Consider the following 69,102-nt stretch of genomic DNA (forward strand, 5'->3'; position numbering starts at 1 on the left):
ATGGAGTCAAATCTGGAAGGAGGTGGTGCTTCCTCCGAAGACCAGTAAGTAACCAAGTACTGATGAACTGAACAGGTGCTACTTCTTGATAAACATGGAAGGAAGATTTGCCAGAGATATCATTAATGTTTGCAGCAGTTTTTTTTTATTTATCAATTTTTAAAATTGAAGTATAGTTGATTTACAATGTTATATTAGTTTCAAGTGTACAAAATAGTAATTCAATATTTCATAGATTATACTCCATTTAAAGTTATTCTGAAATAATGGCTCTGATTCCCTGTGCCATACAATATATCCTTATAGCTTATTTATTTTATGCACTGTAGTTTGTACTTCTTAATCCCCTACCCTTATCTTGCCCCACCCTCCTTTCCTCTCCCCAATGTTATTTTGTTTTTTGAAATGAGGCATTGGGTGCTCATAGCTCCACTGGTGAGAAAATGTGTCTCTAACCCTTCTCTCTTGCGATACCCTCCCCGCTCCATTCCCTCTGACATCGTGGCACATGACCCCTTTGCTCGAGCAGCTCTGGGGTCCTGTATTTACACAGGACAGGTACAAAGGCTCTTGCTCAAAGGAGATATAATGAAAACAAGGAAAAGCAAACACAGATTTGGAGTGGATTCTGGTCTGACCGTGAGCCCACTGGAGTTAATGGTGCCAAGGTCATTATGGGAGGAATCTGACATTCAAACAGAAGGGGTCGCTCCTGGCTTCCCTAACCCCAGGGACGGGGTGTTCTGAAGACCACAAGGTCCCAAGTGCTGTGGCCCCAGACCATCACTATGGTCCTCCCCTTTCCTTCCCCACCCTCTTTGTTTTGGCCCAGTTGCCCTGGTCTCCGCTCTCCTCTTCATAAACCCCAACTATGTTCCCCGTCAGGGCCTCTGCATCCTCTGCTCTCTGGAACGCTCTTTGCCCAGCCACTGCATGGCTCACTCCACTGCACTGGGCTTCTGTTCACATGTCACCTCGTCAGGAGGAGGTGTCCTCTGATCCCCTTATCTAAGACAGACCCCTTCTCCCCAACACACCATTCTCTTGCCATTTACTCCGCCTTAGCTTTCTTAGTAGAACGTATCCACCTGTGACATGTGCTTACTTGCTTATTTATATTATCTAGAATATAAACTCCATGAAGGAAGGACATTGCTTTATTCACTACTGAGTCCCCAGTGCCCTGAAGTCTACCCAGTGCATGCTGCACACTCAATCAATATTTGTTCCTGTGTGACTTTTAAAGCATCAATCCCAATGGTTTTCAACACGAACGCTGTGGTGGGTTAATTAGTTCACTAGTGGACAAATGAGTCATTGGGGATGGGAACCTCAGTTGATTTGAGCAGCGTGAATATGTTCAAAAGGTCCTGGCGTACCACACAACAAAACCGCCATCTACATGAAGTCACCAAGGGTTACCGCGTGAAGGAGAACTGTGGGTCCCACCCCATCCAGAACTGCTCTGATCTGAGGCGGGGCCCTGGAGATGAAGGCAAGAGAGAAGGGGAGTGTGTGTGTGTGTGTGTGTGTGTGTGTGTGTGTGTGTGTGTGTTTCCCTCATTCAACCGCCATGGCTCATTGCTAGACCCTGGGCTTTCTCTTTCACATCAGTTTTAGAGACTAAGGCCAGTTTTGCCTGGTTCATTGACCAGGCCCGGGGAATGCCTCTGATGACAGGTGGTGGCAGCACTAGCTGCTGTGGCCATGTGCACTGTTCAGGTGGACTTGGAAGAAGGTGATGGGAGAGAAGTGGATGCAGGAGAGGCATAAGGACTAGGCGAAGTCAGGTGGCCAGCAGGGGACCTCTGAGCAGAGCCAGCAGGCAGGGAAATTCCAGGACTAGTCGTGTGGAGGAGTGGCCATATGAATCTGGAGGCCAGCTGAGCTGACCATTTGTCCAAGGTGAAGTGACTGCCCAGGAACTGGGGAGAAGAGGGAAGCCCCTTGCACAGGGCTGACATCCTGGGTGGAGGGATTGAAGCCGCCCTGGGAAAATACTTCAAAGCCTACCCCTGTTTCTTCAATGCCTCCTTCCTCTATCATCAAGACTTGAGTGAGGTCCTAGAAAAAAATCCAGTTACACTTGGGAGGGAGTAATGCTGGACCATATCATCTACTAATTCTTAAGTGTAAGTTTAGCTCATCAATTATTTTTTCCAGTGGCAATATTCCAGAGCTTTTTAAGACAGAATCGCTCAGTGGCAGATTGTGTTTTGCAGAGATGGCCACAATAATACCTTCCATCCCACATGCTCTCCTTTCAAAGTGACCTTGAACACCTTCCCATTGAGTGGTGGGTCCCTTGAACTTGGGTGGATCTTCTGCACTTGCATCTGAAAATGAGTGTGGCAGATATTAGGATGCCTCAGCTCCTTTCCCTCCATAATTTCCCTTCTGTTTAGCTTTTCCTGGCTCCTCCCTCTCTCAGTCTCAGGCAGAGACCCTCATCCTGAGCTGAGCTGATTTTCTTGAAGTTGTGCAAGAACTTCCTGTTGGCTGAGGAATTTAATCTCTCTTTTTCTGGTCACTGTGCTAGACAGTGAGGAGAGAATCTCAAACCCAACTCCAGCTCCTGTGGGAGGCATGATGGTCAGTGCTGAGGGTGAAGATATCAATTAAAAAGATGTTACCGGGGGCTCCCCTGGTGGCGCAGTGGTTGAGAGTCCGCCTGCCAATGCAGGGGACACGGGTTCGAGCCCTGGTCTGGGAGGATCCCACATGCCGCGGAGAGGCTGGGCCCGTGAGCCACAATTACTGAGCCTGCGCGTCTGGAGCCTGTGTTCCGCAACAAGAGAGACCGCGATGGTGAGAGGCCCGCGCACCGCGATGAAGAGTGGCCCCCACTTGCCGCGACTAGAGAAAGCCCTCGCACAGCAGCGGAGACCCAACACAGCTAAAAATAAATAAATAAAAAAAAAAAAAAAAAAAAAAAAAAAGATGTTACCGGCAAAATGGCACCCATCCCAACCATGAGATATCAACCATCCCTTGATTGTCTAGAACTGTAAATTACCTTTGAGGACCATGAACTTGCAAGTCCTTCAAGCCGGAAAGAGAAACCCTTGACCCCCACATCTCTTCTTCATCAGGTTCTAGACCTTTTCTTATAATTCCTTGGTTGTGGGAAACATCAGGGTCTCAAATGACAGGGGCTGGGTTGGGGCTGAAAGTGGGTGATTGTATAATGTCTTTTAGAGGCCAGGACCCAGGCTGGAAGTAATCCTTTGATGCTGGTTGGTTAATAGTTGTGTTAGTCTGCTAGGGCTGCCATAACAAGATATCACAGAACGGGTGGCTTAAATGACAGAAATTTATTTTCTCAGTCTTGGAGACTGGAAGTCCAAGACCAAGATGTTAGCAGGTTTGGTTTCTCCCAAGGCCTCTCTCCTTGGCTTGCAGAGGGCTTCCTTCTCTCTGTGTCCTTCCATGGCTTTTTCTCTCTGTGTGTGCATTCCTCTCCCTCTTCTTATAAGGACACCAGTCATATCGGATTAGGGCCATCTCAATGACCTCATTTAACCTCAATTATCTCTTTAAAGACCCTATCTCCAAACACAGTCATATCCTGAGATACTGGGGGTTAGGATTTCAACATGTGAATTTAAAGGGGACAAATTCAATCCATAACAATACTTCATGAACAGTGGTGGAGGAGTGAGTGCCCTGGACAATCAATCTATGGATCCTGGAGAACTTCCAGTGTCCTTGAGGGGATGTCCTGCTGGGCCCATTCTGCCCAGAGCAGAGCCAGGACATGCAACCAGGGGAGAGGGAAGGGAGAAGGTGTGGAAGGTTGTGTCAGTGCTTCCTGCCCTCCCAGTGTGACGGCTGCCCAGGCTGCTCCTGAGAGGTGGTACAGGAGTCTCACAGGAGGTACGAGGTCCATGGTGGTTTCCAGGTCCCAGCTACGTCCCAGAGCATCATGTGGCTAGGCGGTGGGTTTCCTCACGATCCAGGCATTGCTCATGGCAGACCCTACACAAGGGGGTTCTCTGTCTCTGGAGCCACTTCATCAGCACAGACATCCTTCTTCTTTTTCCCTGGCAAGGAGATCAGAATGAAGGTTACCCCTCCAATGTTTGTACCTAAGGCCTCTGAATCCTGACTGTCCTTGCCTATTCCTCAGGCAAGGAATAGCTCTCCTGGTTTTCTAAGACCCTGGAAAAGGAGATGCTTCAAGGACAGGAAGTTCTTCCTAATGTCTAGCCTTTCTCTGCAATTATGGCACGCATTTAGCTGTAGAAAGTATAGAAACTTAGAGCTGGGATGGACCCAGTTAAATGACTAGGCAGAAGCCATGTGGCAGAGGCAAGGGCCGGCCTCCAGTTGCCCTGGGTAGAGCCTTTCCACTGTCCCAGGTAGTTGGATTCTCTCTACCCTTCTCAGTGTCCAAAGCTGCTTTTTTCTGAGCCTTGAAAACATTAGGCAAAGTGAAAGAAGTCAGTCACAAAGGATCACACAGTGCATGACTCCATTTACAGGATAGACTGTCCAGAAGAGACAGTCTAGAGACAGAAAGGAGATTAGTGGCTGCCTGGGTCTGGAAGGGAAAGGGGGACTAGGGAGTGATGGCTAAGGGGCTTGGGAATTTCTTTTTGGGGTAATGAGAATGTTCTCAAATTGAGTGTGGTGATGGATGAACAACTCTGTGATTGTAATAAAAGCCATTGAGTTTTACACTTGAAATGCATGAATTACATGGTATGTGAATTATAGTCCAATAAAGCTGTTAAAACAAAAAACTGCTCGTTTCCTGGCTTCCACCTTCTTACCACAAATCCTGGGGGCTGTCTGAGGCAAAGGGCAGGGTCACACCCTCTCAGGAGCAGACAGGCCCCTAGGTGGAGTGTGACCTCGGCAGCTCCCTCCTCCCTCCCTTGCCTGTGGAAAGAATATACAGGAGCCAGCCAGCCAGCCAGCCCAGCTGCATGCTCAGTGGCTGCGCCAAGACTCTTGCCTTTTAGGACACATCCACTGAAGTCTTATGCCTCCTTCTCCTTGCTGACCCACTTTCTCCATCCTGGGACCAGCCAGACAGCCTAGGATGGACATGTCCACAAAGCCCAGGTCAGCTGGGGTAGCTCTTTCAGGAGCTGGATGGAGAGCTCAGAACCCAGCTTGACCTCTGAGTGTCCCCTTCCCTCTTCTCCTGGGGGAAGGAGGCCCTATCAGTCCCTGACCAGAGAGGTGCTTCTCTCAGGGAGCCTTTCCTAGGATGTTTGGCAAGAAGGAGTTGGGATTCATCTAGATTTTCACTCAACACACCTTTATTGATACCAGCTATGTTCCAGGAACCCTTGCTAGGTGTCAGGGGGTGGTGACTCAGCTTTTGTCTTTCAAGATCTGAGAACTCCGTGGGAGAGTGAGGGCAGTAAGTGCTGTGACTGAGATGAGCACTGGAGAGTCAAGGCAGGACACAAACCCAGCCTGGGTGTGGGAGAGAATGTCGGGAAGGCTTCCTGGAGGGGGCACACCTTGAAGATGGTGGAGGTGACAGCCAAATGAAGAAGGTGAGTTGGGTAGGAAGTTATGGAAAATGTGTTCCAGACAGAAAGAGTAGAATGTGCAAATGCCTGCAGAGGCACACAAGAGAGTAGCTCCTTTGAAAACTGCTGAAGGAACTTCAAGTAGTTCAGTCTGACTGGAGACCAGAATATTAGATGGAGAGGGCCAAGAGATGACATGGGAGAGGTAAGCCTAAATAGGAGGAGGTCCAGACTTGGCCCTCCTTCCCAGAAGACCTACCTCCTCCACCCACCCCCAGCCCCTGCAGGACTCCTACCTGAGCAGGGGCCCCAGTGCCAGGCAGAGAGACCAGCCAGGATCAGGAGCAGCAAGACAGGCACCACCACCAGTAGCACATCTTTGTAGGACGCCATCCCTGGAGCTGGACATGGAGGGGGCGGGGTCACAGGTGGACTGCATGCTTCACCATCCCTCAACCACTGGTCCCCAGCCCTTGGCATACCTGCCTGGCGATGGCAGCTCTCCCAGGGGGTGACTGTGGCCAAGTCCCAGCTGACAGGGTTTGAGATAATGCAGGAATAGGCCACACCTTTGTCACCTGGTCCCAGTGACACACTCAGCACCTGTCCGTCCATGAAGAGGCCACCTGGCTTGATATCAAGGTCAATGGTTCCCTCCCGTCGCCAGCTATAGGTTATGTCGCTGATGTTGGGAGCCCAACAGGACAGGAACACTTGGCAGGTCTTGGGGGGCTGAGCATCCCCTGATACAGCAATGAACACTTGTACCTCGGGCCTGGGCACTGCATCTGAGCAAGAACAGCAGAGCCAGTGTGGGTTATAGGGATGCTGAACGGGGCCCATAGCTCCAGCTCTGGGATCCATGCAGGGCTAGATGCCACCTCTGACTAGGCCACTCTGGCTCTAAAGCCTCATCAGGCTCCCATTGCCCACAGGACGGAAGCTGAATTTCTAAGTCTGGTATTCAAAATCCTTGATTAAATGGTTGATGTCAACCTCTCCAGCTGTACCTCCTGCTGATCTTCCCCACCCATCTTAATTAATTTCCTGTTCTCCCAAACGTGTCATGCTCTTCTTCATATCTTTCATATGGCTCAGCTGTACACATATGCTTTTCTCGTCTCACCCTCCTAGAAAACTCCTACTCATCCTCCAAGGCCCAGCTTGGACACACTGCTTACTGCTCTGATTATGAAGCCTTCTCTGGTATTCCAGGTATGGCTCTGAGCCCTCCGAGAACTCTGTGTATCCCTTGTCATCAAATTTCCCTGATACATGATACATCAGTCAGAGAGACAATAAACGTTTATTAAGGTAGGCACAAAAACAAACACATTCCTGGACTTTTGGAGCTTTTGGAGTTTGGTGAGGAAGACATACTAACAAGTGATTATGAATAACTGAGAAAATTATTACAAGGATGCAAAATTCTGTGAAGGAGCAGACCAGGAGGTAAGGGCTCTGCCTTGTTATCTCCATAACCCTTGCTCTCAAGGTGCTCAGCTACCTGGGCCATTGGACAAATTGGTGTCCTGGCATCCCAGACCATGGCTGCCCTTTCTTACATCGGTTGATGAGTAGATCATGAGTCTCGTGGCAAAGTGGGTCAGCGGGAGAGCATTCTGGCAACCACGGGAGGGCTCAGTCTCTGAGAGCATTCCAAAGTTAAGCTGAGTAAAACCTCATTAATGCCAGCTCAATCTGGTGGGATTTGTGATATGAAAAAAGAAAAGATTTGTTGGGTGCACTAATAGTATAAACAAAGATTACAGGGGAGGGAGATATTTACACTACTTAAGAGGACAAGCTGCTTCCAAACACGATCAGGCACAGTAGAAACACCCATTGACATTTCTAGTAACTGATCTGCTAATTCAAATCATTCTTATCTATTGTCAAAGCAGAGCTCCTAAGGACGGCTGCTTGGCAGCTTTGTGCAATTAGTTCTAATCACGCTACGTATTTGGAAGCAATAAAACAGCAATTTCCTTAAAATCTGTAATTCAGATGCTGAGAACAAGGCATTTTAGAGCTTAGTGGTGTGGGTGCTGCATGTATTATCACATTCAACGTCCTCATTTCACATATGTGGCAGCTGAGAGTCAGAACGGGGGAGAGCCTCCCTAGCTGCCTGTATGGTTGCGAAGGCTGTCCACTGTGCAAGGGCGCTGGGCTCAGGGGGTAACAGGTGAGAGGGGGGTGCTGAATTCCAGCCAGCACTCTGCTTGCCAAGCCGTGCAACATGGATCAGGGTCGTGTGCATCCAAAAGGACACACATTTAATTGTACACTGGCAGCCCGTGTGGCTCACCTAAGTGACGAGCCAGTTATCTCCCTCTAGGTGTGGGAGGGTCTCTCTCTTTCCAGTTTGCTACTGCCTTTCTCTCCCTCAGTGTTTTGCTCTGCCCAGCTATCACCCCTACTCTCCATTCTTAAATTTGCACCTTTTCCTCCCCCTTATTCTATCCCAATTTCTGAGGTTTTACTGAAATAGGGGTCACTGACATATCTTTTCCAAGCTACTAGATAGATGAATAGGAGCTCAAAGGCCATTTTATCTTTACCAGCAGAAATACGGTGGCAGTGGTAGAAGCATAGGTGGTGATGGTGGTGCAGGTGATGGAGGGGGTGCTGGAGGTGGTGGTGGTGATGGTGGTGCAGGTGATGGTGGGGGTGGTGGAGGTGGTGGTGGTGATGGTGGTGCAGGTGATGGGGGGGTGGCGGTGGTGGAGGTGGTGATGGTGGTGCAGGTGATGGTGGAAGTGGTGGAGGTGGTGGTGGTGATGGTGGTGCAGGTGATGGAGGGGGTGGTGGAGGTGGAGGTGGTGAAGGTGGTGCAGGTGATGGTGGGGGTGGTGGAGGTGGAGGTGGTGATGGTGGTGCAGGTGATGGTGGGGGTGGTGGAGGTGGAGGTGGTGATGGTGGTGCAGGTGATGGTGGGGGTGGTGGAGGTGGTGGTGGTGATGGTGGTGCAGGTGATGGTGGGGGTGGTGGAGGTGGAGGTGGTGATGGTGGTGCAGGTGATGGTGGGGGTGGTGGAGGTGGAGGTGGAGGTGCTGTTTGTGACAGAGGTGGAGGTGAAGTTGCTGGAAAGAAAGACCCATCCAACCTCCAGTGAATTCAGTCACCCCAGCTGAGGTGCTGAGAGCAGCTTTATGAATGACCCTAACAAACCTATGTAGAACAGAGGATCTGCTCAGCTGAGCCCTGCCAAGTCAGACTTGTGAGAAACAAAAATATTTGTTGTTTTTAACCAGTAAGTTTGGGGATGGTTTATTTTGCAATAACAAATAACAGAGAACACCCATGAATGATGTAAATTTAAAATCTCTCAATACATCTAAAAGATGTAATCTAAAAGATTTAATTTTTAAATTAAAATCATTGTGTCATAGTTTATTTGCAATATTTATTTTTCTTTTTGGTGGTGCATAAAATAATGGCACGTCTTATAACCTGTTATCTTAGAATTGATGATGTCTAGGCCAGCCTCTATCCCAGATGCTTTCTCAAATGCCACTGATTTTACCTTTATTGGCATTTTCATGGTAATATTACTATACAGGTTTTACAAGCAAGAAAGGTCAATGTCAGGGAGTAAGTATTGTGTCCAAGGCCACTGAGATAAGAAAAGACCAAGCTAGAGTTCAGACCAGGACTGTAGGGCAGAAAAGCCTGGCTGCCCCAGCCAGAAGCTCACCTGGGAGAACCCGAGGAGTTTTCTTACCTGTGGCTGTGGGGAAACAGCTGTTCCCTGAATCAGCCATGAGGTCAGAGGCCACAGGTTTCTAGAGCCCAGCTCTCCCCAGTTTCCAGGACGCAGGATGCCTTTCCGGAGCTTTGTGGGAGGAGGTGGGGCAGAGAGCCTGAGTCAGGCGCACTCACCATACACCTTGAACTGCAGGGTCTGGGTCCAGGCTCGACCTTCCTTGTCCACCAGCAGCACGGAGAAGTTGCCGCTGTCTCCAGACTCCAGCGGCCGCAGCTCCAAGCTGAGGTTGCCGTGCAGCTGGGCTCGGCCCAGGAAGCGGGAGTGGTACAGCGTCTCCAGAGACCCCCGGAAAAACGTGGCCAGGAGCTCTTCTGAAGGCCAGAGGGATCTCCAGATGGCATCTCGGATTTGGAAGCCGGGAGGGCGCTCTGCCACCAGCAGCGCCGAGCCCCCCACCTGGCCCTGAACTTGGGCACTGGTGACAACGAAGGGAAGTAGTGCTGAAAGGACAGAACCCCATCACTCTGCCTGCCCCAACCTCCTCATCTCTCTCCTGCATGCAGCTGAGCTGCTGCGGAGCAAGGGAGGGCCCTTCTCTCCACACTCCCTCCACCCAAGCTGAGAGTGCCCTGCGCCAGGGACTGGGAATAAAACAGTGAGGAAGGGAATCCAGTCCCTGCGCTCATGGAGCTCAGACTCTTAAGACAGCAATTTACCATGATGGCAACAAGGGGTGCCCTGGGAGAACACAGGTAGGCTGATAGGGTGACCTTGCCAGGCCTTGAGGGACTCAGAGAAGAGAAGGTTAAGCTGAGACCGGAAAGAGGAATGGAAATCAGCCAGACCAAGCAGAGGGCGGCCTGGAGTGGGGATGGGGAAGTGTTAGAGACTGAGTGGGCAGCACACACAAAGGCCCGGACGGTGAGAGAGCTCGGTGCACCGTGGGGAACTGAAAGTAGTTCTCTGCAGAGGAGGTAAGAAATAGCACTCCAGAGTCTGTGGGAGCCAGATCCTGCAGGGCCCTAAAAGCAACTTTGGAGTTTGGGCTTTATCCTTAGAGTGACGGGGGGCCTTGGATAGTCTTTAAGTAAGAGAGTGACGTGATTAGATCCGTGGTTAGAAAGACAACTCCACCAGAGGTGTGCAGGCTGCACGGGAGGTGGGGCAAGACTGAGGCTGCGTCTATTCATCCCAAGGAGAGTGAGATTGTACTTGTACTGGAAGCACAATGGAAACTTGTACTGAGGAAGGGAGCAGCGGAGACAGGCAGAAGTGGGAGGAATGGAGAGATTACTGTGTGTAGTCAGTGGGATCTGGTAACAGATTAGATCTGGGGAGTGAGGGAGCGTGGAGTCAAGGATGGCTCCCAGGTCCTTGGGACCCACTGGATGCCATTCTCTGTGATCCAGAACAGGAGGAGAAACAGAATGGGGGTGAGATGTCAAGAGGCTGTTTTGCTGGGAACATATTCAGTGTGACTTGTGTGGGTGACACTTCTGCTTGAAGTGCCCCTCTGACTCCTTTGCTGACTAATTTCTGCTCCTCCTTGAAGCATCACTGCCTCCCCTGGCCTCTGCCATCTGTCACTGCAGGTTACAAACTCTCTCTGTGTTCCCACAGCGGGCTGGGATCACCACTACAAATGCTCCTATCCCTCTATTGTGACCACTTGTTTATGAGTCCCATGAGACCATGAGCTCCTCTTTTCATGTTTGTACTCCCTGTGCCCAGCACAGTTTAGGAGCAGGATGTAGGAGAAGCTCGGCAGATACACTTAATGCGTGACGAAATTGGCTGAGGACTTCCCTTGTACCCAGCACAGTGGTGGGCACGGGGGTTCAGGGCAGAATAAAAGCAGATGGAGAACACACCCAAGTGCTGGGAGTTTGGTTAGGGAGCCGTGTTCTGGATGATCACTCAGCCAGCCGCTGGTAACTCCAGTCTCCTGACCGTCTCACTGCCCTGCCAGCCCCAGTCATCTCAGTCCTAACTGGGGATGGCTTCAGGGTTAAGGCACAGTGGAGATGTAAAGAGAGCATAGCACTGGATGTCAATCAAGACTCCTGTTCTATCCTGCCCTGGCTCTGCCACGACCAAGCTGTGCAATCTTCAGCATACCTCTTCCCTCTAAACGCTTCCATTGTCCCATTTGTAAAGCAAGGGGGTGCATTCAACCAGTGGTACTCATCCCTTTTACCATTCAGAAAAATTATTTTTGCCTCCCATGTCCACAGATTTGAAAGATTTGTGAACCAAACAGATTCCCTCTTTTTGGCAGGATTTCCTTCACATGTTTAGAAATGTTGAAATCTGCAGACTTTTGGAGCCAGGAACTCAGGTGGGGACACCGGACAAAATCATCTTGAAGTCCCTATGAGTTTCTGACACAAACAAAAGTGTCTGAGTATTTGCCACACCCCATGGCTCCCATCCCCTGGCCTAGCAGAGCTGGCCCTTGTCATACTGACCACTTGCTAACCAAGGGAGGGAACTCAGGCATCGGACAGGATGGGGGGGTGTCGCCCAGTGTTGAAGAGACCTGATTTGTCTCTTCTGACATCACACCGCTATCGACCACCCCAAGTCCACAGGGAGTATATTAACTTGCTTTTGTCTCTCATGCCTCCTCAATGTCCACTTCCACAGACCTGCAGGGAGGAGTCTCAGCTCTCCCACAGGCTGTTGGAAAGACATCCTCAGATTGTAAGAGCCCTGCCCGCCCCTGCTCTCCCTAGACCACATTTAGAATTTGCATGTGTTAACACTGCCAGACCCTCACATTCTCACGACCATCTCTTTCAAAACCAATGGTACCACCAGCCTCAGTTTTAACCTCCCTGGGCCACAAAACAGCTTGTGTCTCAGGGACATGGAGGCTCCTTGTGCTGCCATCCTTCTATCCAGGATCCTGCATCTCTTTGCCTCTGCCTAGCTTTTAAGGTTGCCCAAGAACTTGCTTCAGTCTTCCCTACCCCTCCACAGCTCCTGGGTCCTCACTTGGGTTGGGGAGAGGATCCTGCCCAGATGCCTGGGGAAGGGACTTCAGCTCTCTGAGGCCAGGCCACCCGCCTGCCCCACTTACCTTCCCAGAGAAGGAGACTCCACAGGGACCACACGGCCATACTTCGGAAAGGCAGGCAAAGTCGCTCGACAGCCAAATCCAGAACATCCCAGGTCAAGCGGATGCATGGAAGGAGCTGTGGTCCTTCTGGAAAGTCCCATGTTTAGAAGGAGGAATGTTGACTCAGAACAGGACGCCCTGAAAGTGAAAATATCCAGAGGAAAGTGGAAGTTGGCCTCGGGTCTAGCTGGGCTCTTTCAGGAGCTGATTCTTGTAAGTCAGCCTCTTTCAAATGCCTGTGGTTGGCCAATGCAGATGGCAAGCACCCCCCGCACAAGCCCACATCCTCCTCGCTGACTCCCGCCGGGCATCCCCACATCCCACTCTGCCCGGCTGCCCCCTGCCTTTCCTGTTGTCAACACAGAGAGCCCTCTAAACTGCGATTCCCATCATCACTTCTCCGCTTAAAATTCTTCTGCAGCCTCCCACTGCCCTCAGGATAAAGACTAAACTCTTGGCTTAGCATACAAGGTTCTCCTAAGTCCAACTCCAGCCTGCTTCTCCAGCCCGCCGTCCTACGTCCATTCCGCTCTCCAGCCACGCCAAGCCAGGACTGTCTCTTCTCAGAACTGCCAATTCCACACTTCCGTTCATTGTACTTGTTCCATTCATCCTTCTGGATGTGGCATGGCTATGCAGCTGGCCGGACTCCCGTTCCAGGCTTCCTGACCACAGGCAGCATGAGGAACCTTCCTTTCTGCGTGCCCAGGGCATGCCCGTTCCTCTGTCATAACTCTTAGCACACTGTTTTGCAACAGTTTTCTCAACTCCACAGACTGTTTGCCGCCAAGGTCTCATATCCATTTCTGTGTACTCCTCGGCGCTGGGCATGTCATGGATGCTTAATGAACATTTGTTAAACCAGGGTGTGAATTCTAGAGATTGCTGCATATTTTGCTTCCTGGGAGCCCTACAACTCTCCTCTGAGAGGATCTGATTATCACCCTGTTAGAGCTGGGGGAGTTTGAAAACCAGAGTGAGGTTAGCACCTTTCGGAGGTCACAGAAAAGCAGAGCTATGAGCTGAGCTTCAGCCTTCCGAGTGTGGTCCATTATGCCAGTCGCTCCATCCTAACTCCGTTTCTCTTCTCACTTGCGGTAACTTGGTTTCTTTAGTCAGGGAAGGCTTTGCGAGAAGATAAGGAACATCTCCGAGCTTCCTGAGTGCGGCTTGTGGTGTCTAGTCCTGCAGAGCTTCTGACCTGTCAGTCAGACTGAACGCTCTGCCCTGGACCCAGCTGGGAACGAGGCAGATGTGGTGGCAGGTGAGCAGGAGGATTCCGGAACAGGCTTCCTGCCCTCCAGTTACTCACCACCAAATTGTAGGAACAAGATATGCCTGGGAAGGGAAGGCCCACAACAGATAGACACGGCTCTGTGCAAAAGAGCAGCACAGACAGTCCACGCTGCAGGAGGGCATGGGACGAGGTCTCTGTGGATGTGGGCAGGGGACACTTCCTTAAAAGGTGGAATTTGAGCTGCATCTTGAAGATGGACATGATTTGGATAGGCTGAGAAAACAGGGAGGGCCAGAGGTTGGGGGTGGGCTCTGAGCATGAGGGGAAAGCAGTGTAAAGCTTGGTAGTGGGGAGGTCCCGTGTGGGCTCCAGAGACAATGAAGGAGCAATCCTTTAGGGCTGCCTTGGGTAAAATGGAAAGGGAGGCTGGGGGTCAGATTATGGGGTCCTTGAGTACTGGGTTAAGTTTAGGCTTTTACTCTGGAGGCCAGCAACTCTCACCCGTGCTGAAAACTTGGATTCTCAGGGATTCTGGTTCAGTGGGGCTGGGCTGGGGCTCAGGAGCCTGTAGTTTTAACAAGCACTGCACTCTAGGTGATTCTGAGCTAGTGAATGGAGGGAGGGCTCTGAGAATCACTGGTTGGAGGGAGGGGGCTGCTGTCCATTTTGGGCTAACTTGCTAGTGGGGGGACAGCGTGCAGGGCTGATTGGGAGAGAAAAAAGAGGCAGGGAGGTCTGGGTAGCAGCTATTGGGATTGTCCTGACTGGAGTAGAAAGGAACTCTCTAGAGAGAAAGGGGCAGAGCTGGAGTTGTGACAGAACTTGGACACCACCCGCCTATGGGACACAGAGGCCAAGGGAGAGGACTGATCTATGACTCCACTGTCAATTCCATCATCCATGTGTCAGATATTTATTGAGCATCTACTTACATGTCAGGTGCTGGGGACACAAAGATGAAAGGCACAGCCTCTGCCCTCAAAGAGTCTGCAGTTTAGATGAGAAGACAAACATGTAACCCAGTAATTACTATCAGTGTAGTCAGAGCAATGCCAGCTGCGTGTATGGGATGCTATGGGAGCCTGAGGGTGGATGGGTGGGAGCCAGCTGCAGGGCTAGGAGGCCAGGTGGGCCTCATGGAGGGGGTAGTGTTTGAGGTGAGCCTTAGGATATAAACAGATGAGGGTGAGGGTAGGACTTAAGAACTCAAGCTCTGGGGTCAAGCTTCTTGGGTTCAGGTCTTGGCTGTGAAACCTTGAGCAAAGTGGCTGCACTGTGTTCGGCATCTTCATTCACGAAACGGAGATTAATAACAGTATCTACCTCTCCGTGGTGCCGTAAGGGTGAAACCACTTAAAATAGGGTCTGGTGCATAGTCAGGTAAAATAAAGAATGTGGCCCACTATCCAGTTCTACAAGTTATTGGCTACTGCAGTTGCTGACCTACAGTACACCCTGAAAGGAATTCAGGGTGACGATCAGGATGAGGCATCCTGTGCTCTGGGAAAACAGGCAGAACAGACCCTCAGATATTTTATGAACCCAATTTCTTGCATCTTCCCATACTTATAAAAGCACTAAAATCATTAACTAAGATAGCTGTGCCTCGTGACAAGCAGTAACCTTCTACCAAAATGTGTGCTTAATTGCATGGACTCTTTCTCCAAAATCGCTATATGCTGACCTCCCCCTAACCTCTTCAGAGCAGTTCCTCAGAGCTATCTGAGAGGCTGTCTCCCAGGCTCTAGTCCTCCGTAAGTCCCCAAACAAAAAGGAAACTCACATTGTGCATTTTAATTTCAGTTGACAATCAGCACTCAAAAAAATTAACCATTGTTACTGAGTGGCCAGAGAGAGGGAAGAAGGGAGAGCTGGGCAAATGCAGGTAAAGGAGTGTTGAGGTGCGAGCAGCCCTGCTTCAACTCTCTTCTCCCAGTTCCTGAGGGCGGGGATCAGACCCCCTTCATTTCTGCACCCTGTATATCACCAAGGACAGGATTTCCATGAGGTGGTACCCTTCAAGCATGTGTTGAAGTGGATTGAATGATTCTGAAATGTCAAGGCCAGGTCTGGGGTGGCCATGGAATGCAGGAGTCTGGCTGGTGTGTGAATGCTGGGAATACGGATGCTGAATCCCTTTGGAGGAGGCAATGGGCAGTCACACTGCCTCTCAGCAGAAAGGGTGGTCCATAGTGGTCCATCCAAGCAGGAAATGAGTTGCAATCTTCTATGCACCACCCCAGCCCTTTTCATTTAGGGGAATTTCAGGGAGGCTGAGAAAGTGGGGAGGGGGAGGTTGGGTGAAGACCTGAAAATATCCCACCCACCTCCCCCAAAAGAAAAACTTCCAGCAGCCCTGTGACAGCTGGAGAAGAATGGACTGATGAAGGCACAGGAAGGGTTAAGTCTGTGGTGGCAGGTTCCCCCACCCCTCCCAGGGCTAATTACTGGTTCAGACCACATTAATTACCCAGCCACAGGGGGAGTGCATGGAGTAAATTAGCTAGTAAGTTCAAAGGGGCCACTCTGCACATTCCTTAATTAAGAGAGAAGCTAGCAGCCGGGGGCTGCGCTCAGCCTCCCTGGGGCCTTTCTGGGAAGCCCGGAGCCATGGAGTCTGCCTCTGCGCAGCCCTGGCAGGTGCAGTAGTAGCCTCATCTGCCAGGCAGAGTGGCCTGCACCTGCCATTAGCCCACCTTCCCTGCCGGCTGGGGTGGGGGTAGTGGCGAGCAGGTGTAAAATGTGGCCAAACCAGCATCTGAGCTCAACCCTTAGCCCTGAGAGCAGCGTGGTGCAGAGATTCAGGGCTGGGTGGAATTTGATGGGGTGTGAAGAGTGGTCGAAGTGATGCCCTGCGTCTGTCCACTCACACTCGTCCTTGTTCCTTGGACTGGCCTGAGGGCAGAATGGGGCCTTGCTTCTCCTGGGGTGGGGGGAAGTGGAGAAGGGAAAAGAAAAGGTGAGATGTTTGGGGAGAGAAGGGAGCTGGCAGAGAAGGAGGCAGAGGAAGAGCAGCAGGCAGGAAGGAGGGGCCTTCAGTGGGCTTTTGGAAGGCAGGGGTGAGGGAAGAGGGTGGAGTGTTGCTGGAGGGTGGGTGGGCCTCTGGGCGCCACTTCCAGGGGGCTGTGCAGGATGGGGCTGAGGGAGAACCCCAGGTAGAACCCCACCTGAGCCCCGTCTTTGTGTCTACCTTCACCGGCACGGTTCCCATAGGGTGGACCAGCTGCCTGCACCATCTGCCAGCCGACACCATGCCAGCCCCAAAGGGTGCCCTGGGCGGGGGAGCCCATGTGCACCCCTCCCTTGGCAGCCAGCTTGGGCAGTGGTGCTGCCATGTGGATGAAGACTGGGTTTGAGGCAGTGCATGCATGTGTGAAATGGATGTACTATAACCTGCCCCAGAGGACACTCTCATGCATGCACAGCCCCGAAGATAACTCCCTCTTCAATATTTGTGTCCGGGGCACTTCTCTTGCCTCACCCTCATCTTGGCCCTGCTGGGAGTAGGTAGAGGGAATGGAACCTTCGATGGACCAGGGGCATGGTGCTCACAGCTGGAAGGGGGGAAACTGAGGAGAGGGGAAAAAGAGGGAGCCTATGAGATAGCTCATGGGAGACTGGGTGGGAGGCATCTGAGGCTTTGGTAGGGTCTGCTTTTGAGGCAAAGACATACCTTCCCAGAGAGCCAAAGGAAGGCTGCACAAAAAAGAAACAAAGCCACAACTGTGTTGTGCTGAGGTAGAGAGCTGGAAGCTGGAAACTCATTTCTTCATTCACTCACTCACCCACCCAGCATTTGTTGGATTCCCATCTTGAGCACGCTAATGTACTGAACAAACGTTTATTGAACATCTAGCATGTGTAAGCCCCATGAGACCAGGAACACATGCTGATGATACAGCGATCATGCTCCTGACCATGAAAGGAACAGCCACGATTCATCTGTACGTCACATGGGAGAGAATTCCGGAAACAAGCACAACATAGGCTCTTCACTCACAGAGAGTGGGGCGTGTTGAGTGAGCAGCCTTAGTGACGCTCCAGGTCTGCTGGGTGCAGCTTCTTCCGGCCGTGTAGACGGAGATATGACATGGGAAAGCCTAAGTCTTTCCCATGCTGTGCACCTTGTCTCTACTTACCGTCCGTCATCACAGTTGATACAAAGATGAAGGACACAGAGCTGTTTAGTGGATGCTTATTTAAATAAAAAGGTAGGAGATCTGTTTCCTAGCCAAATTTAAAATAACAAACCTGGAATTGAAAGAAATTCCAGTATGTGCAACCTGCCTGGTTCAGGAAAAGGCCATGCTCCATTTTTATTGTTCGTATCTAAATGGTGTAGCCACATACAAGACAAAGATGGGGTGTCTAATGATATCTTACAAAGAACCTGTCCAGTGAACGGATCAGACCACAGTGTAGGCTGGTGCTCAAGTCCCTGACTACCCAAGAGGGCCACCAGAGGGCAGCCTTGAGGCTGCTGGCTGATCTCTTACTCTCTACCTTAAGGGGGCAGCTCCAGGCTGCCTCTCCATCCTCATCCCAGCTAAGAAGCTCTTTCTTTTCTTCTTACTCTGTAAGTGATATGACCCCACAGAGCACAGGTCCCTAGATGAGGCACAGCCAACTCACCTCTGCTGGATATGTGTCTGCATTTAGCTCTGACTTGGAGAGAAAAATAAGGTTTCATAGCTCAGAGCCTTGATAAAGTGTGGAGGCAGCTTGTGTGCGTTCCTGTGGGGAGCAGCACAGTGGCAGGCTGGGCACTGTGGCATCCTTTTTCTGTGCCTGCAGGGTCTGGCCCTGGAGAACTGTGAGGGTCCCATCCTGCCTTGGCAGTGGCCCTTCCTCCCCTGCCCACCAGCATCCTCTAGGAACAAAAGCAGCTGCCTGCTCTGAGGACTGGAGATGGGATTTGGGGCTGGGTGTGCTGATATCAGGCAAACCAGAGAGAGTCTGGGCTGAAAAGTGTGGGTTTCCTCTGAAAACTCTGTTTTCTCTATGTTCTTCTGGGGATTCTCTTTTCCTTTAATTTTCTTAGTAATTGTTCATTTTGGAAAATTCCAGCTCATTCTTTTTATAAATTAAGGGTCTGAGGAGAGAGCAAAGTGTCTGAGAGACCAGGCCAGTGGTGTGTGAGTGAGAGTGTGTGTGTATGTGTGTGTGTGTGTGTAAGATAGGACTTCTCACCCATGTGTGTTGAAGGACCTGTTTTTCTTTTTTATTTCCAATCCATTGTGGAGCTATACTTTGTAAAATATAATAAAAACACACTACCAAAAAAAAAAAATTAAAAGAGAGGTACCAAATACGAGCCCTAATTTTTATGATTATATTAAACAAACAGAAAATTAACTCTGTCAGATTGCTATAAAGTTCCTAAATTTTTGCTTGCAATTGTTCTATTATCTTGCCTGGACTGGTAAATCCAATTCACAGACAGCCCCCAGTCCATGGACCAGGCGTTGAGTGTCTCGGGTGTAGGGCAGGGAGGAGGGAGGTATGAAAGCTCAGAAGCAGGTGGTCTGTGGGGACGACCGGAGGGTTGGCTCTTTCCCAGTCCCCATCATCAGTGTTCTCTTCATGACCTGTCTTGTCTATGTTTTTTTTTTAGGATTTTTTTTTTAATTAATTAATTAATTAATTTTTATTTATGGCTGTGTTGGGTCTTCGTTTCTGTGCGAGGGCTTTCTCCAGTTGTGGCAAGCGGGGGCCACTGTTCATCGCGGTGCGCGGGCCTCTCACTATCGCGGCCTCTCTTGTTGCGGAGCACAGGCTCCAGACGCGCAGGCTCAGTAGTTGTGGCTCACGGGCCCAGCTGCTCCGTGGCACGTGGGATCTTCCCAGACCAGGGCTCGAACCCGTGTCCCCTGCATTGGCAGGCAGATTCTCAACCACTGCGCCACCAGGGAAGCCCCCTTGTCTATGTTTTGACTTTTTAGAAGGAGGCGACTCATTTACAGAGGGCGTGGCGAGGGCTTAGGGTCGGGGTGCTTCCTGATTGACCAGTGAAGACCCTGTGCTTCTAGATGGTGTGTGCCTCTCAGTCATCCTGGCAGAACCAAGGAGGCAAAGGGGAGGGAACCCTGGTGTATTCTGACTGTGATGACAGAGACAGGAGGATGAGGAAGAGGAAGGGTTGGGATGGGAGGAGGGAAGGGAGAAAAGGGAGTAGAAGACAAATGAGAAAAAAGGCTAGCATGGGTTGCCTTATCCACTGCCTTTACCCAGAGCAGAACCACAGACAATTAAGCTCCCAAAGGCAAGTGGACTGATTTACTTCCATGACATACGCATTTTGGAGGTAGACCAGGCTTTTAAAACTTTCATGTACATGCACGTCACCTGGAGTTCTTATTGAAATGCAGATTCTGATTCAGCAGATCTGGGCGTCTGCATTTCTAATAAGCTCAAGGGGAAATGCTAGATGTTTGCAGCTCTGAGGGGCCAAGAGCGCTGTGAACGAGCAGACTTCTTGCTAGGGGAGGCGGGTACCAGAGTTGCTAACTCGGACCTCACTCTCCGTGATTCCAGTGCAGGGGCCTGCAAGCTGGGGCCAGGGCCTCACAGGAGCAAATATATAATCCTTCACTGAGCGCTCTGGCTGTGGACTGGACTGGGACTCCTTTCCCTTCCCACCCTCTGCCCCGGCAACCCTTCCTCTTCCTCACCCTCTCATCTCTCTCATCACCAGTCAAGTCCACAGGGAGTCCATTCTCCTTGAATAAACCAGACCAAATGATCAGGCAGCCCAAATGATTGCTACTGATGAACAATATGAAACAAATTGATATACCTTTATTAACAAATAGATTCTACAACCATGTATCTTTTTAAACATGTAAGGGGTAACAGAGTTTTCTGATGTGCTCCACAAACGGGGGGTTCTGGCTGCTGGGCTGGGGAACTGGAGGACCACAGAAGAGGCTGGGGTCCCCTGGTCTCCTGGGGAGCGCTGGGGGCTGCGGATGGGTGTGTGTGTTGGGGGGAGGAGATGCCATCACTAGCAGAGGACCTCCTCGCAGTCACCAATGGGATCTTGCTGGGTCCTGCTTCCTCTATTCAGCCCCTTGGCTGGAACCTCACTGAGCTGAGGGCGTCTCACCTCAGCGGAGATGACAGAAATGTCCTGTGGGAGTCAGGTCAGGGTGAGGAAGCAGACGTCACACAGAGAATGAGAAAAGAGCAGGGGTCCCATCTCACCTTTTCCCGCCGGGCTGACTGCGCAGGCCTGGCTGTGGGGAAGAGCAGCACTAAGGTTAGGGCACTGGGTTCACGGGGTGCCCCCTCCCCACCTCCTCGTGGCACCTTCCTCCAGAGAGCACGGGCCGGCCAGGGTGGGGGGCTGCTCCCCCTTTTACACCTCAGGGCTCCTCACCCTCCATCTGAAAGCAGGTGGGCCTGGGAATCAGGAGACCCCAGCTGTGTGACCGGAGGCCAGTCACTTGGCCTCTGAGTCTCAGCTGCTTCAACCAGGAAAGGGTGGTGGTGTTGACAGTGACTGCCTTGCAGGATTACAGTGTGAAGCAAGAGACAAGAAGGTGCCCAAGATACTTCTAGAATAACTCCTCCATTAGACACCCACTCTGCACCAGGCAACCATTTAGGTGTGAAAATTATATAGCTGATCTATCTAGTATACAGCTAACAGAAGTATAATTCTGTATATCTAATCTCAGATCAGTCTTGCCAAGTAGGGGGTATGGATTCCTTCTCACAGTGGGATGAGAAAACTGAGGCTCAGCGAGGTGAATAACTCTCCACAGTCACTTCCATAAGGAGCGGAACCGTAGGCAAATATTGAATCTTTGAGAATGTGAAGCATTCTCCCACTGATAAAAGATCCTATATCCCCTCTTCTATGCATCTTGGAACATAACGGCTCTCCTTACTTTGGGTTTCAGATCCCTGCACCCACCCCACAGGGAAAGCCTGCTCAGAGCTTGAGCTGGAAGCAGACTGTCCCAGACCCCACCCCTGCCCCGAATCATGCCTTCACCCTTGTTGCCTGCTAGGATTAAAAGGATCACATTTTCTTATTTTCCTTATTTTGCTAATGAAAACCATAGAGTCTGAGGTTGGCTTCTTTTTTCCTTTCTTATGTTTAAGTCCTCATTGTAACCCTTCTCAGGAAGGAACTGGGCCCACGTGTGCTTTCCCATCTGCTTGGCAATGCTCTGGCCAGCAACCGGTCAGGTCCTGGGAGAACTGCCCTGAGTCCAAGAGACTTCTTGGCCGTCCACTTTCCCTAGTGCCCTTTATGGGTGGGAGTGGAGTCCCTAGACTGACTCAAATCCATTTTACAGACCAGGAATTGAAATCTCAGCACAGGTGAGACATAAAACAAGGTCCCTATTTTTAAACACCTATTGCATACCAGACAATCTTTATGGTTTCTAGAACCCAGGTTCTATTCCTAGCCATTTATAATAATCTTACAAAGTAGGCATTATCTACACTTTATAGATTAGGCTCAGAGAGCTTAAATAACTTGCCCACAGGCGCACAGTGAGTACATAGAATCAAGTTTTGAACTCAATTCTGACTGACTCAGAAACCCACACTCCTCCCATGATTCCACGTTGCCTGTTTGTCTGTTAGAGAGTGGACTAGCCTTCCCGTGCCTGCCATCTTGACTCTGGTATCTGTGGCCGGGGTTCATGGTCTTTATGGTTCCCTCTTAGAGCTGAGACTGTCCTGTTTAGACTTACACTCAGGGTCAAAGACAAACTGTATCATTCTTTTTCCTTTTTTCCTTTGTTGCTCCACAATGCTCAGAAAAGGGCAAAAAAAAACCCCAAAATTTTCCCTAGTTGGGATGGTAACAGTGGAGGTGTGGTGGAGATGATGTAGATGATGGTGATTATGGTGGACATAGCAGTGTTTGTGGTGATGGTGGTAGTGAAGGAGGAGATGATGGTGGTGGTGGTGAAGGTGGCCGTGGTCAGGGTGATGATGGCGGTCATGGTGATGCTGGTGGTCAGGGTGATGATGGCAGTCAGGGTGATGATGGTGGTCAGGGTGATGACAGTTGTCATGGTGATGATGGCGGTAGTGATACCTCACCCTAGGCCCCAAACTTCCCCTTTACATTAGCAAAGATGTCAAGTTTGACCCGAGATCACTCACCTTCACTCTCCTTTGGGATCGTACGTACCACAGAGTAGATAACCCCTTCATCGTTCTCATTCTGGCAATGCACTGAAAGAAGGAATGCAGCTGCAGCTTGAATAGGACCCACCTGCTCTCCCACCTCAAGACCCAGAAACACTTATGGGGGGAAGCTAATCAGGGGCTGTTTTGGTGATAACTGGCAGTGGGAAGCAGTTATTAATGTGGGATATCCATCTTGGCAGGAGGTGCCTGACCCCTGCAGCAGATTCTAGCAGCTTCCCCAGCCCTGACATTGTTTAAACTAGAGGTTGGCAATCTTTTTCTGTAAAAAAGGTAGTGAATATTTTAGGTTTTGCAAATACCTGGCTCTGTAGTGTGATAGCAGCCACACACGATACATACACAATGTTCTTTACAAAAATACTTGGTGGACCAGATTTGACCCATGGTCAAATTTGCTAACCCTTGGTCTAAACCTCCCTCTTGGGGGCTGGGATCCCTTCCTGCTTCCCTCTCCCACCACCAGCTCCATGCACTGGCTCCTTAAGCTCTCCCCAGAAGCCATCTGTTTCCTTCCCCAGATGACTCTGATTCCTGAGACTCGGGCTCATGAGGCCTTCTTTCTCATGACTCCCTTAAGAGGCCTTTCTCTGCCTTTACGGACGGACACTGGTGCTACTGCAAGTCCTTACCATTGACATACAGTGGGTGTTCCTCTCCACCTGGGGCTGGGGGCAGATTCCGGGGTGGAAGGGGCCCTAGGAGATGCAAAGGTACAATTCACTGAGTGCCCTCAGAGAGCAGACTGGACAGTGGGGACAGAGATGCTGAGAGAAAGAATGTCAGTTACCTTTAAAAATTGTATAAAATTACCTTTAAAAATTGTATAAAAAATTAAAAAATTAAACTAAAAAAAAAAAAAAAGAATGCCAGCAGAGGTTGCTGGAGGTCTGAGGCTGGTTTGTTAATGAGGGTTAATACACAGGTCTGGACACGGTTAACTTTTATGGGATGTTTCCTTTGAAAAATACCCCAGAGGGGAGGATGGCTCCACGGGAATCGCAAACTGGGAGGAAGCAGGGTCAGAAAGGATGGGTCACATCCTTGCATCGAAAGGGCCCAGACCCACCAGTCAGGCTGCTTTTCAGAAGGAGGAAAAGCTAATAACTTTGACAACACACCATGTGCCAGAAACAGGGCCAGGGAATTCAAATACAGCATCTACTTAATAGCAAACCTCCTAACCCAGGGACAAGCACAGAGCTGGATGTCACAAAAGCCCCCCTACCTAAATCTTCGGTGTCTGGTGTTCTTCACAACCACCTTGCAAAGGTTGATACTGTGATTTCCGTTTTTTAGATGAGGTGACTGAAAAACGGTTGGGAGAGGTGACTTCTTCAAGGTCACACAGAAAGTGGTGGAGACAGAATCTTAATCCAGTGTGTACACTTTTTCTCCACTAGCATGCTGCCTCTGTGAAAGCAGGCGTTTCCAGAACTTTAAAAATTAGTTCTTGGGATAGGAATTGGGTCACAGGTGGATGTTAGAACACCTGGTTTATGCCTGGTGTCCAAGAAATATTCATTAGCTCTAACAGCAAGAAAGCATCAGAGTCGTCAGGTAGGACCTTTGGACATGGCTCCTCCTGTAAAATCAAGAGGGCATTTGTGGAGACTCAGAGAGGCCTCTAATACTCCTTTGTCAAGGCTGTGTTTCTGAGTCTCCATTCATGAAGAGCTCTGTGAATTTGATGGAACTGTGTTTTATGGGAGGTGTGACAGTGGGAAGTGAAATGAACACTTTAAAGCAAACAACCAGAACTTGCACACTTAGGTAACTGCTACTTTGAAGTAGACCTCCTGTATGACCACATCCTAGTCCTAGTGATTCCATAATTGGTCAAAATGTTTTGAACATTGCCTTCAGAGATACAGTCTGTGGAATATCTTCAGTGGTGGCACATTTTTGTTTGTTGAGAAATGGATATGCTGTCTGGAAATGGTTAAGGGTCTTCTAAAGCTGGGCATGAAGAAAAAAGCTGTTGGACTGTGTTTCTTGTGTGGCTATGGAATTGGGCCTGAAGGTGGTTTTCTGAGCGACATTCTAAGGAAGGTTTTGTGCCCCTGAGCTTCTGAGATGCTAGGACCACCAGCAGGAGTCTTATTTTCATGAGAGACAGGTTCCTTAACAAAATGGAGCTCAGGTGCTCCCAGGCTGGCAGTGGGGGTGGGGTAGGGGAGTGGGAATGGGTGGGGAGGCAAAATCGCCACATGAAGAGGGATGCTCCTTTGTTCCCTGTGAAAGGCATCTTCCTCTTGAAGATCTTTCACCAGTGACTGTTCCTCCACCATCTTGTTTGGACCTGGGAGGGAGACGGCTGTACTGTGTTGCTTTGCCTTTAACTCTCTGACCCAGAGGTGAGTGGGCAGAAACACCCACGTTATTGAGCCCAGGCTGGCTTTATGACAGGTGCAGAGATGGTAGAACTCACAGATTTTCAGTTTGTGGTCCCCTACTCCAGCTGCTTCCTCATCTACCTCTGGCCCTGGCTCCGTCTTTCTCCCACTGCACAGGTATACCTTAAAGCAACTCTGGCCTGCCTTCATGAAATCTAGACTCAAGACTAAAGGAAAGGAGAGATGAGAAGTTAGATGGACAAAGGCTGCTAAATTCAAAAGGGGAGAGGAAGTCGGAGCCTGGCTCAAGCCCTAACTGGGGTGCCTGGTGAGGTAGTGGGTCTAGGGCTGGGGAGAGATGCTTTCAGGTATCCTGGCTGATGGTCAGGGAAGATTGGATTGGATTGCAGGACTGGGTGGTCTTCCTCACAGAACAGTCTGGCTTAGCTCTCAGAACTCATCACAAATTCCTTAACTGAGGGAGCTGCAAACTTGAATAAGCAAATCTAGCTGGAGGTCTATGAGAACAATTACTTTTGCCCTTGGCAAGTGGAAAATAAAAATGTTGCCCCCAGGGAGGAAGAAGTAGGTTGATTTGAACTTCTGTAGGTGGATTTGAAGCCCGAGGAATAAACTGGCACCAAATAGCTTTGGCACTGGGAGCCATTCCCTTCAACATGGCCCCAGGCAAACAAGGGTTAGAGTTGGAATAAACTTGTAGCCACCTAAGGTGATTGCTTTGAAAGCCAACATTCATACTTAATTCTCATGACCATGACAGGAAGAAGAGGAGAGTCTGGAATTTCAAAACCGATAGATGACCTAGAAATGCCATTTATCTGATTATTTTCACTTATTTCTCCCTATAGAATTCTCTCCCTATAGAATTTCTCTCGTTTGAATTTTAGCGAAACTTTTTATGACTCTGATCAGAGGAATTACAGAATGGATAACAGGAGCAAAGGCAGTTTGGGAACCTGCCGGGGAGATGTGCTCAGACCAGAATGAGAATGTACTGAGCACCCACTCAGTGCCAGGCTAATACATCAGGTATGAGACAGATGTCACCTCATTAACTCAGACCTTACAGCATCCCAAGAGGGAGACATTCAGTGAAACTTAAAAGGAACTGGCCCAAGGTTACTGAACTAGTAAATAGCAGTGCTGGGACCGGGCTATTCCCCAGTGCTCTCCACCACACTTCGCTCCTGATGAGTCAACAGCCACGGACTCTCACCCAGGGCACAGCACGGCACAGAAGTGTGTATGCGTGAGCATGCATGTGCACTGGAGTTCTCATGTCTTCTTTCTCCTCCACTAAGCAGACCAGAGCTCTGCTGACTTTAAGGAGAGAATTGGAGGCCTTGGGTTTGTTCAGTCATATTCACAGCCACAGACTGTCTTTCAAATGTGAAGGACACTGATCTACACCTCGTTTGGCTTGTAAGAATTCCTGTTTGTGCCTTTATTCATGCCCCAGTGTGCAGTAGTGTGTTTGTGTGCTCTCTGGGTGACTGGGTGTGTGAGACACTGTGTCTGTGTGTGTGAGTTCTGGAAGCTGTAAGTGTCCCTCCTGGGGCCCCTTTGTATGACGTGTGAAGAAAAGTCCCTCCTCCTCCCAATACCCAGAAGTAAGTAGTTGGTCCTGTCAGGCTCTGGCTTTCCAATGGCTGGGCTGTGCCTGGCATAGGGATTCGGCAATCAAGAAAGCCAAAAAGAGTTACTGACCGGTTTTTCTCCAGGGTCTGAAATACCCTAGAAGGGCAGCAGCAATGACCATCATGCCAAGCAGGCTTGCAGGCCGCCAAGGAACCAGCCAGTTGATGCTAGTGGGGGCAGATAAGACCCGAGGACCTGGGGGGTGAGTAGGGGTGACCATGAGCATTGAGGATGAAATTCATAAATGCACCCCAGACTGGCACAGGAGAGGCAGAGTGGTTGGCATTAGTGGGAACCACCTGGCCTGAAGGAGCCTTGCCAGTGGGAATGAGGGACGGATCAAAGGATGTCAACATGGATGGGCAATTCCATGGATGACCATGTGGCCCTCCCTCCATGGTGCCCCTCACTCTCTGTGGACTTCATTGTTTCCCTGCCAGGTTCAGTGGACAGATGGTCCAAGCGGGGTCCATGCTCAGTCAGTCATGCAGTGCCTGCTCTGAGCCCAGCATTGTGGGAGGCATGGCGGGAGGAACACAGAGGAGTGAGATCTGACCCTGGCCAGCTTGCTGGGGCTCACAGCCCAGTTGGGGGACAAGACCTACCCTCCACGGAGAGTGTCTCAGGCTTGCTTGTCTCTTTGGAGACACTGTTCTCAGCCTCGCAGGCGTAGTTCCCAGCATCCTGCTCTGACATCACCGGGAAGAGGAAGGAGACGGCTCCACCATGGGGAGCCACGTGGTTCCGCAGGGTGTCCCCATTGAGGTAGAACGAGGATCGGAGGGGAGGAGCTCCACAACTCGGCTGGTGGGTCTCAAGGTGAGCAGAGGACAGGACGCAGGAACCGGGGCAGCACACAGCTGGAAGGGTCAGCGGGACCCCCCAGGCTCCTCCCTTAGGGACCCCTCCCCACATTCCCAGGGGGCCCCACTGCCCAGGCCCCTGGGGAGTGTCTGCCCGTACTCCCCTTACCCCACACCCTGACCTCCAGCTGGGGGCTCTGCTTCTGGACCCAGCCACCCCCAAGGGCCGCCTCGCACCAGTAAAGCCCGGAGTCTCCCTCCTCGGCTGCTGGGATGCAGAGCTCTGGATGCAGGCCCCTGTCCTGCAGGGTGTGGCCCTCCGTGTGGAAGGAGAAGAGGAGCTGCCGGGCGGACCTCTGGCTCCCCCCACGGAGCTCACGAGAGGGGTGGGCTCTCAGCACAGGAGGCAGGACGGCTCTGGGAAGAGGCAGCCCGGGGCTCTGGAGGGGAGTGCTGGACAGCGAGGCCCCTGGAGTCTGAGGGGAGGTCTGAGCTTCGGCACATCCCAGGCCCTGCCCCGCGCCCTGTGGGAAGTGCGGTCACTGTCTCCCAGCACCTGGCCTCTCATCCCACACACCAGCTCGGAACTGACTCCCACAGCCCTGAGCCCCTCTGGGGTCCCAGAAGGCCAGAGACAGAAGGGCCTTAGAGGTCACCTAGTGCCCAGAGGAGAAGGGTCTGGCTCAGGGTCCCAAGCGGGGGAGCAGCAGGGCTGGTTCTGGCTCTTCCCCCACAGGGCATCTTCCCCCCCGCCCTTCCCTGGCTCCAGACATGCCCCATGGGGGGGCAGGGCATGTGGACAGCATCCTGGACATCTCAGGGCCCTGCAGATTGGCCCAGCATCAGGGGAAGCCAGAGAGAGGGGCGCTGCCCAGAGCGCTGCTGACCTGTAAGACCAGACCCCTGAGCAGCACCCTCCCCGCTCCCCCACCGGTCCCCCAAGTTGTGACTCACCTTGGACTTGAGCCATGACAGTCCTTGAGGTTCGTCTGCCCACATATGGGATGTACGTCACCTGTCCAGTGCAGCTGTACCGGCCACTGCTGTTCGCTGTTGCTGTTCCCATGGACAGAGGCTGGTTGTCCTTAGAGAGACGGAGGAATTTTCCGTCCCTGTAGAATCTCACCTGGGACAGTGCTGCGTTCCTCCTTGCTCAGCATCACAGAGTCAGGATATCCCCTTCAAACGCGGGGTCTGGCTGGACTTGGAGGCTCAGCCAGGCCATGAGACACAGGAAGAGGGTCACCCTGGAGCTGCAGGTCCCTCATCCATTTTCTCCCTCTGTCCCCCAGCCTAATGCCTCCCCCGCAGCCCTCCCCCCCACCCCTCCCCGGGATGGAGGCTCCTGGTCAGCTCCTTCACAGCTGTCACTGTCCCCCGGCCCTTCACGCCAGACCAGGGCAGCGCTTCTGCTTTCCGGCACCCCTCCTTCCTCTCTCCTTCCTCTGCCCTTCTCCTCTATTCCCCCCTCCCCTCCCCTCCTCTCCCTGTGCCTTCTCTCTGGCCTCCTTCCCTCCTACCCTCGTTGTCTCTTTTTTTTTTTTTTGGCTGTGACCAGGGATCTAACCCGTGCCCCCTGCAGTGCAAGCGCGGAGTCTTAACCGCTGGACCTCCAGGGAAGTCCCCCTCTTTGTCTCCTTTTATACTGCATTTTCCTCCGCCACCTTGACAAGCCTGAGTCAAGTTGGATTCCTTCCATCTATTGTTCTGCTTCATTCCCTCTTATTAGATTCTCACTCCCCTAGATTGGTTTCTTTTCCTCTGGTGACTCCAGTGCAGCTGTTTCTTCAGCGTCCACCTCTGATGGTAGCTGCACCCCTGTCCACCAGAGAGGAGCTGGAGGGGTGGGCGCTGGAGGTGCCACGGCCTGGGCTCGCTCTCTCCTGCTTCCCTCATCAGGCTTCCCCAGGCCCAGCCTCCATCAGCGCTCCCAGCAGTGAGGTTCATTTCCACCACAGTCATGGTGCAGGATCTGTCATTTCTGTCCTCATTTCTAAAATGCATTTTATGTCCTGACATGGACAAGAAAAGAGCTCCTGGGGACCCAGCATCACCTGCAGGGCAATCCCAGGCTGGCCTGGCCCCAGGACATACTTCTTTGATCCCAGACAGCCTCAGGAGCCTGGGAGTAATGATGAGTAATCAGATAGGGAGCCCTGAGGAGATCCCCAGAACAGCCTGCCTTTGCCTGGATCCACCTGGATCCCCAGAACCCATTCCCCTCCCCCTAGACTAGGTAACGATGCTCACAGCATAGCTGAATAATGGGTCTTTCTTCCTTGGCTGCTCTTTCTAGCATCACTAAGTATTGGTTTAGATTTCCCTCCCTGGCATACACAGAACATGTTCTTGGAGGTCAAGATGTTCCTAGGCCAGAGTTTTCACCTACTTGACAGAGGCTCCATGGAGTTCAGTGGGACAAGATGGGTGGGAGGGCAAAGGTAGCCAAGGGAGAAAGAAGGCAGATCCACAGAGAAAGATGCCTGCTTCTTTGAACATTAGAGGGATGGAAGGGAGTCCAGAGCCTTGATGAATGCAGATGACAGGAGCTCCAGAGCCACACTGAGAGGAGGAGACTGAAGCCATTGTTACTTGTAAGGGAGCTGGATGGTGGCCTAGAGCCATTCTTCTGGGCCTTGAGTCACCCTATAACTATCCTCAGCCTGGGAGAGTAGAGTGCTGGGTTTCTCCTCTTCCTGGGCATTAGTGAGGACTCCTGAGGAAGAGGCCTAGGCAGGTGTTGCTCTGAAGATGTTTCTGGGGGACCCAATGGCCCTGACTTTTCCCTGTCCATTAAGTTTTGGCCCAGAGACACACTTGGAGATGAAAGAGACATAGACAAGACTCACCAGTTTTCCCAACACAGGGAACTGCAAGAGAACAAAGTGATAGAATTCGATTAAGTAGCAGAAAAAACTTTCTGACAAGGAGGAGGACTGTCACCTTATAAATGGGTGCTAACATCCATTCAACCAGTCAACCACGCAGCCCCCTAAGCACATAACTATCTAAGCCACCCAACTGCTCAGTCACCCAGCCACCCAACACCCAGCCACCCAACTATCTAACCACCTAAACACCCAGTCACCCAGACATCCAGCCACCCAGCCACTCAGCCACTCAACTTGTACGGTGGACCTGCTGCCTAGAATCCTTTACCCTATCTCAGTTCAAATGCCACCTCCTTAAACAGGTCTTGCTGGGGGCCCCCAGTCAAAAGAATTCTCCTCCATCACTTTCGCAATACCCTATTGTATTATCATCAGAGCACTTATAACCATTTGAAATTATCTTATCATTAAATTGCCTACTTGTTATCACCTGTCTCCCTCTGTCTAGAATGTAAGCCCCATGGGAGCAGGTACTCTGCCTGTCTTGTTCACTGCCGTGTTACCTATGCCTAGTGCCTGTGCCTGGATCATGGTCTGTGTTTAATAAGCATATACTGAATAGATGCATGAATGCTTTCCTTTGTGCCCACTCATGCGGGGCAGGGAACAAAAATAGAAAACATAGGACTAGATTCTTACACTAATGTGCTGAGGGTCCAATTTTCACCTACAGAAGAACTCAGACAGCAAAGGCAGGACCTGATTCCTGTGGTCCATCTGTCCATAGAGCTCTGGGGAATAGAGCATGGGAGTGATCAGAGGAAGGAGGTGAGGTTTCCCTGGAGGAGTAATCATTAAAAGGTCGTGGGACACGGACGGGCAGCTCGGACGGATGAGAGAACTACCAGCAGGCCAGCGCATCACACACCGTGTTGCACTTTGTATGCATTGAACTAATGCTTCTAGATGAACCAATGTTTGAGGAGAATAGGTGGCCAGGAAAGAGAGGCCAGACCACAAAATGATGACAGATGAAGTGAGGCAGGTGTGATCAGTCCAAGGGATGTAGGACCCTAAACTGAGGGGCACAGTTGGATATAAAGCAGTGGAGCGTATTCTGGGCTTTGGGGCAAGGGGTGAAATGATGAATGGTGTAGGGCTGAGTACAGTCAGTCCAGCCGGTCCCCAGGCATTTACCTGTGCCCTTCATTGTTGGGTGCTGTGCAGAGCCCTGAGAAATGCAAGAATGGCCTTGGGGGGGGGGTGAAGACCCCCCTCAGCAGACGTTTGGCATGTTCATTCACAGGCTGTCGTCCTTGCTGTCCACATGACCTGGGACACATTCTCTACCTACTCAGGTCAGGGTCAGCTCACCTGCAGGTTCTCAGTGTGTGCAGAATCTCTTTCTTACCGTCCCTCCATCCCTCCATCTTCCCCCGGCCTCCATGTCTAAACACAGCTTCTTCTATGAGCTTGGTGTAGTGGAGAGCATGCAGGCTTTGGAACCAGATGACCTGGACTAGACTCATGAATCCATCTCTTTCTGTGTGACCTTGGACAAGTTGTTTAAAGTTCAAGAGCCTCCAGTTCCTGGTTCTGTCTGTATAACAGAAATGATAATAGTCATTTTTCCCTTACAGAGTAGTTACATAGATTGTATCAACCCTCTGCCTGGGAAGGTGGTTACTACGTTAACTGAAAGCAGAAAGAAGGCCTGACCTCAGAGTGACTAAGTAAGACCTTACTGGATAGTGATGCCTCCCCTTCCTTTCTCTTCTCTGCTGGAAAACGATTTTGCAGCTACAAAGCGATGAACAGCCAGGGTTGAGGGGACTGCCGCCTATAACAAGAGAGAAGGCATCCAGGGAGCATAGGCACTTCAAATGAGCTCGTGTCCCCAGATCCTGATGACTTGCTGTCCAGGGCACTGCAAGACCTTGGGGTTGTGACTGCAGGACCACTGTGTATAATCAAGACAGCCGCCAACTGGGGACAGAGTGGGCGACACCTGCCTACAGCAGTTCCTATAAAGAGGACCCGAGGGCCTCAGTGAGCTGCAGGCTGAAGATGCGGTGACAGTGTGATGAGATAGCTGAGAGTTATTGTCACGCTAAGTTGCACAACAGAGTCCCGAACGATGCAGGGAGCAGCCCCTCTGAACTCGGCACTCAGGCCACTATGGGAGGGACGATAAAGCCCAGCTCCTGGCCCACTGACAAAGCCCATCAAGATCAAGCAGACTAGGACAATGAACAGAGTCTAGAAACCATTTCCTATTAGAGGGATTGGGAGACATTTATCTGAGAAAGATGCGAGAGAGTACATAGGGATACACAGTGGCCTTCAAATACTTGATGGGCTAAGCTTAAAAGAAGGGAGAGACTTGTTACTTCATAGGGCAGAAGTGGAACTAATTCACGGAAGTTAGATCAGAGAGGCAGGTTTCAGTTCAACATGAGAAACTATGTCACGGTCGAGTTCTACCATATTGGAACACGCTGCTTTGCCAAGCTGTGGCTGCCATGCAGCTGGGAGGGTCGTGTGTCACTGATGCTGTGTTTGCACATGGGGGGTGGGTTCCAGTATTGAGAGTGAAACTGGCTAATGCCCAGCTCAGAGGAAGATCAAGGTTCATCTCCTAAACTTTAAATACATCTTTAGTGTACAGCCATGTACCAGCATGTTCAATATCAGGGCTTCTAGCCTCTTGAATCCCTGATAGCCAATACTAATAATAGGCACCATTTATTGTGTGACCATGTCCTGCCAGGCACTTTAAATGAATTTTACTGTCTAGTTTTACCTGATTAGAATCCAACTATACCCAGACTAGAGGTAGTGAGGTAGAATGGAGAAAGCACGGGGTTTGACATCATATGAACTTGGGTTTGCATTGTTAGCAGGGTAATTTTGCTCTTGTTAGCAGCGTAATTCTAGGCAAGTTTCTTAAACGTTTTTGAACCTCAGTTTCCTCAACTGTTTAATAGGGATAAAAAACCCCTGCCCTATAACGTCCTGAAGGTTAGATGAGACAATGTATGTACTACAAAGTAGGTATTTAGTGTTTTTTTTTTTTTTCTCTGTCTCTCTGGCCACATCTGAGAGGAAATAGCAGCTCTACCTTTATGGTAACTCCGTTCCTACACATTTAGCTGTGGGGTCTGAATCTTAGGCTGGCTTTCTGGGGTCCTGAGCATCAGGTGTGACTCAGTCCTGCCTGGGTTCCCCATACGCTGTCCACTAGTCAGCCAGTCACTGACTCTCCCTCCCTCTTCCTTTGCTCTCTCCCATCCAGATCCTGGGGTACACGCTGGGAAGCTCTTAGACTTTATCTAGTCAAGTCCAAGGGCTGTTCCTTTCACAAGGAAGTGATTGGCCCTTGGCAACCTCTCCTCTGGAGTGTATCCAGGCAGGAGGCCATCCTGTCCCTGCACTAACGTGAGCACTGACCTTCTCACTTGTCCAAACGGCCATTCATAGAACACACAGGGCAACACAGTGATGTTGGGGAAGGAAGAGCCCTGAGTGGAACAGGTATTTTCTTCCCAGGGGATAGACACCCACAAACTCTGTCTAGGAAGCGAGTGTATTTAGGAATGGTTTTGCTTTTCTGGTTCAATGAAAACAAACAAACTTCTGGGACCAAGTTTAAAACAAAAAGTAAGTCAACTCAGAAACCGTAAAGTACTATGTGCCCAGACTTGTTCCTTTTAAGTGTAGCAGGGGACAGTAGCTGAGCCTGAGCCGAGCCTGGGCTGAGCCTGAGCCGAGCCTGGGCCGAGCCTGGGCCGAGCCTGAGCCGAGCCTGAGCCGAGCCTGAGCCGAGCCTGAGCCGAGCCTGGGCTGAGCCTGAGCCGAGCCTGGGCCGAGCCTGAGCCGAGCCTGAGCCGAGCCTGGGCCGAGCCTGAGCCGAGCCTGGGCTGAGCCTGAGCCGAGCCTGAGCCGAGCCTGAGCCGAGCCTGGGCTGAGCCTGAGCCGAGCCTGGGCTGAGCCTGAGCCGAGCCTGAGCCGAGCCTGGGCTGAGCCTGAGCCGAGCCTGGGCCGAGCCTGAGCCGAGCCTGAGCCGAGCCTGAGCCGAGCCTGAGCCGAGCCTGGGCTGAGCCTGAGCCGAGCCTGGGCTGAGCCTGAGCCGAGCCTGAGCCGAGCCTGGGCCGAGCCTGAGCCGAGCCTGAGCCGAGCCTGGGCCGAGCCTGAGCCGAGCCTGGGCTGAGCCTGAGCCGAGCCTGAGCCGAGCCTGGGCTGAGCCTGAGCCGAGCCTGAGCCGAGCCTGGCTGAGCCTGAGCTGAGCCTGAGCTGAGCCTGAGCCGAGCCTGAGCCGAGCCTGGGCTGAGCCTGAGCCGAGCCTGGGCTGAGCCTGAGCCGAGCCTGAGCCGAGCCTGGGCTGAGCCTGAGCCGAGCCTGAGCCGAGCCTGGGCCGAGCCTGAGCCGAGCCTGGGCTGAGCCTGAGCCGAGCCTGAGCCGAGCCTGGGCTGAGCCTGAGCCGAGCCTGAGCCGAGCCTGGCTGAGCCTGAGCTGAGCCTGAGCTGAGCCTGAGCTGAGCCTGAGCTGAACCTGGGCTGAGCCTGAGCCGAGCCTGGGCTGAGCCTGAGCCGAGCCTGAGCCGAGCCTGGGCCGAGCCTGAGCTGAGCCTGGCTGAGCCTGAGCTGAGCCTGAGCTGAGCCTGAGCTGAGCCTGAGCTGAACCTGGGCTGAGCCTGAGCTGAGCCTGGCTGAGCCTGAGCCGAGCCTGAGCCGAGCCTGGGCCGAGCCTGAGCCGAGCCTGGGCTGAGCCTGAGCCGAGCCTGAGCCGAGCCTGGGCCGAGCCTGAGCCGAGCCTGAGCTGAGCCTGAGCTGAGCCTGGGCCGAGCCTGAGCCGAGCCTGAGCCGAGCCTGAGCTGAGCCTGAGCCGAGCCTGAGCTGAGCCTGAGCTGAGCCTGGGCTGAGCCTGAGCTGAGCCTGAGCTGAGCCTGAGCTGAACCTGGGCTGAGCCTGAGCTGAGCCTGGGCTGAGCCTGAGCTGAGCCTGAGCTGAACCTGGGGGAGCCTGAGCTGAGCCTGAGCTGAGCCTGGGCTGAGCCTGGGGGAGCAGAGTAACCCACCCCACAACAATCCTCTGCCTGGAGACCAGTCCCTGCAGTCACTGGCAGGGGTGACTGGCCCCGGGGTGCTCAGAGCAAGGAGAGAGGTACAGATTCAGAAGAATGGATTTGAACCTTCATATCGGTCCCCATGGACCAGTCAGACCCAAATCAGAACACCCCCGCCACCTTCCACAATAGAGAGAGGATGTAGGCAGAAGAGGAATGGTCAGTTTGAAGGGGGCTTTGGACACTTAGAGCATAAACCTCTTGACCAGGTGTGAAGCCCAGTCATTGTTGACTGGTTCTAAGAAAAAGCTGAGGCTTCATAGAAACATATCTCCTTGTAAAACCCCATGTTTTGCTCCTGTGGCTGACAGAAATGCACGGAACTGCTTTTTTCCCATTTCCCCGATCTCTTCTCTTACATTCTGGCAGCCTCCTTCCCTTCTATAATATCGTTTTCCTTTCAAGATAGCCCTGATGGATATTTTAACCCGATTTCACAGGGTAAAAGTGTCATTGGGTCTCAGCATGTGATTTTCTGCCTCCCTAAGTTAGCTCTGATACATCGAAGGGTTGCCCTTCCAAGGACCCAGGAAAATGGGATAGGAAACACCGGGACTCCCCTACGTCTCCATGCCCATCACCCTCATCCCAATCACTCTCAAGCATGCCCATGTGCACGCACTTGTCTCAAGCTCCAGCCATAAACCCACTTGAACTAGGAAAGGTGAAATAAGGAACTTTGAGTCTTAGGAACGACTTACAGTCTTTGGTGCCCAGAAGAGGATGCTGGCGCTTGGTGACTTACCAAAGAGTAGCGCAACTGTCCAGAGCAGCATGGGGCCTGGCCTGGCGTGGAGGAGGGAACCTGGGGCAGACTGAAGGCAGGGGTGAGACTGGGAGGGACAGCATCTAGGCCACAGGCACAGGGGTGGGTGGGTGACCCCCTCTGACATGGGTGGTGTTAGTGCTTGATAATCTAAATACGGGAAGTGGGGAAGAAACTTTAAAAGCTCAAATTGGTATTTCTTCTTTGGTAGAAGGAGTGTTACACGAATGAATTTTCTTGACCGTAAAGCATAAAGGAGTCAGGTAAGCCACTAGCAAGCACTTTTGGATGCTCTCTCTGTGGTTTGAAAAAGCTCATGCTAGGAACTAGGGTGGGACAGGGCTATGGAAAGACCCAGAGACTGCCAGAATTTGCTTGGCCTCAGCGTCACTTAGTCTGGAAGGTAGCACAGCTCTAGAAACACTAAGATCATCCACTCCCCACCCTGAGTGACCTCTAGTTCTCCAAGGTACCCTCTTCTTCAAGGAGAAATGTGTCTGGACACTGCAATGAGGCAGAGAAGTGGAATCCTGAAAAGAGTCCACAGGACTGTCAACTCAGGGATTGATGAGGTTGGGGTAGAATGGGGCTGGAGGTTCTGAATCTGAGGCTTTAAGACTGTCAGGTTATTATTTTGAGAAGAACCATTCATTAAAAAGACACCATTAGGAGAGTGAACAGGCAAGCCACAGGGTGGCAAGGTATTTTCAATACATATGGCTGACAAAGGACTCGTATCCAGAATATAAGAATTTCTACAAGTCAATTAGAAAAAGACCACCCACTAGAAAAATGGGCAATATTTTGGATAGGTACTTTACAAAAGCAGATATCCAAGTGCCCAATAAACACATGATAAGGAACTTCACTTCATAAATCACCATGGAAATGCAAACTTAAACTGCAATGAGATACCACCACAGCCCCCATAAGAATGGCCAAAACTATAGACAACCAAGTGCTGGTGAGAATGTAAAGCAACTAGAACTCGCATACACTTCCACAGGGAATATAAATTGGTACAACCACTTTGGAGAACTGTGTGGCAGAATCTACTAAAACTGAACATACAGATGCCTGATGACCGAGCATTTTCACTCCTATGTATATGCACATGTGTGGGCACCAAAAGACAGGTGCAAGAATGTTCACAGCAGCATCACTTGTAACAGATTAAAAACTGGAAACTACTGGTCTCTCAACAGAGAAGGAGGCCATCTCCCTCACCAGCACATCCTCTGAGGACTGAACATGTGAGTTTAAGGTGAAGCATGGAGAGGTGGGTAACATACCAGGAAGCACTTTCTGACAGTAAGGTTGTTCCTGGAAGTCTTTGGGTGAGAAGTTTCATATACTGTAATCTGGAATTTGCTGTGCTTACTGCTGAAAGCAGGAACGGACAGGGTGAATTTTCTAAGTTTTCTTGCCCGAGATTCTCTGATTCAGTGGAAATGGGAAACCAATCTGGCACTGCCAGGCAATTCTTTTGAGACTCAGCTGATTGGGAGAGAGGTAAAAGGAGTGAGGAAGTAAAGTAGGAATCGAATATCTTGTTGGCTCAGCTCAAGATGTTAACATTTATACATTTTCATCTATTGTTCTCTTTCCAACAGACCGCCTGACTCGAGTTGTCTTTAACTTTGTTCAGCTGCAGGTCTAGAGGGTAACGTGGGCTACAGCTAAGGTAGGAGACGGGGCAACCACAAACGGTCTAGCTTGCAAGCACTCGAGGTGCTTTGCAGGCAGAACCCTTGAAGCCTCGGCCCCTGGCTGCTTCCACTTTCACTGGGTTCCGGCAGCTTGAGTGCGTGAAGCCTCCCCCACTTCTCGCTCTACCCCTGCAGAGTAAGATGTGGTTGCACCTTCAGAGGTGTTAGTGAAGTTGGCTCTCTGAGCTGAACTGGCTGCACATCGTTTCTTGGGGACGAAGGTCACCCGAGGGAAGTAGGGCTGCTCCCAGGTTAGGATTCTTCCCAGACCCAGGCTCACCTTGAATCAAGACTGGGATGGGCTGGCGGGATTAAAACCCATAATACTAATACTTTAAAGGAAATAAGGGGCTAAAAGGAGGTGGGGAGGGTAACAGAGGGAGGGTTCTCAGCCAGAAGGGGCTTGAAGCCCACGGGCCCCCATTCCTCAGGGTGAGCTGGCAGGGGAGCAGTGGTAAGGGACAATGGCTTCTGGGGAATGGGAAGATTCAGCCCCACCCCTAGGAGGTAAGAGGGAAGGGCGGGGTAGATAGCAGGGGTTAGGGGCAGCTCTGGGCGTGGAGACAGCATGGTGGGCCCCAGAGCCACCCACCTGAGCTTAAATCCTTGCTCTGGGTACTAATCTGCTGAGAGCTTGGTGAAGTTTCTAACCTCTCTGTACCGCAAAATCCTTAGTTCTAAAGTGGACAAACGATTACTCCTGCGTCATAGGGGTGTTAGGAAGTTTAAAGGAGATAAAACCTTGAGAGACACTTAGACAGTGCTGTCTAGAACTTTCTGCGATGGTGGTGATGGTCTCTGGGCTGTCCAGTTCAGTAGTTACTAGCCACGTGTAGCTACTTGTGGTTGGCTAGTGAGACTGAGGAACTGAAATTTTGTCTTTAATTTTACTTAATTGAAATTTAAATAGCTAGTAAATCAACTATACTCCAATATAAAATAAAAATTAAATTAAAAAATAAAAATCAATTTAAATAGCTACATGTGGCTAGTGGATGCCTTGTTGAATATTGCAAGCTTAGCATAATGACTGGCAAGTGGGAAGTGCTTGCTGATTGGCTACTGTTGTAAGGAAAAGAGTGCGGAAGCCTTGAGCTACCAGAGCCTTCCTCTCAACCTTAGTTTGTACTGGAAAGGCCCAAAGAGGTGAAGTAAATTGTGTAAAGGTACTCAGCCATGAAGCCTGCTGGGACTGGAGGCCCAAGGAAAGACTTGACATCATTTCTCTGAGTTAGGTTCGAAAGAGAGAACTGAGGAAATTTATCAAAAGCCTAGAATTTAGGACAGGAGCTGTACAGACCAGGAGTCCAGTGAAGATGGAGCCAGACTGGGAATGAAGCTCTGGGCCTGGCTGCACTATGAGGCATCTGATCAACCTCTTTCCCTCTCCCTCCTAGAGACCTGGAGAGAACTTGGAAGGGCCAATGGGAAAGTTTGTGTCAGGTCTGCAGTGATCCCCTGTGGCTACATGGACAATTGCCCTAACGAGAGCATCTTTATTAATACCGAAAGGTCATTCTCTGTCCGCCTACCCACTTATCCATCAAGCTTTATTTTTTATTTTCTAGCTCTTGCTCAATGCCCAGTCCATCTGTGCCCCTGGGAGCTTAGGAGGAGACAGGCATACACTCAGTATAGTCTTTGTGCTTTTTAAACCATTTTTTGTCATGCCTCCATTATCCTATTTCATCACATTGTATTGTATTTGTTTTATTGTCTTTCTCTAATTCCAGTTTGTGATCTCCCCAAAGCCAAGAGCCAAGTCTAATTTATCTTTGTGTCTCCAGGCCTAGCATAGTAAGAGCTTCAAGGTATGGCAAAGTATAATTGTTCTGGAGTCAAAGAGTTGGGGTCTAATTCTGGTTCTGCTGCCTACTAAGTGGAGGATGGGGGGTGGGAGGGGTGGCTTAATCTCAGATTTTAAATCTCTAACAAGGTAGTAATGACCTTGATTTCTAGTATTGTGGAGAGGATTACACTTTTGGGCACACAATATCTTGTACACTCATCCTTCCACCTGAAATTGGGGTCTACACTTATATCTTCTTAGGAGCCTTGTACCACCAATGCTACGTGAACTTTTCTCTCCCATGAGTACGGTCACACCATCTCAACTGGATCTTTCTGAAAGATGCTCAAGTCTCTTTTGTCTTCAAACCAAACCAAACCAAACCAAGCCAAACCATTCCAGCAACCCTTCTCTTGACGCCACACTCACCATAAGCCCCATTTACAGTCACTCTACTTCAAAGAGTAGAATATGGCGGTGCTTCCCAGTTGGTGTTCTGAGACTCACTAGTGTATCTCAAATGGTTACAGGTGTTATAAGATATTGATCTTCTCAGCCCTCAGGGCAGCTGGGTGGGGCCACACTTCCAGGGGGGAGCAGCCTTGCTCAATTACCCAAAGTTCCATTTAAATATAATTTTCTAGGGCTTTCCTGGTGGCGCAGTGGTTAAGAATATGCCTGCCAATGCAGGGGACACGGGTTCAAGCCCTGGTCCGGGAAGATCCCACATGCTGCGGAGCAACTAAGCCTGTGCACCACAACTACTGAGCTTGCGTGCCACAACTACTGAGCCCGCGTGCCACAACTACTGAAGCCCGCATGCCTAGAGCCTGTGCTCCGCAACAAGAGAAGCCACTGCAATGAGAAGCCCATGCACCACAACGAAGAGTAGCCCCCGCTCGCTGCAACTAGAGAAAGCCCTCGCGCAGCAATGAAGACCCAACGCAGCCAAAAATAAATAAATAAAATAAATTAAAAAAAAAATATATATATAATTTTCTATATGTGCCACAAAGTGAAAGGGTTTGGGAAGCGTCGGCGTGCATTCTGCCATCCCCCGGTCTCCATTTGCTCCCCTCTCAATCACCCCGCAACCCGCTCCAATTTGGCTTCTGCCTCCTTCACGTCTCCAGCATATCCAGTGGGTGGGGTTTTGTCCACACTCTGTTTGATTTCATGCCCACATTGTTACTGCTGATTACTCCCTCCTTCCCTAAACACTGGGACACCAGGAAACCTCTCCTGGTTTTCCTCCCCACTCTCAGCAGGCTCTGCTCCTTCCTCCAGGGTCTTTGAAGAAGTTCTTCCGACCTCGGGCCCTTTTCTCTGTTCACTTTACAGTCTCTCACTCAATAGTCTCATCTGTGCCCGTGGTTTAAATGATCACTTCTAACACAGACTCCCATATTTGTCATTCTAATGCAGGTCATAACCTTGCATTTAAGATATGAAACTGCAGGGGGAGGGATACATTGGAAGATTGGGATGGACATATACACAATACTATATATAAAATAGATAACCGATAAGGACCTACTGTATAGCACAGGGAACTGTACTCAATACTCTGTAATGGCCTATGTGGGAAAAGAAGCTAAAAAGAGGGGATATATGTATACGTATAATTGATTCACTTTGCTGTACGCCTGAAACTAACACAACATTGTAAATCAACTGTACTCCAATAAATTTTTTTTTTAAAAGATATGAAACTGCTTACCAGAGAGCTCTGCGTGGAGGTCTCAGAGGCTTCATAAGCTCAACTGTCGAGACTGAACCCAGGCCCCTGCCTTCGAACCTGGTCCTCTTCTGGTGTTTCCTGTGTTAGCTGGCAGCACCACTCACCACCCCGCTGTGCAAGTCAAAAGCCTGGGTGTCACGACTCTGATTTGCCCCAAACTTTCCCATACTATGACCCTTTTGGATAACTGGTATCGTGCATGTGTGCATGCTTTGTATTTCTGTTGTTTATCATTTCCCCACTGCCAGTCTGCCTGAATCCCGGTCGTGTCTTAGATTTCAGTTTACATAACCATTCCTATGGAAGCTCTTTCCTGACCACCCCCATTCCCCAGCCCAGGCTGGCTGAGGGGCACATACATCTGTCTCAGCATTTAGCACACCCATCCGGCATTGTAATCGCCTCTTGTGTGCATTCCCTCCACAGGACTGCAAGCTCTCAGAGGGCATGGGGCAAGTTCGTCTTGTTCTTTGCTGTGCATTCAGTGCCTGGTTCAACAGACATGTGTGGGATGGAGACTGAGATACAGCAGAGGCTCCCCTATTACTGGTCCTGCTTTTGCCCAGTAACAGCCAGCTGGAGGGCTGCTGAATTGTCACCTGATCTGCCCTTCTTCAGGTCCTCTCAACCCCGCTTCCATTCTCTTATTCATAAATAAGTGGGTCTTAGGGTGGGATTGCCCTACCTAAGGTGCTTGGTTGTCTCTGAGTTAGCCTAGTATCCAAATAATTCAGTACCTCTATTCCTTCCTTCCTGGCAATGGGAGATCGTCAGTTTCTTTGGGGGGGGGCTTCCATTTAATCTATGTTTCTTTGAATCACAGCTGCACCCCATCTGTATTTCCTTACTTTTGATTGTATACATACCCATTACATTCCTCCTTGCATATATTTTCCTAAGTAGCATGTTAAAGTTTTTTTCAGTTGTGGTTCAGATAGGGCAGCCTAGAAGCCTGTGGTTACCAAAAGCAGTCTTAGAATTAGGGAATGGCTCCATAGAAGCGGCTGAAAATGGATGGAGGCACATTCTTCCCTGGAGATTGAGGAAGAAAAGCATATATAATTAAAGCAATAAATTGGGTTTTTGAGGTTGTCTGTTTACCATTGTCAAATATAATCTATTTCATGCATTTATCCAGAATGCATAAAATAGGTCAGATTTCATTTTCTTCAGTTTGCTTATTTTCTCCTCCAGTTCCCTGCATAGACACAGAACTCAGATGGAAATGGGAAGACTGTTGACTTGTGTACTTAGAGAAGGCGGTGGTAAAGGATTCAGTGCACTGGACCCTGGAAATTGGATGCCTGTGAGCAAATAAAAACTAAAAAGAGGCAATGAGGTATCTGGGAAAGAGCATGGTGTTTGGAGTCAGACAGATCTGAGTTAGAATCCTGGTTCAGCTGCATTCACTGTGCAGCTTGGATTTCACTCTCGTTCCTGTCTTCCCTGCATTCACTCCGTGCGATCCTCCCACCACCAATTTCTCTCTCCACTGGGTTCTTTTCATCTGCATATGGACATGCGCAAATATCATCTCAAAACAAACAAACCTTGCCCTCTGCCTTCTTCATCTCCTTCAGCTTCCACCCAGGCTTCTCCTCCCTTTACTGCCAAGCTTCTCAAAAGAGTCGCCCACACTCCCCGTCTCCTCTTCTGCAATCCCTACCCACTCCTCAGTCTCCGATGATCTGGCTTCGGCCCCCACTTCACCATTGACCTGCTTCTGTCACAGTCACAATGACTCCTGTATGGCCAGCCCCAAAGACCGTTCCTTGCCCTCTGATCATCTGGCTACTCAGCAGCATTTCCAACAGTCGAGCTGTTTCCCTCTTGAAGCAACTTTTCTTTCTTGGCATCCATCTCATCCCCCTCTCCTGGATCATCCTCCTACCTCTCTGGCCTCTCCTTCTTAGTCTGTTTGCTGGATCCTCCTCTTCAACCTGACATTGAACGTAGGGGTCCTCAGAGTTCAGTCCTTGGGTCCCCTCCCCTCCCCTTCCCATCACTTCTCTTCACTGGTTACACTGTCTCCCTAGTCCCACAGCTTTAAATAGTGGACAGCAACACCAAATCCTGACCTGACCCGACCTCTCTGGTAAACTTTGACCCGGAATATACAACGGTTGGCTCTCCTCCTCAACTGGGGTAATTCACAAATATCTCAGACTTAACTTATCCAAAATAAAATCCTTCATCCTTCTCCTTGCGGGGAACAAACTACCCTTCCACTGTCCCTGCCCTCCTCCCCATGTTTTCTCATCTCAGTAAGCACCACCACTAGCTACTCAGATAGAAACTTCAGAGTCATTCCTCACAGCTAATCTATTACCCAGTTCTATTGGTTCCTCTCCAAAATATATCTCGAATCCACCTGATTCTCCCCAGCTTTACTGCCACCATTATAGTGGATCTCCTGATATCTTTTGCCTCCATTACTGTGAAAGCCTCTTAATTCTTTTCCCCACCTCTGCTCTTGCCCTCCCATGCATTTCACACAGAGATATGACCTACACAGAAGATAAACAGACCCAGTGTAAACACTCCTTGGCTTAAAACTTCCAATGTCTCTCTCCATTGCACTGAGAATAAAACATAGCCCTTTTTATAACGCCCAGCAGGGGGAGCCCTACCTCTCTTTCTGGCTTCCTTTGAAACCACCCACTTCTCTCACCTTGCTGGGGATGATCCTTCAGTTCTGCTAAGGACCACAGCTCCTCCCTCCATGCAGCCTTCCTCTGCTGTTCCCTTTGCCTCAGAGGCTCTGACCCCACCCCACCTCTGCCTTCACTCTCTGTGGGGGGTGTGTGTGTGTGTGCGTGTGTGTGTGTGTGTGTGTGTGTGTGTGTATAATATTAAACATTCAGAAAAGTAAAATTTTATTGTATGTAAATTATACCTCAGTACACCTGATTATCAAAAGAAAGAAAGAGAAGGAAAGAAAGAAAGAAAGAAAGAAAGAAAGAAAGAAAGAAAGAAAGAAAGAAAGAAAGAAAGAAAGAAAGGAATGCATAACAGATAACATAAGAAACATCTGGGTACCTGCCACTCAGCTCTATTTAATTCTAAAATGTCATATTTGCTTCAGATATTTGTCTTTCTTTAAGGAATAAAGTAGTACACAATGAAGACACCCCACCTCTGGATTCCTTCCCAATTCTATTTTCCTCCCTTCTTTCCCAGAAGTAACTCCTGAATTTGGTGTTTATCATTCCCATGTTGTTTTTATACTTTCCTTACATGTGTGTGTATCCATCAACAATACATAGCATTGTTCGCATAGTTAAATTTTATGTGAGTAGTTTTATTGTGGGAGGATTCTGTAACTCACCCAGTTCCTCAGCATGGTTTGTGAGATGGATCCACACTCACACAGGTGGCTCTAGCTGTCATTTCCACGGTGGCATAGTATTTCATTGGATACATACATCTAACTTCATTTATTCTCCTCAAGATCGATAACGGTGCCATTTTCAATTTTTGACCGTCATAAACACTGCTACAAAGAACATCTGTACACGTCTCCTTGGGCACATATTTGAGAGTTTCTCTAAGGTAAAACCTTAAAATCGGAATTTCTGAAAAATAGCGTACTTGCCTCTCCAACTTTGCTAGATAGTCCCAGATTGCTCTTCAAAGCGGTTGAAGAGTTTCCACTCCCACCGCAGCGGGGGCATTTCCGGAGCTCCTTATTCTCACCTACAGAGGTGCCGAGCTCGGTCAGGCCTCCAGGGGGCGCCGCGCAGCTCGTTGTGATTCTGGGCGGCCGCGCCAAGAGTGGCTGGACGCAGTTCTTTTCGCTAGCTCGTGGTCCCTTGGCCCCGCAGGTAGTCATTGTTGAGGATGAGATCCCAGAGGTGCATTTAGGGCAGGCTCCAGCCCCTGGATCGCTGGGAGAGGGGGCCTTAATCCTCCTCTCCTCCAAATCTTTTCCAAAATTTGAAAGTGGTACAAAACAAAAACTTCTCCATCTTGAATTAAAACCAAAAAAGGACCTAGGTTGCTAAAAGAAACATCTGTATGCTTAACATGCAAAATATAGAATGCTAACATTTTAACCTATATGTTTGCGTCAGATGTTTTCTTTTCAAGAAACAAAACGTTCCAGTTAAACTTGAAATTCTCCTATTCTTTCACCTCCCTGCCTTCCAGGTGGCAGTTAAGATCCTGAGTTTCGGGGCTTCCCTGGTGGCGCAGTGGTTGAGAATCTGCCTGCCAATGCAGGGAACACAGGTTTGAGCCTAGTCTGGGAAGATCCCACATGCCGTGGAGCAACTAAGCCCGTGCGCCACAACTACTGAGCCTGCGCGTCTGGAGCCTGTGCTCCGCAACAAGAGAGGCCACCATAGTGAGAGGCCCAAGCACCGCGATGAAGAGTGGCCCCCGCTTGCCACAACTAGAGAAAGCCCTCGCACAGAAACCAAGACCCAACACAGCCAAAAAAATAAATTAAAAACAAAACAAAACAAAACAGATGCTCCATCTCTTTAAAAAAAAAGATCCTGAGTTTGGTGGATATCCAAACCATTTATTTGTATAACGTATGTATCCATAAGCAATGTACAGTATTGTTTTTATTTACACAAATGCTATTCTGTACCTAATACTCCTGCAGGTTTCTTTCCTATGCACACAACATTGTTTCCAAGATAAACCTACGTTGATGCCTGTATATCTGGTTCAGTGTTTATCAGTTCTCCTAACAATATATTTTTAGGTTGTTTTCAGCTTTTGGCTATTTAAGCAATGCTGCATACACACTTCACAGGAGATTTTTGTTTTGTTCATGCTTACTTTGGAGTCTCTAGAAGTGTGCCTGGCACAGAGAAGGTGCTCAGTAAACTTGTGTTGAGTTAATGAATAAACCAACAGCCTCATACATGTTTCTAGGTTGCTCACATGCAGACTTTGCCCAGAATATACATATAAAAGTGAAGTGGCTGAATTTTCAGGTGAGCTCGGCATATTACTCTCCAAGGCTATTGTTCCATTTTATACATCCCCCAGCAAATTTGAGAGTTTTCATTTCCCCTTAGCTTCGCCAACCTTGGTATCTTGAGATTTGGTGTATATGTGCGTCCAACCTGATGTATATCAAATCATATCTTCTTGTGCTAATTTGCATTTCCCTAATTCCTTTCTGACTATCCCCCCACCTCCCGCCACCAACTGACTTCCTTTGTGGCTTCCAGGTTATCAGATTAGCAGAAGTAGGTTGGGGTGGGTTGAGGGTCACTCTTAAGCTCTCAAGGGGGCAGCCTGACTCCTGAATGGGTCTGGACCTCTCCATGTATTTCCAGCCTCCTTCCTGTCCTGGAAAGTTTTTGAATACATGTGCCAGATCCAGGACCTCGGGACTGAAGAGCAAAGTTGGAGACCCAGGGCACCCTCCCCACCCAGTCCCACCTTGAGCTCTGAAGCCTCCTGTGAGGGGTGGGAGAGGGCTCTCTGGGTGCCCATGCTGGTCTGTTATTCTCCAGGTCTCCAGCTGGAGAGTGCCAGCCAGGAGAGCCTGGGACCCAGGGTGCTCTGGCATTTGTAGCAGCCTTGACGCCTCTGAGGACCCTACATGTTCCCGTGGTGGGAGCTGTCTTTGGCGTCCCTGGCACTACCCCTCCTTCGCACACACCATGCCCTCCAATTACAGGAGAGTATGCCATTTGGTCTGTTTGGCTCCTCTGTATTTGACAAATTGACCACTATTTGGAGAAAAGAAGACAAGTTCAAAGATAAGGGGATAGATGTAATGGGAGAGAGGGCTGGGGGGCAGGGGTGCAACTGAGGAGGAAAGTTTGAACTCACAGGGTACCCCTTGGCCTTGGGACAATAGGAAAAAGTACTGGGCCGCTGGGCTGAATGTAGCACCGGGGGTCACCACCCCTGTAGGCCTTTGAATCGGGTCAACAGCCCAAGATGTAAAATGTGACACCAGTGGATCAGCCAGAACAGTGGGTGTGCAGGAGCCACTGCCAGCCGCCATTGGAAAGGCCCACATTTTTAGCATGTAGGAATGACACGCACTTGAGATCCTTTCCCATTTGAAAAGCATTAAAAAATCATAACCTGCAAGCCCAGAGGATGAGCACTCTGATTTAACAACCCTTTTACTTTCTTTTGCAAAGCATTAAAGTCATTAACTTCCAGCAAGCAGGGACAGGTTCTTACTTAACTCCTCTCTTCTGAAAAGTCTTAAAAATCAGCCACGGTGAGACCTTGTCTCTCATTGGCAATGTTAAACCATAAAGCACTGTACTGCTGCTAAGTAATGGGGCCATTCTGTCACTGTGTGACTTAAGAAAAGTGGAATCTAGTGACATGTCTTCTGCTCCGAAGCCAGTGGTGACTCCACACTTTGGACCAGATACGATCCCGTTGGTGTGAGGTTCTGCTGCCCTTTCACTGCCTTAATCTAACCATGTTTTCTGCTACCCACTGGATGAGGTTTTGCCCTCATCCATGCCAGCTGACTCCCTACATCTTTCCCTCTCCCTCACTGCCACCCATTCATCTTGCCCGTCTCTCTCTCTAAGCCTCCCTATGTGGACCTGACATATAACATTCGTATTTTTAATAACATCCAAATTTGTATATCCCTTTAGGCTATCTGACCACACCCTCCACATCTCATTGAAGGTTCAACTTTGTGAATTCTACCAGATGCACTCCTCTTATCTCTTTAATCACTCCATCATTAAGTATTTATACATTGCATCTTTTCTAATTGTATGTGTCCATCTTTGCATGCACACTTAGGGGTGTACACGTGTAATGTATTCCCCACTATATTATACAACTCCGAAGTTTATTCTTTTCTTCCCATTTCTGCATCTATGTGCAGATACCCAGGCAGGTGACGGCATGTCAATTAGTCAGTTGCCATGTGCTTATTGAGCACCCAGGTGCCAAGCATTGTGCTGGATGCTATGGGTATGGGCACAGTCCTTAGACTCTAGTAGGAAAGAGAGAAATTAAACAACTGAGTGAATCATTATAAGTGAGCAGAGGGCTGCAAAGTAGAAGGACAGATGCTTTTGTAATATGTATGAGTATATGTGGAGGTGGTTGGACACCATTCCCCAGGAAATGATGTTAAACTGAGACCAATAGTAGGGGTAGAAATTGGGAGCTAGGCAGAGCTGGGGAACAGATCATTTCAGGCAAAGGGAATAGTATGGGCCCAGACTGTCATGCAGAGAGAGCATAAAGCATCTGGTAACATGCAGGAAAGGGTTAATTCAGCTGGCGTGGGTTGCCCCAACCTTATACATTCCAAAGGTCTTCAGGACTGCCCCTGGACCAGCTCCTGCAAGATGACCTCTGAGCTCTTGGAATATCCTGCCTGATAAGAATGCCTTTGTATATCTGAGACCTTGGGCCAGGTCAGATAGTCTATGCTAACAAAGGGACATGGTGAATCCTTGTTTTTATATGCTGAGGCTGTTTGGGGCCTTCCATATCAATTTGACCTCTGTTGGGGCTGGAGACTGAGGAGATAAGGTCAGTTACACAGGTGTTGACTACATGATACATGATGACCCTCAACAAAAACCCTGGACACCACAGCCCGGGTGAACTACCCTGGTTGGCAATATTTCTTATGTGTTGTCACACATTGCTGCTGGGAGAATTAAGCACTGTCCTTGCAACTCCACTCAGAGAATGTAACTGGAAGCTCCCACCTGGTTTCTCCTGGACTCTGCCCCATGTGCCTTTCTCCTTTGCTGACTGTAATTTGTATCCTTTCACTGCATTAAACCATAATGGAGAGGATACCAGCTTTTCTGTGAGTCCCTCTAGCAAATCATCACAACCAAGGGTGGTCCTGGGGACTCCCAACACAGGTAGAGCAGAGAGAACAAGGGCTGTGGGGGGAGGGGAACGACTGAGGTGAGGAGAGAGATGGAGAAAGAGACTGGATTCCTCAGAGCCTTACAGGTCATGATCGAGAATGACATGGTTCTGCCTGAGGGCTTGATTCCAACGTGGTTACTTTATTTCATTCTATTCCATGGCCCTAGGCTGCATCCAGCCCTGACTAGATCTCACAAAAGGTACCTACAGAAAACATGCCAATCAGTGAATTTGCTTGGTGTGGGGTTGGGGGGAGCCCAAGGGCACATAAAACCTACTGGAGGAGATGAGCAGTGTCACCTGTCCGGATGGCTGCACCCATTATTTCCTGTATGGCCCACCTTGGGGTTGGAGCAGTTACTACTCAATATATATTGGTAAAGAAGAAACAGTGGTGTGTTTATTATAACAGCTTGGGGGAAAAAAAAACCCCAGAACTGTTTTCCATACTGAATCCCACATAATGAAAACTCAGAAGTGACATCACCAATCTGTTTCATGATCACATATCCATGGTGACAGAATAAGTCAAGGGAAAAATAGGGTGAGAGAGTGGTTGAAGCGATTTAAGCAATTTGTTGGCACAAAGGACTCAGTTATCAAGGTTGCAAATAAGTCATCAACTTCAGGCATGGACGGGCACCAAAGTGTTTCTCAAATTTCTGCTTGCTTGCACAAGCATGCTGCCTTCTCAAGAGTATGCCTTGAATCCTTAATAGCCGGAGAAAAAATTTAACATAATGGAAGAAGTACTTATGTAACTCATTTCTAAATCAACAGGGGACTATATTTTTGATGGTGCAGGAGGCTTGAGGCAAAAGCCTGTTAGGGATGATGGCTGTGCCTGCGGCCCAACACTCCCAAGTCAGAGCGGTGCTCCCGAGGCCTGGGGCAGCAGCAGGGGCTGGGGTAGCCGTGTGATCTCAGAGCCACACTGATGGCCCCGTCAGCCAAGTGCCTCGATTCTGGAGAACACAAGATGCTGTTATGCAATTTCTAATTACAACGAACTCTCTTCTTTCTGTTCCCAAGAGGGAAGGCAGTTTATACTTAAACACAAACCCAAGTTTGAACCCTGTTCTAGCTATGTAACTTTGGGTGTGTTATTTAAACTCTCTGGACCTCAGTTTACTCATCTGTGCACTGGTCATTATAAGACCTTGTTCATAGGGTTGAAGACTCGATGAGGTAATGCCTATAAAGCACTTGGCACAGTGCCTGGCATGCATTAAGGGCTCAAACAACAACAACACAACCAGAAAGGATGTTAAGGTGTTTAGTAAGTCCTCAGACATCAAAAGACATTTTCGAGGGCTCGATGCCAGTCATATGTGCCTCAAGATTGTCATGCTGGGTGAGGACATCCACATGCTCTGAATTAGATACTAGTGGATGTGACAGACGTGCCCTAAGGAATCAGCTTTACTATTTTGGCCTTCAATGCTTGGGCGGCATTTTAAACAGCAGCCCGTAACTCAGGTGCTGCTGGCTTCAGGGTCAGATGCAGGGTTGTTCTTTGGCTTCCTAAGACGATGAAGAGAATGGATGTCGGAGGCTGTGCTGATAAAATGGCCCTCGAGGTAGAGTTCTGATCATGAAGACAGACCCCCGTGTAACTGGAACTAGGGCGAGGTCTTGGCAGGTGCGATGTCTGGTGGAAGGAGCATGAGTCTGGAGTTACCACTTGGGTTTGATCCCAGTTCCTTTACTACAAGTGTACGAAGCTCCTACACTGCAAGTATGAGGTGTTGGGCAAGTTACTGGTCTCTAAACCTCATTCCCTTCATCTGCACAAAGGGGAAAATACTTGACTTGCAGAGTGACTTTAAGGATAAATTGATACAGTGCAATGTATGTAAAACACCTGCTATATGGTAGGCACTTCATAAATGATGATATAAGTAAGCAAAGTACAGTCACAGCAAAGCATGAAATGCATTAGTGGTAACTGATATTGTTTCGTGACAAAGCAATCCTGTGAGACCAAATTAGTTTCTTAGAAAGAACGGCAAGATACAGACAGCAGGTTTGATGTGAAGCTTGGAAGATGAGGGCAGTTCGTTCTGGGAAATGGCTTATGGTTTGGATCAAATCCCTGCCCCGGGTGACATGTTCATCACTGCCCTGGGAAGACCTGATCTGGGGGGATCATGGGGGACAGGTGGAGAGGGTCTGCATGAGGACCAGACCTCTTAGCCAGTGACGAGCCGCCCTATAAGGGTGACGACAAAGCACAGCTCCAAGAGAGGTGGGGGGAGCCGCAGTGAGTGCGCAGGATGTAGCCCTGTCTCTGCAGCGGGAAGCTGTGTGCTGGAACACGTGGCCTGGGAGGCAGTCATGGAGCTTGCAGCCCAGAGAGCAAGCCCAGTCCAGGCGTGCTGCCGGTGAAGTGGAGGTGGGGAACCAGGCCAGGGCGGAATGGTCTCAAAGAAGGGCTCCTCCTGTCCTGACTCCAGTTGCTTCTGCATCAGAACAGTTTTCTGGGAGAGGGACCCAAGAGGTGACGAGGGCAGAACCCAAGTGATAAGGGGGATGTTTTCTACACAGAAAAGCCTCCATTCAGCAGGGAACTCAGATCACACGTCAGAGAATAAACATGAATGAAACTTTAAAAACATGGGGGTGGAAGCTGACATTACAGCTATGCCCACCAGCAACTCACTGAGAATAAAGCCCTCCTGCGTGTAGAAAGTTAATGGTGTCTATCACCCTCTTGGAAACCCAGCCTGGGGAGATGAGAGGGAGTGGGGACAGGTACCAGACACTGCTTGAAAAGGTAACGGTGTGTGATGGGGTTCGATTGGCCCTTTCTCCCCTATGAGGATGTGTGCTTCCACAGGAGAAATCCCCACGTATGCTCCCACCTCTACTCCCATAGGAAATGAAAGCCTATGGTCGCATGTGGCGCTTGTTGGTCTGATGAAGTGGTTTTCAACGGGGGCCGATTTTGTCCTCCTGGGGGACGTTTGGCAATGTCCAGGGACACTTTTGGTTGTCACATTTTTTGGGGGGGGCACGCTACTGGCATCTAATGGGTAGATGTCAGGGATCCTGCTAACTACCTTACAGAGCACAGAACGGCCCCCACAGCAAAGAGCTACCCAGACCCTAGTGTCAGTAGTGCTGGCGTTGAGCAAGCCTGGCCTGATGCAACGTGGAGGTTCTTTGTCAATGGCAGCGGCTTGTTCCTCTCACCTGTCATCTCAGTGTGGGGTAGAATGGGGAAGGGTCACAGCTAGTCTGCAATCCCTCTTTGGTGGCCATATACAGAAGAGGGTGTGGTGCGAAGTCAAAAAATTGGGGGTGGGGTGGGAATGAGCCCAAAGAGAGACTCAGGCTAACCACTCAAGGTAGATGGAAGGCCAAGGGCAGAGTTTTTCATTTCAAGTCAACTCTTACTTATTTAAAAACCAATTTCCTTAAGCACATAATTGTATGTTTATTTCCCTGAGGAACTCTTGAAGCAGAGGAGACCTGCTGAAATTATGGGGATGGAGGCTGCACACAGGGTTTTAATGGGGTTAGAAAAATTTTTCCTCTCCTTTGAAAGAGGCTTGGGAGAAAGAGAAGGGCAGGTTCCTCTCCTGCAGGGCAGAGGATGTGGGGGGATGGAGTTAAGATAGGAACGGAGGGGCAGACAACGTGAGGAACAGTTGTGTGACCCCAGAGGGTTGGGATCACAGACAGAACTCCGGGGTGCAGCTTCAAGCCTGCTTCTTCTCTCCCTCCATCCTGGTAACTGGAGGGAAGGGATCCAGGAAGTGGGCTGTTCATACCCTTCCTGCCCCACCATCTTCGCGTGTACACGCACACACACACACACACACACACACAATCAAAATACTCCTTTGGAAGATGCTCTGGTTTGCATCAGGAAACAGACTGGGTCATGCTGTTGTGGGAGGAGTGGGTGCGTGGGCAGGGCAGAGGGGACTTTGATGAGCAGAGGGTAAGGGCTTCAGTGCTTCCCCTCTTCTGCTACTTCTCACTCCTCTGTTTTAGCCTGAATGCTTGGAACTGTAGGTTCTTCTCTTTGAGAAAAGTCCTCACCTGGGTGAGCTGGGTGGGGACCAAGGGAACAGAATGAAGGAACTGATTATCCAGATTCGACACACAGAGGAAAGGGGGGGGGGCGGCGAGGGCACTTTACAGTCTTTCTCTCACTGCTAGATTGGCAAGACTCTGGCTAATACTCCTTTTGTCTAAGAGGGTTGGAGGGGGGTTGAGTTGGGTGGGCGGCAGAGGAAGGAAGATGCAGTGAGGAGTGGGTGGCCTGGAGCTGGTGGTGGCCTAGGCTAAAAAGGCTGGGGTCTGCAGGGGAACCCTTGCCTCCTCCCTCCATGTCTCCATTGGATGTGGAATGCATGTCTGCCATAATACCTATTCTATGTGGTTGGAATCTGTCGTGCTCCCCTCCTCCAGCAGGCTGTGAATCATGTCCCCTTCAGCTGGAGGGCCTCTGCATCTAACAAAGCCTGGTATACAGGCACTCAGTACACATTTCATGATGAATTCCTACCTTATCCATCCTGGCCTGCCATTACAGAAGAGAGGACAGGAATTCAGGCAGGAGTTATAGCAAAAAGAGTCCACCTGGCTAGTCTATCCCATTCATCCTATCTCTCGAAGCTGCAGGTGTGGTGGTGGTGCTGGTAGGATGGCATCCAATGAGGAAGTGAAGGTAACATCTGAGAAACATGGCCAAGGTTCGCAGCCCTGAATGTCTTCATTTAATCATCAAATATCCTCTGCATACCTGCCCAGAGAGGCTGAGTTCTGGCATTCCTCAGCCTCAGGCCGTGGGGCAGCATAATGGGCTGGAGGTCACAGGTAAGCGGAGCAGCCTGACGCTGGGGAGAGGCACCCAGCCCCTGGGAGATGGAGACAGTGATTATCTGTGAGCACAGCATCCAGGCCTTCTCTGTCTTAAGAGGGCTAAAGGGATGACACACGTGGGGCATGCGGGCCTGGACTGAGGGGCTGTGTCCACAGGGGCCCTCCTGGCCTGCGAGCATCAGAGACCTTGGGCTGCCAGGGATTTGTTTCCTTTTCATTGACCAGCTCCCCAGAAGACACATCAAATATTATTAGAGAGCAGATACGTAAGAGTTTCAGCATCTTTAAAAGGCTGAAAATGTGTGCTGTAGTCCTGGCCCATACTTCCACTTTCCAGAAGTGTAACTGTGTGCCTTTCTGAGCCTTGGCCGCCTCATCCAAAGAAGGGATGGCCCTTCTGCCTTCCCTTTATTATGGGGCTATTGTGAGGCGCAAAAAAAGTCGCGAAGTGTGGGAGCACTTTGTAAACTTAAAGTGCTATGCAATGTGAGCTGGTTCTTTATTTATTCAAGGCAGCGGCAGAGGGACACCTCACATTGGTGCTGCTGCAGCCATCCTCCTACCAGGACCTGCCTGCAGGGAAGGGCTACTTCTGTCTTTTGAGCCAGCCGAGCGAGCGCTGGCGGGCTTAGCACTTCTAGTTCACTTCCGCGTCTCTGGCCCCATCTAACACACAGGTCAGGGCCGCGGGGGACCTGGCAGAAGAGTGCTGAGGTCCCTTATTTCCTTCGCTGGTAGAACTGGAAGACCGCCTTCTCTTGCTCATAGGTCTCGATGGAGCCGGGTCGAAGGCGCCGGATCTCACCGATGGCGTCCCCTGCAGCCAGGCCCCGCTCCTTCACCAGGTAACAAGCCAGCATGGTTCCCGTGCGGCCAAAGCCCAGGGCACAGTGCACTCCCACCGCCTGCGAAGGGGGAGCTGGGTGGGGTGGAGCTCAACGCCCTCCCAACACTCTCCTGACCCTCACTTGTAAAATACAACCAGGTTTTAAAGATGTAGGACAATGAAGAATGAAAATATCTGGTTAAGAATTTATTTTATATTGCTTATATGTTGAAATAATATTTTGGAGTTACTGGGTTAAATTATATTATCAAGATGAATTTCTCCTGCTTCTTGTTTACCTTTTTAAAATGTGGCTCCGTTACATTTGGACAGAACCTTACTCCGGAGACTGCTCAATACCTCCTGACTTCAACCCCCATCTCTCCCAAGTCTGTTCACCCTTTCTCCTTCACAACTCACACATCAGCTGGTTCTTCGTTGCTTTTCCTCGAGCCCAATTCACACTGCTGGGCCCTCTTTATACTCCTCCCCCTTGCCGCCCCGCCCCGGCCCCCTCCCCCCGCCTCCGCCCGCCCCTCCCCCCGCCTCCGCCCCGCTTTGGCTTTCTGTTCTGGTTGCGATGGTCTCCTGGCCCCACCGTCTTCCTCCAGTCTCTCTCCCGGAACTCAGCTAAGTTATTCCTGGCCCTGACCTCCCTAGCTCCGCGTGTCCCCGCTGACCCCTCCCAAGTCCCTCCCTCCCGGCGCTAACCCCGCTCACTAACCTCTCCCCGGGCGTTGGCCTCGTCGACAATCTTCAAGAAGCGGTCGATCTGCTCTGGGCCCGGCGAGCAGAAGTCTGGGATGCGCAGTCGGTGCAGGGTGAGGCCGGGGCAGCTGTCGCTGTGCGGGGGCCCGCGCTCCGTCAGTGACACCAGGTGCCGCACACCCTGGTCCAGCAGGAACTGGTAGTGGGCGGGGAGCCGGGGCAGGGCCAGCCCCGCCAGCCGGCCGGGGAGCACCCAAGAGAAGTTGGGGGGCTGCACGCCCATGGCTGAGGGAGGGCACAGAACAGCGGGTCACCGGGGGCGAGGCCGGCGCGTCCCGCTCCGCCCACCCGCCCCCGGGCCGGGTAACCTTCCACCTACCTAGCACTGGCGCCTCCTGGGGCCACGTGGTCTTCTGGACACAGCCTGGGTGTCGTCCTGCTTCGCCTCAGGGGATTGGCCGAGCCGCCTGGGGGGCGGGGCTAGAACACCCAACTCCGGGCTCCCAGTGACCGCCGGAGCATTCTGGCCCGGCCCCAAGCAGAACACTCGTTGATTGGTTGGATAGTCAATAATGGGCGGGATTACTGCAGCCGTGTGCACGGGGATTGGTGGACCACACAAACAGCCAAGAAGGAACACCTAGAAGGAATTAAGAATTGTTTTCTGTGGATGAAGCAACCCCCGGTCGAGCTCTGCTGCTCCCTGGCGGTCGGTGGGAATTATTGCATCACTGGCCAACTGCCCCTGCTGCCCAGGGGCCTGGCCTTGTCTTAACTTTCTTCACTATGGATGCCCAAGGGTTTAAGAGATGGCAAATCTACATACGCCTGGGGGGAGGAATCTTCTCTACAATAACTCTAAGTCATTATCAGTGACTTTATGTACTCGTCCAGTAAGCGGGAATCACCACTGTACAGGGAACTATTCTTGTTTTTCCACTGCTGGAATTATTAAAAAAAAAAACAACAGTGTTTCTGCCATCTGGTGCCCTGAAATCGAACCCGGGAGAGTAATTATGTAATAATAGTAACAACAACAAAAACAGCAACAACAACGACAATATAAGAATTAACAAATTGAGCATTTACTATGTGCCAGGTATTTTTCAAACTGATTTAATTGCCACAATAATCTTACGAGGTGGGTAATCTATTTAACTATCTTACAGATGAGAAAACTGAAGCTCTGGAGAGGTTCAGGAACTTGACCAAGAGATGACTGATGGCGGGGGATTTGAAACCAAGCAGCCTGGCTCCAGAATCTTTAACAAAACAGTATTGTATTCTAAAGTTAAATAGAAGGTTACTGCCTCTTTACCTAACCATCCTCATGCCCCTCAGCTGGGTTAAACAGTTGCAGGATTTGTTAATTTTTCTTCATATTTCCTGATTCTCAGGTTCTGTGAGTCACCCTTCCCTGGGGAGGCTAGAGTTTCTCTGTGTCATTCATAGCAGGTGGGGAACTAGATCTGAAGACAGTGTCTTAACTGTGATCTGACTGGTTCATATCCTCATTTGAACAATGTGCTTCTAGTGATCAGACTAATTATAATTATGAAAATAGTTAACCCTTATTGAATTTGCTTATGTACCAGGCCCTGTGCCAGGTGCTTTCTGGAAGAGCCACATTGGGAAGGTATTTTTATATCTCTTTTGCACATGAGTAATCTGAGGCTTAAAGAAGTTGGTTAACTTAGCCAAGCACACACAGCTAGTAAGTAGCTGGGCTGGTTGAGCCAAGGTCTCTCTCATTCCAAGCCCAGGGTACCTAGTCTTGAAGATGTACTTCCCTCCTTCTGTCCCCATCTACCCCTGACACACACACATTTGGTTCCAGCAAAATGAAAAGGAATTTTTCTTCCTCCAAAGATCAAAGCCTGCTCTGACCCTGTGGAAAATGCACTTACTGTTTACCCCGGTAACTCTGAAGCATCGCCTCTGCCTACTCTTCCCAGGTTCCAGGAGCTGCCAAATCTACCCTTTCCCTTTCTTCTGTATAATCACAGCCCTGATTAAGCCCTTCCTGTTTGCACTCCCATTTCCCACACAACTCCCTATGACTGTTTCTAGCCCATCCCAATTTATTCCTACTGTGCCCTTCAGCCACCAGTCACCCCTTCTCCCCTCCCAGCAACTCCTCTCAATCCCTTGCTCAGAATTTCTGGCTGCACTGCCTCTGGAGACAAGACTCCAGCGCTGGCTCCTTTCAGGTTGAACTTTTCTCAGTCCCTTTTCCTTGCTGTCCTTTCTTTGCTCCCTCACTCATAAGGGGAAAACTTCCCACATCTCTCTCCACCACCCTATGCCCCTTCCTTGCCTCCTTGAGATCCAGCTCAAAGCCCATCTTCTTCAGAAAGAAGACATTTCTGGGGGGGAGACAGAGATTCCCGTGTGGGTCTCTGCAGGGGTTGAAGTGCATCCATCAACCCACCTGGGCTTCCTTTGTAGGAATTCCTCCATCTTTACTGCTCTGCCTCTGGCTTCCAACAGACCCCAGGTGAAGGGGTCCTTGCCTTGGTCTGTGTCCCATTGTCAAGAATATTATTTAATTTTCTGTCTTGGGCCCAGGGGGCCTCACACTGAAAGAAAAACTCCTTTCTGATGGTTTCCTGGCTAGGATCCCTGCAACTAAACAATGTCAGTTCCCTGCACGTAGCCCCAACCTCATGCAATACTGAGCTTCTTTTCCTTTCTCTTCTGTAAGTGCTACCTGACCTTCAGTAAGATTTAATCTCCATACTCCCATCTCATTTTATATACATATGTACTCCTAGTATAGCAGTTAGTTTATTGGATTGGGGTTATCTGTGTCAGAGCCAAGAAGGCATCATTCCAGCTTCAAATTTCACACATCTAATACAGAGCCTGATACACACTGCTCAAAATTGTTAAATGAATGAAAAAATAAGTAGAATGCATAGGCAAGACTGTGAAGGTACATTTCTGGGAGTGTAGGTGAGTCTCCAGGACTATGTGACAATGTGTGTTTATGTGTCTTTTTTTTTTTTTTTCCACCAGCAAAGTGAGTTTATTCAGGGATAGTAGAGAATTGCAATTCGGGACAAGCAAACTATGGCAAACCATAAGCAGGTTCCGGGAGCAGAGGAGAGGGTCTTGCTTTTGTAGAGGAAAGGAAGAATTGAGGAGGGCTGTGATGGTTCTTCATTGGCTGCAGCCGGTGGGCAGCTTGTTGTTGATGGGCCAGAAGGAAATCTTTCTTCCTGCTGTGGTGTTTGTGTGTCTTTTTAATTGCATGAGTTTGAGGACTATTTGAGTGCTGTGTAGCACCTTCTTGAGATGTACTTTGTACATGTGTGTGCTTTTAAGGAGAGAATGACTGTGTCAGTATGATCCTGGCTAAGTCTAATTACTGTTTTGTAAAAAGGGAAAAATAAGCCTTGCTCTTTGCAGAACCCTGCTCCTGTTGTGTGCATGTGTTTGATCTTGTGTGTATGTAAGTGTGTCGAGGGAGATATTTTCCTGGAGAACAATCTGTTGACACTGACGGTGGGCTGAGTGATAAGCTTAATTTCCCTGACTTCAAGGAATTTACAACATGCTGGGGGGGATTTAGACTCAAAAGTAATTGTTCTCATAACATAATAAAGTACTAAATTACTCATCAAAGACAATCAGATCATATATATTGAAAAGTTAATTGTGCAGTAAAAATAAGCACAAGAAAAGTCAGTGGGGGAAAGATAAGCTTGGGTTGGAACCACCAGAAAAGTCTTATGAGGACAGCGGTCTTCGTTCCCTTTTGTTCTCTGCCCATTGTGAAATACTGGAAATAACATTATTTGAAAGCTCAACAGAACAGTTTTAGAGCATCCTAGCTCCCCCTTCCCCATCTGATAACACTGTTTTGACCTAGTTCTCTTTGATATTGAGGCCCCAGTTCCTTGAGGGCTTGATGCCAGTGGCAGTTGGAGGTGAAACCAGAGACAGAGATTCCTTCCTCCCAGTAGGTCCCTGTGTCCCACCAAGGCAGAGGATTGCTTGGGTTTGGGTTCCTGTGGCCCTTGGACTGTAGTTAGAGCTCTCAGTGTCTTAAATGTTATGATCTTTTGTCTAAGCACATTTCACACCTGGGACCCAATGATCTGGAAATTGAGTTACAGAAGGGATGGTGTGGTAGCCAACCTCAAAGACCATCTCATGTCTTTTCCACATTGATAGGGCTGGTTTGAGTAACAAGTAGAATATTGTGGACATGATGGTGTGTGACTTCTTAGGTTAACTCATAAAAGACAGTATGGTTTTGACTTGCTCTTTTGTGGGAGAAGCCAGCTGCCATATTAGGAGGACACTCAAGGAGTCTAATGAGAGATCCGTGTGGGGAGGCTTCATACCAACATCACGTACGAGAACTTGCTATTTTGGAAGTGGATCCTCTGGCCCCATCAAGACTTTAGATGACCTGCCCAACATCTTGACAATAAACTCACAGATTCCCTGAGCCAGAATCACCCAGCTAATCCTCCCTTGAATTTCTTACCCACGGAAACTATGAGATAATAAATATTGATTATTTTAAGCCATCAAATTTCAGGGTAATTTCTTATGCAGCAAATAGGAAACCAATACAGATGGGAATATTCAGATAAAAGGAAAGAAGAGAAATAATTTCTAATAAACTGAAGCGAAATAAAATCAAGTTTATTTTTGAAGAAAAAATTATACTATAAGCAGTTGTAGTCTAAGTGTGCGTGTGTGTTTTTTGGGGATAGGGTGTTGAGATGGGTCAGTGCAAATTTTCTACATCTGGAGAACCATGCTGTGTAGAGGAACCAAGCAGAATAGTTTGGGTGTGGGTTTTGGGTGTTAATGGTGTGGGAGGTATGGGGGTTTTATGTGGTATTTGTGTAGTTAGGGACGATATACAAATTATTTAATAACTGGCCATGGCACAGGAGGCAAGCAATCAGAATGGACCCTCTACCAATCAGCACCATTGCCTACAAACTAATGGTGATGCTATCCTGCTGTCTACTGGATGCACATTGATGTCGAGTGTAGAGGCTTTGACATGATCTGGGGTGTGGTCAGGTTACCTTGGACATTTTAATATAGGTCTTTCCACAAGATGGCACTGACAGCCTGATAGCTTTTCCTTGTTTCGCGCTCTCTCTCTCTCTCTCTCTTTTTTTTTTGTATTTGTGATTTGTATACTGTTACAGAACATACCATGACTGATAGCTCACAATTTACTAGTTGATTTCTTGTACTTCTGACAATTCTATCACCTTCATGGCACTTAAAATTATGTTTTTTCTTTAGACCATTCCAGGGGCACATTGAGACTTCCCGTTGGGATGTTAGGGGGTGGTGCCTTATACTGGAAGCTATGATTAGGGGAGCTGGAGCTGGAGATGGACTTGGGGGCTTTGGTTTCAGTTAGGTAAGAGACACCTTTGTGATGAGAACAGTTTTGGTGAACTATCTCACTTCTAACATTCATGCTGCTACAAACTTTGCTTTGCCTTGGATCCGAAAGGAAGAAATTACTGAAAATCTTGGCATTGCAATTTTCACTGCATAATTGTAAAAATTGGAAAGGACCTCAGAGATCTTCGGGTTTAACCTCTCCATTTCTGGGTGAGGAAACTCACCTCATTGAGTTACTCAGTTGGTCCAGACTAAGACTCAGTCCACACTATCAAATATCACTGGGTCACTAAACTGTGTGACCTGGACCAAGTTACTTTAAATTTCTAAGTCTCCGTTTCAGATGTCTGTAATGATATAGATTATTAAGGGTTATTGATAGGGTTAAATAAGCTAGGAATATGTAAAGTGCGTAGCAAAGTGCTGGCACATAATTGGTGCTCACAAATGAAAGCTACTTCTGCTATCACCATCATCATAGGATGATTTAGAGCCAGATGGGAATAAACGAAGAAATTACACTTATGTTGATATATCTCTAATGTGAAGTGTTATCATAGGATGCTGTGGTTAGTGGAATTTTTTTTTTTTAGGAGTTCTCCCTTTGAATTTTTTTTTTCACATCTTTATTGGAGTATAATCGCTTCACAATGTTGTGTTAGTTTCTGCTGTACAACAAAGTGAACCAGCTATATGCATACATATATCCCCATATCCCCTCCCTCTTGAGCCTCCCTCCCACCCTCCCTATCCCACCCCTGTAGGTCATCACAAAGTATCAAGCTGATCTCCCTGTGCTATGCAGCCGCTTCCCACTAGCCATCCATTTTACATTTGGTAGTTTGTATATGTCAATTCTACTCTCTCACTTCATCCCAGCTTCCCCTTCCCCTCCTGTGTCCTCAAGTCCATTCTCTACATCTGCGTCTTTATTCCTGCCCTGCCACTAGGTTCATCAGTACCGTTTTTTTAGATTCCACATATGTGCAGTAGTATACGGTATTTGTTTTTCTCTTTCTGACTTACTTCACTCTTAGTGGAATTCTAAGATGGGCCCAAATGACCTATACCCTTCGATGAGGGGCTATCACTCCCACGATTATGTCGTGTTACACGGCAAAAGGGGGCCACTCAGTAAGGTGGCCCTGGGAGCGGAGAGTGATTCCCAGTTGACAGCTACTAAGAAAGCAGAGGCTTCAGTCCTACAACTGCAAGGAAGTGAATTCTGCCAAATGAATGAGCTTGGAGGAGGACCCGGGGCCTCCGATGAGAGTTGCAGCCTAGCTGGCATCTTCATTTCAGCCTGATGAGACCCTGAGCAGAGGATCCGGCTAACCTGTAACTGGACTTCTGACCTACAGAACTGTGAGATAATAAATGGGTATTTTTGTAGCCACTAAGTTTGTGGCAGTTGGTTACACAGTAATACACAGGAATAAAAAACTAATGCAGATGCCTTATTTACTTGCTTTATTTTCTTATTTTTAATATGCTGGTTGCAATATTAGACCTTTGAGCTTTCTAAAAGGCGGTCTTATTTCTTGTCTCTTTTCCCCTTTAAGTCTTCCAGTCTTCAAAACTCTGGACCACATAGGTCCGTTTTCCAGGGCAGATGCAACAAATACAGTGAATCAATGGAGCGCAGGAATTGTCACTATCTCATTCCCTCTAGGCACCTCCCCAACCTCCTGGCTTATCCTCCAACCACCTTTAGACCAGTGCTTCTCAAAGTGTGATCCACAGTTGAGTGGCATCGCATCACCTGGGAGCTTGTGAGAAATGCAGAATCTCAGACCCCATCCCAGACCTGTGAGATCCCAGGTGGTTCACATGCACACCTATGCCTGAGAAGTCCTGCTGTAAAAACTTTGTCCTGCAGCTCTGTTTTCCCTTTGCTGGACAGTCAGTGGTAGCACCTAAAACACAGCCTGGTCACAAGAGGTGGTGCCTGATATCGCCAGGTGTCTTTGGCTGAGCAGGGCTGTAGGCAGAGGAGCCAATTAGCACAGTGAGAAGCCTCAAAGAGACCTAACTGGCCTGGGTAACAGCCTGAGGTCAATTACAAACACCCGACTGTCCCTGGTTGGAACAATCTACTGCTTTACCTACTGGTTAGGAAGCTATCCAAGAAAAATATGCTTACATGTACGTTGTGAATTTCCTGTTTTTGTTCCAAGGAAGGGCTTGGCTCCCAGATTTCCTTTCTGGAGGAACTCTTGAAACATCACTTTCTACTCTCTCCACCTTTCAAGTACGTTCCAACCATGACTGAAATTACCTGATTTATCATCCTTCCATTTAAGTGTGCCAGCCTCCCTCCAGTTTTGGGAAGAGGAGAAGGAGCCATTGGACCACCTCCTGTCACATCCCCTCAACCCCCTACCAGAAATTCCTCCCACCCAGATCCCATCCTTCTGCAATCTCCTTAGGACCCATCACCTCCGTGGCTCTGTGGACTGGCCCCCATTATTCCTGCCTTTACACATTTCCCATCTGTGCAGCTACGGTGCCTTTCATAGAACACAGACCTTACTTTCCCAGCTCTTCCTTATTGCCTTCAAGAAAAAATAAAATCCCAACATTTGTAGACTGGCATAAAAAGCCCTCCAGGATGAGGCCTCTTGCTTCTCTCTTCAGCCTCATCTTACCTCATTCCTCTGCAACAATGTGTGTCTCCATCACACAAGGCAAAGAGCAGAAACCTCTCTCATGCCTTTGCCCATGCTATTCCCTTTACCTGTCCTGTTCTTACCTTTACCTGCAGCAACTCCTCACCTCCCTCAAGATTCAGTTTGGAACACAGCACTCTCTCTAGGAAGGCTTTCCTGTGCCCTTACAATTTATGTTTTGTATCCTGCTTCTGTAGCATCTCTATGAAAACATTTATTACATCATATATTGAAAATATTTGAAAGCATTTATTGCTTTATTATACAAATATCATATTTTTATTTTAAAAGCATTAACATATATACACACAAAAAGAAAAAAATGATTACCTATTACCTACTTATATTAGTGTTCAAAGAGAAGACACTCTATGTTTTTCAAGTATGAAGGGAAGTGATACAAGAAATTAGAGGCTTACACACCTGTTAGATGGACTGTTGTAGCAAAGGTCCCAGGGGATTTTAGCCTATGACATCTAAGTGACAGACTCTCAAAGACCTTGCCTGGAAGCCACTCCACTATAAAGCTCAAGAACTTCTGGAAAATTCCTACCAATTATCTCAGTCTGCAGCACTAATGTGGGGAACCCCAAGAGATTCACTAATGTGGGGAGTCCCAAGGCTGTTCTGAACCTCTCATCTGCTTATGCATTTGTTACCTCTGGAAAAGAATGGCTTCTCTGTTTTGGAAATATTGTTCCCAGCATCTCCTCTGTGGTACAGAGGTCTTAATAATGAGGGGCATTGATGCTAAGTTTACAACAGACAATTCACCTAAAGATAACTACATTTTGGTGCACCACCTTTCATACGTATTTGTGTGTGTGTGTGTGTGTGTATAAGTGAATAATATACATATAAAACTCTCTCTTTACTATGCGCTATCTTTATATCTATATACATTTCTCCCCTCTGGCTCCTTGAAGCTCCTTGCTTCTCTACTTTTTAGAGCAAGGATTCCCAACACTGGTTTGATGACACCCTGGAGTGTCTTCATTTATCTCAGGGGGTGCCTTGAAATTCACAAAACAAGATTAATTTAAATTCATTTTCATTTAAAAAAGTAAACAGACATTATATAGTAATTACAGGTACGAGTGTGTGTGTTGAAATCAAACTAATAAATGCTTGCCTTAGAGAGACATCAAGAAGATGAGGGTGGGGTTGGAAGGGACCAGAGAGGTGGTTTAGTTAGACTCTTTCTAAAACATCCCCTCTAATTACTTCCAGGTTGGTATTTCCCCCAAATTAATCATGTTTCTCAAATTGGAAGTCAGGGCTAAGGGGGCTGAAAGCTCCCCGTATGCAGGTCTATATTCTGTGCCTACCATGGAACCTGGCATATGGTAGGTCCTCAGGAAACAGATTTTGATTGACTGTGTGTCCTCAGGACATAGTCTTGGTGGCTGAGGAGGGTGCACGGCTCATGAGAGTCCCAGCTCTGTGGGATTGGAGGCCGTGAGATATCTTCAGAGATAGTGGTCTGGGTACCAATCCCATTCAAGTTCCAGGAGAATGTAGATGCCCAGACAGTGAAGGATAAAAGAGCCTAGGCTGAGATTCAGTGACCTTATATGACTGGCCAGAGGCTTCTATAATTGCCTTTCTGTTAACAGCTTGTGCGAATCATCAGAAAGATAGATCAACTAACATCATACATGTATAAATGTCAGTGACTTGGTGCTGAAGGTACAGTCCCAAGGTCATAGATACAGGAAGGAATTTTGAGCTCTGCATGAGACCAGATTCTTTGAAGCAATAGAATTGATGGTGGGTTCAAATCCTGACTCAGCCATTTAAAGCTATATAACCCTGAATAAATTGCTTTACACCTCAGTGCCCTCCTCTATAAAGAGATAATCATAACACCTACCTCATAGGGTTGTGAGGATTAAATGAGTTAATCCACGTAAAGTGCTTTGAACAACGCTTGGCACAGTGAGAGATCAATAAATGCTGGCTCTTGTTGTCATCATCATCACAGTAGGCTCTATGTGCTTATCAGGACTAATTGGTAGTAGGTGTTTCAGTTGGAGACTAACAAGGATATCTATTCCTCTCTGCCCTCAGCTTGGAATGCTTTAGTGACCCCATCTGATCCCAAAGAATAGGCTCAAGAATTCCTCCCGTTGTGCCCTAGATTGGGGTAGGAACATCATTTGCAGTGCTAGGACTGGAAACTTAGGCAGAGGGTTAAATAGTGTAACAAGCCAGCAAGCAAACAAATGAAACAGAACAGAAAACCACCACATGCAAATAAAAGTCTCAGTGAATCCTCTTGTCATACTTTGATGGGATATTCTGCTTCATGGGGGAAAAATAGAGCAAACATATCTGGATTCTTAGAATCACAATTGGTAGCAAGGGAAGAATGTGTCTTTTAGCACAGAGTTTTATGGCCTATCAATCCTTGAAGGCAAGGAATCATTAATCAAGAGACAGTTTCAAAATGTGTTCGTCATTACCCACCACTATTGATGAAAAACCCCAAACTATTCTGGAGAAAATGATTGATGGGAAGAGAAATTTTGAGGCCATTAAAACACATTCCTGATTCTCTTTATTTTAGTAAAAAACTAAATATACCTATATCCCCCCAGATGAGAAAGACGAATCAAGTTTCATGTCTGATCTAAGCAAAATTCAAATACTGGGTTTGAAATGCCAATAATTCTATTCAATTCCTTTTCTCTTGTGCAAATACTGAGGAATATACACTATGTGATTATTCTGATGTTCACACAGTTGTTTAGGATCAGAAAATTTTCAAATACATATATAATTTATTTCTGGGATTGCTTATGACCATAATAGAAACAAGATTAATGAGTGAGGGTTATTTATTTGAAATTCATGACACTCTAAAGACCATCTTTGGGCAGAAATATATTTGATTCACAAGAATATGGAAAGATGGTGGGAAGAAATTTCTTTTAGTGGTTAGCTTTGTTTTATAGTATTTTGATCTCCAAGGATATAGTAGTCTTAGCCTTTCTGGTCCTTTTGTTTCCAAAACTCTGTGCCTCTTCAATTCAGTCAAACAAATATATACCAGATATGCCTAGGTAAACAAAATATATTGAGCTATACACTTGAATGAAGATACAGAGAAAAACCCAAAACTTACATTTTAGTGCTGTAGAGGATTGTTATAGCCATGACCCCAAGGAATCATACCTACCAGTATCCACACCCTTATACATTCTTCTGTCACATTGACATTGGGCTCAGCCACGTGACTTGCTTTGGCCAATGGACATAAACAAATGTGATGGAGGCAGAGATTTGATAAGCACTTGCACACTGAAGCTTGTCCTCCTAGAACCCTGAGACCACCATGCAATGAAGAAGCCCAGAATTAAATACTATGTGGTAGGAGAGGCCAGGTAAGTCCAGCAACCAAGGGCAACCCTCCCAGCTAAATGCAGTTGCATCAGTGACCCAAGACATGACCGGCAGAAGAATGATCCAGCTAACTCATGGAATAGTGATAATCATGAGGTCAGTAAGTTTTGGAAGAGTTTGCTACAGAGATGGAAAACTGATATAAAAATTGATACACAGAAGTGGCACGTTGCTGTATTAAAAACCTAAACTATGTAGCATTGGCTTTGGGACTGAGGGTCTGGCAGAGGTTATAGGGACAGCAAGTAGAGTGCTGGTGGAGACCGGAAGACCTGAGAGGAAACTGTTACTGGAGGCTGATAAAGGGCACCCCATAGTATATAATAGTGACACAAGGGGCAACACTGTCACCTCCAGTAATTGGAAGATAGAAAATGTACTTAATCAAGTTGTGGATGTGGCTTAAGATTTCCACTTAGAATGCTGAGGGGGTCAATTAACCTTTTAAAAGTTATATATAATAGGATATGAGAAGAGAGAGAGAAACTAAAGAAAGAACTACTCCATTTGTAAGCAGAATTTAAAGTACATATGGAGGGTCCAGAATATGCTGAGCTGGGAAATAAAACCATTTCACATTTCCAGTCTCTTTAACCTGCAAAAAATTCTCAAAGTAAGAAATGACCTCAGGATACAGATCAAATCAAGAGTGTGGCTATAAGACTTTGTGAAGACCACAGTAAGATTTTAAATGGTGTCTACCAGACTCTCTTAACTATATAAAAGGGCTTCCAAGAATCTTAAGGGCATTTTTCCCATAGCACCTTGACATGCTGACCAAAGTAGAGACCCATCTTAAAAATAATTGTTAGTATAGCTTTTGTCTAATGAAATGAACTATAACCTGGTGTGTGGAAAGTCCACAAAGTTTATAAGGGAACTGGGCCAGTTTAGACCAAAGCATGCAGGAAGCAAGCTGAGAAAGTTACTCAGCTGCAAACAAAGGCTATTTCTTATTGAAAAAGAAGACCGTTTCAGAGGGCAGAGCTAACCACTTCCAGGGAATAGAACTAGGCTCTAGCAAAGAACCATTTCCCATACTCAGAGTAGGAGGCTCTGCAACATTTGCCTGGCTGGATTTCAGAATTGCTATGGACCAGTGGCTGCTATGTGGCTCCCTGTTCCTCCCCCTTATAAATGGGAGTGCCTATTGGGTATTCCATTCTCACAGTTGTGTGCTGGGTATGTGTAGAGCAGATAAGTTGTTTTTTCTGTCCATGAGTCCCTGAATGAGAAACCACACCTGAGAAGCTGCATGAGGAATTGCCCTTGAGGAGCCTCAACCACATCTGGACCTGAGCCAGATCAGGAGATCCTGGACTTGTAGTTTGATGACATGATTGGATGAGCTCCTGATAGTTTCAAATAAGAGGGATGTGAATCACTAGGGCCAGGGGGAAGACTTTGGTACCTTGTTATAGTAATAACCCTCAATATATTATGGCTTATGGTATCCATGCCCCTGGGTATACAATGACTCTGTGTTTGGCCATAAGACTTGCTTTGGTCAATGGGACATCAGCACATGTGATGCAAGTAGAGGCTTGAAAAGTGCTTTTGCACTGAGCCTTGTCCTCTTGGAAGCTGCCCTGAGATCACCATGCTGTGAAAAAGTCTGATGAAAGACCACATGGAGAGAGTGGCCCTGTCACCTCAAATTGTCCCAATTTAACCCTGTACCCAACCAATCCATCAGCTAAATGTGGCTTCATCAGTGGGCCTAGGCAAGACCAATAAAGAATGGTCCCAATATTCACAGAATCATGTGATATAATAAATTGTTGTTTTAAGCCACTAATTTTGGGATGGTTTATTATGCAGCAATAGATGGCCAGTACAGGTATCTGTTACTAAGAATCCAGTTATATCTAGTAAATTGTAGAAAGGGAGGATGACATTGTGTTACATGGATTTCTGAAAGTCATTGATGC

The 69,102-nt window shown here is 48.8% G+C and overlaps 4 protein-coding genes and 1 long non-coding RNA gene across 9 annotated transcripts; all 5 read right to left on the bottom strand.

Moving 5' to 3' along the window:
- Nucleotides 1-251: 251 nt before the first annotated feature.
- Nucleotides 252-12,852, bottom strand: SLAMF8 (SLAM family member 8). Of its 4 annotated transcripts, XM_061183236.1 has the most exons (7): nt 12,791-12,852; nt 12,284-12,460; nt 9,375-9,676; nt 5,972-6,277; nt 5,786-5,890; nt 3,017-4,043; nt 252-2,896 (listed from the first exon to the last, which is right to left on the bottom strand). In XM_061183236.1, the coding sequence occupies exons 2-6, from the start codon at nt 12,421-12,423 to the stop codon at nt 3,979-3,981; spliced, it is 918 nt and encodes a 305-aa protein (XP_061039219.1). In that variant the 5' UTR covers nt 12,424-12,460; nt 12,791-12,852; the 3' UTR covers nt 252-2,896; nt 3,017-3,978. The 4 variants fall into 4 exon arrangements, with proteins under 4 accessions (XP_061039219.1, XP_061039222.1, XP_061039220.1 ...); XM_061183239.1 differs by lacking the exon at nt 12,791-12,852 and having other exon boundaries at nt 9,375-9,701; nt 12,284-12,532; XM_061183237.1 differs by lacking the exons at nt 12,284-12,460; nt 12,791-12,852 and adding an exon at nt 11,320-11,498 and having other exon boundaries at nt 9,375-9,701.
- A 7,509-nt stretch (nt 12,853-20,361) lies between these two features.
- Nucleotides 20,362-27,796, bottom strand: FCRL6 (Fc receptor like 6). Its single transcript, XM_061183242.1, has 7 exons — nt 27,769-27,796; nt 27,334-27,588; nt 26,798-26,923; nt 23,366-23,431; nt 22,689-22,778; nt 20,763-20,794; nt 20,362-20,688 (listed from the first exon to the last, which is right to left on the bottom strand). The coding sequence occupies exons 2-7, from the start codon at nt 27,422-27,424 to the stop codon at nt 20,563-20,565; spliced, it is 531 nt and encodes a 176-aa protein (XP_061039225.1). The 5' UTR covers nt 27,425-27,588; nt 27,769-27,796; the 3' UTR covers nt 20,362-20,562.
- Nucleotides 27,542-28,789, bottom strand: LOC133086743 (Fc receptor-like protein 6). Its single transcript, XM_061183240.1, has 2 exons — nt 28,486-28,789; nt 27,542-28,055 (listed from the first exon to the last, which is right to left on the bottom strand). Exons 1-2 carry the CDS (start codon nt 28,528-28,530, stop codon nt 27,624-27,626), a joined length of 477 nt encoding a protein of 158 aa, XP_061039223.1. The 5' UTR covers nt 28,531-28,789; the 3' UTR covers nt 27,542-27,623.
- Nucleotides 28,790-29,611: 822 nt separating this feature from the next.
- On the bottom strand, nt 29,612-32,274 carry LOC133086746 (uncharacterized). Its single transcript, XR_009700345.1, has 4 exons — nt 32,108-32,274; nt 31,774-31,962; nt 31,062-31,153; nt 29,612-30,401 (listed from the first exon to the last, which is right to left on the bottom strand). It is a non-coding gene; the product is annotated as an uncharacterized LOC133086746 (long non-coding RNA).
- Nucleotides 32,275-52,753: 20,479 nt separating this feature from the next.
- On the bottom strand, nt 52,754-56,188 carry DUSP23 (dual specificity phosphatase 23). Of its 2 annotated transcripts, none has more exons than XR_009700344.1 (3): nt 55,726-56,079; nt 53,859-55,080; nt 52,754-53,398 (listed from the first exon to the last, which is right to left on the bottom strand). XR_009700344.1 is itself a non-coding variant. In XM_061183241.1 (3 exons), the coding sequence occupies exons 2-3, from the start codon at nt 55,990-55,992 to the stop codon at nt 54,895-54,897; spliced, it is 453 nt and encodes a 150-aa protein (XP_061039224.1). In that variant the 5' UTR covers nt 55,993-55,994; nt 56,089-56,188; the 3' UTR covers nt 52,754-54,894. The 2 variants fall into 2 exon arrangements, 1 of the variants encoding a protein (XP_061039224.1); XM_061183241.1 differs by adding an exon at nt 56,089-56,188 and having other exon boundaries at nt 52,754-55,080; nt 55,726-55,994.
- Between the last annotated feature and the right edge of the window lie 12,914 nt (nt 56,189-69,102).

This window comes from Eubalaena glacialis, chromosome 3 (genome assembly GCF_028564815.1).
Source record: "Eubalaena glacialis isolate mEubGla1 chromosome 3, mEubGla1.1.hap2.+ XY, whole genome shotgun sequence".
NCBI lineage: Eukaryota > Metazoa > Chordata > Mammalia > Artiodactyla > Balaenidae > Eubalaena > Eubalaena glacialis.

Bases quoted from the DNA above. Each gene is read 5' to 3' on its own strand.
- SLAMF8 (XM_061183236.1), bottom strand. From the start codon at position 12,423: ATGGGACTTTCCAGAAGGACCACAGCTCCTTCCATGCATCCGCTTGAC. The intron at 6,278-9,374 runs GTGAGTGCGCCT...GTTCTTGCTCAG, and splicing joins CCTGCAGTTCAAGGTGTATG to ATGCAGTGCCCAGGCCCGAG. The intron at 5,891-5,971 runs GTATGCCAAGGG...CTCCATGTCCAG, and splicing joins GAGCTGCCATCGCCAGGCAG to CTCCAGGGATGGCGTCCTAC.
- FCRL6 (XM_061183242.1), bottom strand. From the start codon at position 27,424: ATGTCAGAGCAGGATGCTGGGAACTACGCCTGCGAGGCTGAGAACAGT. The intron at 22,779-23,365 runs GTAAGGACTTGC...TTCAAGCTGCAG, and splicing joins ACACCCACTGTATGTCAATG to CTGCATTCCTTCTTTCAGTG. The intron at 20,795-22,688 runs GTGAGTGATCTC...TCTTCCCCACAG, and splicing joins GATCCCAAAGGAGAGTGAAG to CCAGGCCTGCGCAGTCAGCC.
- LOC133086743 (XM_061183240.1), bottom strand. From the start codon at position 28,530: ATGTGGGCAGACGAACCTCAAGGACTGTCATGGCTCAAGTCCAAG. The intron at 28,056-28,485 runs GTGAGTCACAAC...CACTTCCCACAG, and splicing joins TGTCATGGCTCAAGTCCAAG to GGCGCGGGGCAGGGCCTGGG.
- DUSP23 (XM_061183241.1), bottom strand. From the start codon at position 55,992: ATGGGCGTGCAGCCCCCCAACTTCTCTTGGGTGCTCCCCGGCCGGCTG. The intron at 55,081-55,725 runs GTTAGTGAGCGG...CCCCCTTCGCAG, and splicing joins AGGCCAACGCCCGGGGAGAG to GCGGTGGGAGTGCACTGTGC.